This window comes from Rana temporaria, chromosome 3, assembly GCF_905171775.1.
Source record: "Rana temporaria chromosome 3, aRanTem1.1, whole genome shotgun sequence".
Lineage (NCBI taxonomy): Eukaryota > Metazoa > Chordata > Amphibia > Anura > Ranidae > Rana > Rana temporaria.
The window spans coordinates 449,348,591-449,420,679 of record NC_053491.1 but is presented as its reverse complement, the minus strand read 5'-3'; the positions used below and the strand labels follow the sequence as shown (position 1 = coordinate 449,420,679).

At 43.6% G+C, this 72,089-nt stretch overlaps 1 protein-coding gene and 1 long non-coding RNA gene across 2 annotated transcripts; one reads left to right on the top strand and one right to left on the bottom strand.

Annotated features, from left to right (window-relative positions):
• Nucleotides 1-20,362: 20,362 nt before the first annotated feature.
• LOC120933407 lies at nt 20,363-42,719 on the top strand. Its single transcript, XR_005748087.1, has 2 exons — nt 20,363-20,482; nt 41,700-42,719. It is a non-coding gene; the product is annotated as an uncharacterized LOC120933407 (long non-coding RNA).
• Nucleotides 42,720-50,096: 7,377 nt separating this feature from the next.
• LOC120933406 (gastrula zinc finger protein XlCGF7.1-like) lies at nt 50,097-60,370 on the bottom strand. The gene is made up of 2 exons (XM_040346618.1): nt 60,278-60,370; nt 50,097-52,007 (listed from the first exon to the last, which is right to left on the bottom strand). Exon 2 carries the CDS (start codon nt 51,937-51,939, stop codon nt 50,986-50,988), a length of 954 nt encoding a protein of 317 aa, XP_040202552.1. The 5' UTR covers nt 51,940-52,007; nt 60,278-60,370; the 3' UTR covers nt 50,097-50,985.
• Nucleotides 60,371-72,089: the final 11,719 nt, after the last annotated feature.

Sequence of the window (72,089 nt, the reverse complement as noted above, 5' to 3'; positions counted from 1 at the left end):
CGTGCCTGTCTTGTAAAAAATACACAAAAACACATTGTGTTCACATTTTCCCCCCCCAATAAAGTTTACCCCCCCCACACACATATCAGCAATAATGAGCGGCATCCGTGGCCGTGGCAGCAGGGGTAGGGGAGTTACTCCCAGTGCTGGATCGCTGCCAGCACGGGGTACCTCTCGTGCCCCTACTAGTGGTAGAGGATCGGGTGCAAGGGGAGTACGCCTGATCCGGGAGTTCTTCCCATCGGGCAGCCGCCCGATATTGCCATCTCAGGCTCAAGTAGTGGTGGACTACATGGGGCACAGCAGTGCCACTGAGTCGTCGGTCCCGACTCACAGTAGTACCACCATTACACCGGTGCCTGTACTACCCCCCCCCAGCCCCCAAGAGTCCAGCATCTTACTGTTCGACAGCGACAGTGAGAGGGATCTCTTGGGGGAGGCCATGCATCAGGCAGACCTCCAGCTCTGTCCTGATGGTCAGGACCTTTTTGAAGGGATGGATGAGGAGGATGGGATACCTGCTGGCAGTATCCCAGAGACATCCCTTCAAACTGGTGCTGCTGTTTTGATGCAGGAAACAGCAGCACCTAGTCAGACCCAGGCGTGGGTGAGGGGACAGCGGAGCCAGGCTAGAGGCTCCATGTCAGGTGGTTCCCTCAGACCAACACATCTCAGCCCTTGGTCTGACATCTCTGGGGGCGAAGAGGGTGACCCATCATGGTTGCCATCTGACGCGTCGGCTCACTACGTCAGTGACGACGGGGAAGGTAGGAACCCTGGTGAAACGGTGCGCCAGGTCACCACCAGGGAGACCATCGTCAGGGTCTCCACTGGTGATGGCAGCAGGAGGTGTCAGGAGGAGGAGCAGCAGCAGCAGCAGCAGCAGCAGCAGCAGCAGGCAGCTCCACCTGTGCGCACCGAGTCCCAGCAGGTGCAAGTAAGCGTCACCCCATCTGACAGGAGGGCGGTGCTGAAGTCACCTGTCTGGAATTACTTTACCCTGGTGGCAGACAACCCTACCGTGGCCATCTGCCGGATTTGTAAAGTGAGGGTGAAGAGAGGGAAGTGTTTGGCTCGGGTGGGTACCACAGCCCTGAACCAGCACCTGAGGATAAACCACTGGGCGTTGTATGACGAGATGAAGCGTGGTGGTGGTAGCAGCGCCACCACCACAAGTGAGCAGGGTACAGCAGCCCCTGCCACATCTTCATCTCTTTCCAGCAGGTCATGCCCCCCGCTCCCTCTAGTAGAGGTACTGGTACCGGCAGCCAGACCTCTACTTCCACAGCACCCTCCACGTCTGTGTCCCGCACTGCCGTCCGGCGCCAGGCGTCGATTTCAGACGCCTTTGACCGCACCACTCCCTTCCCCCCTGGAGACCGACGTGTGCGTTCCCTCAATGGGCTCCTGGCAAGGGTTATTGCCCAACATCTGCTGCCCTTCAACATAGTTGACAGCAACCCCTTCAGGCAGATGTTGGAGCAGGCCCAACCCCAATGGCGTGTCCCCAGCCGCCATTTCTTTGCCAGGACTGGTGTCCCTGCCCTACACCAGCACATTGTGCAGAATGTAACCCTGTCGCTGGATCACGCTGTCAGCGACAGGGTTCATCTGACAATGGATGGCTGGACCAGCAGGCATGGGCAGGGACGCTACATCAGCTTCACGGCCCATTGGGTTTCCCTCCGAGGCGTCGGTGAGGGATCGGCGGCAACCGATCTTGTGGTGCCGCCCCGGGGTGTCCAGGGGAGAACTGCTGGTCTCCCTCAAGCCACTGTCTCCGCAGCTGCTGAGCCTCCCAGCAAGCGCCCCCGTAGCTACTCAAGTGTGGGGCACGTGCGCTGTCAGGCCGTGCTCCAGCTTGTTAGTTTAGGGGACCGGAGACACACTGGAGAAGAAGTGCTGAAAGCACTTCAGGCTCAGGTCCAGAAGTGGCTGACACCCCGAAGGCTCCAGCCAGGTATGGTTGTCTGCGATAACGGCAGCAACCTACTCGCCGCCCTCCATGCTGGCAGTCTGACCCACGTGCCCTGTCTGGCACATGTCCTCAACCTGGTGGTGCAGAAGTTCCTGCGCACTTATCCAGGGTTGAGTGACATTGTGGCAAAGGCGCGTAGGATTGCCAGCCACTTCAGGCGCTCCCCAACCGCTACCGCGTCCCTGTCCAAATTGCAGCGGAAGTACAATCTGCCCCTTCACAGGCTGATTGTGGACAGTGTGACGCGGTGGAACTCCACCCTCCACATGCTGAAGAGGTTGTGGGAGCAGCAAAGGGCGGTGAGGGAGTACCTGATGGAACTAGGCACTGAGAGGGCTTCACCACAACTCCCTTTCATCGCCTGTGCGGAGTGGGGGCAGATAAACCAGGTCTGCCAAGTGTTGTCCTCCTTCGAGCAGGCGACCAAGATGGTCAGCAGTGAGCAAATTGGCCTCAATAGCGTGCTGCCAATACTGTTCATGCTGGAGAGGACACTAGATCGCCTGCTCGAGGCTGGGGAGAGTGCCTTGGTGGAGCAGGAGGAGTCAGCAATGCTCCACCGAGACCAGGGCCAGGACGAGGAGGAGGAGGAGGAGGATGATGATGAAGAGGAGGAGGAGGTGGTTGCTGGTGTCGTCCCGGAGTCAGGGCCTGGTCAGGAGGGAGAGCCGGTGTTGGGGGCACCGATAGTCCGGGGGTTGGGCATGTCTGAGTTTGACCAGCAGCGCCTCAGGGATGAAGAGTCGCACCTCATTCACCTGGCCAGCATTGAGGAGTCACAGCGGGCTGTGCTCTTCCCCATGGCTGCCCACATGCTGAGATGCCTCAGGAGGGACCCCCGGGTTAAGACCATCAAGACGAGGGATGATTTCTGGATGGCCACCCTTTTGGATCCCAGGTGCAAGGGGAAACTGGAGCAGTTCATCCCAGCCAGCCGGAGGCAGCACCGGATGGAGGAACTGCAGGCAGCCATTGTCAGACGGTTGGAGCAGGCAACTCCCCGGCCTCCAGTTGTCCCCCCTCATCTCACCCAGCAGGTGGCTGCACCCAGCTGCAGCCGAGCAGGGGACCTAATGGAAGAGATGAGGATGTTCTTCCAAACCGAGCGACCCAGTACCACCACCAGCAGCAGCAGCAGCAGTCACCACCAGCGGCTGGCCCACATGGTGGCAGACTACATGGCGTCCGTCGGTGCTTCTGACAGTATGAGCACCGACGACCCCATGGAGTACTGGGTTGCCAGATTGGACACCTGCCGCGAGCTCGCTCAGTATGCGCTGGAGTTATTGTCTTGCCCCCCCTCCAGCGTACTATCTGAGCGGACATTCAGCGCGGCAGGTGGGGTGGTCACGGACAAGAGGACCCGTCTGTCCACAGACTCCGTGGACAGACTCACATTCATAAAGATGAATGAGTCCTGGATCGGCGGTGACTTTCTGGCACCCGTCGTCGGTTCAGGGCGCTGAAGGGTCCCTTGTCATGCATTCCCTGATAAAGCCCCGGACCTGATGTATTTACAGTGCTGAATATAACTATTTTAACATCAGAGAAAATCAATGTTAATATTTGGTACAGTAGGCTTTCTTTGCAATTACAGCGGTCAAACCTTTCTTGTAGTTTTACACCAGCTTTGCACACACTGGAGGAGGGATTTTGGCCCACTCCTCCACACAGATCTTCTCTACATCAGTCATGTTTCTGGGCTCTCGCTGAGAAACACGGAGTTTGAGCTCCCTCCAAAGATTCTCTATTGGGTTTAGGTCTGGAGACTGGCTAGGCCACGCCAGAACCTTGATATGCTCCTTACAGAGCCAATCCTTGGTTATCCTGGCTGTGTGCTTTGGGTCATTGTCATGTTGGAAGACCCAGCCTCGACCCATCTTCAAAGCTCTAACTCAGGGAAGGAGGTTGTTGCCCAAAATCTCGCAATACATGGCCACGGTCATCCTCTCCTTAATACAGTGCAGTCACCCTGTCCCATGTGCAGAAAAACACCACCAAAGCATGATGCTACCACCCCCATGCTTCACATTAGGGATGGCGTTCTTGGCATGGTACTCATCATTATTCTTCCTCCGAACACGGTTAGTGAAATTATGATCAAAAAGTTATATTATAGTCTCATCTGACCACATGATTTTCTCCCATGACTCCTCTGGATCAGTCAAGACAATTATGTCAGCAGTTATTTCACACCCTATATACTCTTATTAATACTGCTGTTCATCATGGCACCTCCTGCCCATGTGATATGACTCTGTATCAACTACTACTGTTAATACTACTACTGCTGCTTCTGCTGCTGCTGCCCAGTCAAGACACCTATGTCAGCAGTTATTTGACACTCTATATACTCCTATTCCTACTGCTGTTCATCATGGCACCTCCTGCCCATGTGATATGACTCTGTATCAACTACTACTGTTAATACTACTACTGCTGCTTCTGCTGCTGCTGCTGCCCAGTCAAGACACCTATGTCAGCAGTTATTTGACACTCTATATACTCTTATTCCTACTGCTGTTCATCATGGCACCTCCTGCCCATGTGATATGACTCTGTATCAACTACTACTGTTAATACTACTACTGCTGCTTCTGCTGCTGCTGCTGCCGCCCAGTCAATACACCTATGTCAGCAGTTGTTTCACACTCTATATACTCTTATTCCTACTGCTGTTCATCATGGCACCTCCTGCCCATGTGATATGACTCTGTATCAACTACTACTGTTAATACTACTACTGCTGCTTCTGCTGCTGCTGCTGCCCAGTCAAGACACCTATGTCAGCAGTTATTTGACACTCTATATACTCTTATTCCTACTGCTGTTCATCATGGCACCTCCTGCCCATGTGATATGACTCTGTATCAACTACTACTGTTAATACTACTACTGCTGCTTCTGCTGCTGCTGCTGCCCAGTCAAGACACCTATGTCAGCAGTTATTTGACACTCTATATACTCTTATTCCTACTGCTGTTCATCATGGCACCTCCTGCCCATGTGATATGACTCTGTATCAACTACTACTGTTAATACTACTACTGCTGCTTCTGCTGCTGCTGCCGCCCAGTCAATACACCTATGTCAGCAGTTATTTCACACTCTATATACTCTTATTAAGACTGCTGTACATCATGGCAACTCCTGCCCATGTGATATGACTCTGTATCAACTACTACTGTTAATACTACTACTGCTGCTTCTGCTGCTGCTGCTGCCCAGTCAAGACACCTATGTCAGCAGTTATTTGACACTCTATATACTCCTATTCCTACTGCTGTTCATCATGGCACCTCCTGCCCATGTGATATGACTCTGTATCAACTACTACTGTTAATACTACTACTGCTGCTTCTGCTGCTGCTGCTGCTGCCCAGTCAAGACACCTATGTCAGCAGTTATTTGACACTCTATATACTCCTATTCCTACTGCTGTTCATCATGGCACCTCCTGCCCATGTGATATGACTCTGTATCAACTACTACTGTTAATACTACTACTGCTGCTTCTGCTGCCCAGTCAAGACACCTATGTCAGCAGTTATTTCACACCCTATATACTCTTATTAAGACTGCTGTTCATCATGGCACCTCTTGCCCGAGTGATTTGACACTGTATTGTCAATGTCTACTACTACTATTACAGCTCAGTCAAGACACCTGTGTCCCAATTTTTTGGTACACTATTGACTACTATGACCACTACTGATGCTGTAAAGTATTCCCCAAGTGTTTTTATGCTATGTATTACTATTACCACTACTGCTTGTAAATCATGCCTGTGTGATACTTAGTGGGAATGCTTTAATAAGCATTCCTAGTATGGATACCCGTAAATGTATTAATCTTAATTAGTGTGAATGCTTTAATAAACATTTCCAGTATTGATATCCGTAAATTTAGTAATCTTATTATTCCTTACGTTTTTTGGTTCTGCGTAACTTCGGCATACTTTCAGCTATTGAGACCATTCAACTGTAAAAATGTTCGTCTCGTTCAGCTAATGATGGGACTTCTTCAAGTTTTTTTCTACTTTTTACACTTTTATAAATTTTAAGCTTTTAGACCCTTTTTTTAAACATTGAAGTCAATGAGAACATCCTTTTCCCCTTTGAATTCACATGCCATGCCAAAAGTTTCAGCTACTTCATACTTTCACTTACAGACACTGAAAAAACTTTAAAGCGGTCACAAAATATTTAGCTATCCGGCTATGACTTTTCAGATCGTTATCGTTTACAATTTTTTGGTGAAAACGCAATTTACGTTTTGCGAATTTTTCACAAAAATGCAATAGGTTATAATGTAATCCTATGGAGGGGATTTAGAGTCTGTCATGTGACCTTAACATTGGAGATCTTTGTAATTAAAAATATCTTTACAAAAAGGGGAAACAAATTGGTCTCACGCCCACAAGATCTACTTTTCATACACAATTTTTATATCAAAACGTAGCTATGCTTGTCTGGTTTATGGCAATGTGACCAATTCTGCGATACGTATTTTAGTTTTAATTATTGGAGCAACAGCCAGAAATTATGTCTCATAGACTCTCATGTGAAATTATCTAAAAAATGTTGCTGCAGAACTCACAAAGACGCTCTTTTCTAAATCGCAGACATGGCCACATTTTTAAGTTTATCTACATTAATTTCATATCGATGCGTTTACAAGGGCCGTGTATTTCAAACGGTGTAGTCGTTGTATCAATTGCATGTACGTTTGAGGATTTATTAAGCTTTGTTTGGAGGCTTAAATCATGTATTAGATCTGTGAATTAAAAGCGTTTGTAATGTTATTTCTTTCCATAAATAACTTTCCTGACCTCAGTGCAATATTCCTCCTCACTGACCTGGGGGGGAGGGGAAACCTATTGAGGGGGGAGGGGCGACCAGGAAGTCAGCATACTCTATACTTTGCAGATAGAGAAAGAAGCTGTGTGTCCTAAAGATAGTGTAGTGGTTATGGTGAATGTATTTGGCAAGGGGCTCACCAATTAAGCTATTCAGCATTCCCACTCGCATTTTCCTCAGGAAATGCATTGTCTAGTTATATTATATTTTAATACTCCTGCTGCTGCCTCCATGCTGAGTAAAGCTTCATGACCTCTCTGGCACAGCGGATCCACCAACAGCCTCCGCTACAAGCTACCAGACCGGACTACCAGACCGGATCTAAACAGCAAGTGTAACTATAACAATGAACCTTATGTTAAACCCTGTTTTGCGGCATTTATACTGCAACCATTGGGCTGACTGCAAGAGCTCATCTGCATTCTCTCTCTTTCTTGCTCTCCCTCTCTCTCTCTTTGTATATATATATATATTGTTGCTTTTGTTATGTTCATTTTTCAACAGTTTATTTTGTGTTCGTCGTGTCTGTGTCGTGTGCTTTAGTTTGTCCTAGGTTAATGTTAAATAAAATAATAGTATAAAATGTTTTTTGCTTATTATGAAGTTAAATGTGTTGATGTTGATTTGTTTGATGTGAAGTTAGATGTGTTGAAAAACCTACAACTCTATCTCAAAAAGAAATGAAACATTTCCAAAAAATAAGTTTTTTTAATACAAAAATAAATTTAAATATAGCTCTCAATGCGTTTCTGAATGCGGTGCATTTCCGCAATCTGACCCGATAGCTGCTGCTCTAGCAGAGCATTTTGTTGGGTGAGGTAGCTCATCTTCCGCTGGTTTTGCAGGATCCTCTGGTGGGTCTTTTCGATGAGTCTGTTTTGCCTCCTCATATCTCTTGATGCTTTTAGGATATAATAAAAAAACATTTGGATTTCAAATAACGTTACCAAATAAATAAATATTTTTTTTTGCTTATTAATCAATCATTATCATGTGTATACACTTGTTATGTGTCTAACACATCCCGGGAGTGCAGAATTATTAGGCAAATGAGTATTTGGACCACATCATCCTCTTTATGCATGTTGTCTTACTCCAAGCTGTATAGGCTCGAAAGCCTACTACAGATTAGGCATATTAGGTAATGTACATCTCTGTAATGAGAAGGTGTGTGGTCTAATGACATCAACACTCTATATCAGGTGTGCATAATTATTAGTCAATTTCATTTTCTTTGGCAAAATGGGCCAAAAGAAGGATTTGACAGACTCTGAAAAGTCCAAAATAGAGAGATATCTAGCAGAGGGATGCAGCACTCTTAAAGTTGCAAAGCTTCTGAAGCGTGATCATCAAACAAAAGAAGCGTGTGGAAAAACAAAGGTGCAAAATAACTGCCCATGAACTGAGAAAAGTTAAGCGTGCAGCTGCCAAGATGCCACTTGCCACAAGATTGGCCATATTTCAGAGCTGCAACATCACTGGGGTGCCCAAAAGCACAAGGTGTGCAATACCCAGAGACATGGCCAAGGTAAGAAAGGCTGAAAGACGATGACCACTGAACAAGACACACAAGCTGCAACGTCAAGACTGTGCCAATAAATATCTCAAGAAAGATTTTTCTAAGGTTTTATGGACTGCTGAAATGAGAGTGAGTCTTGATGGGCCAGATGGAAGAGCCCGTGGCTGGATTGGTAAAGGGCAGGGAGCTCCAGTCCAACTCAGACGCCAGCAAGGTGGTGGTGGAGTACTGGTTTGGGCTGGTATCATCAAAGATGAGCTTGTGGGGCCTTTTCGGATTGAGGATGGAGTCAAGCTCAACTCCCAGTCCTACTGCCAGATTATGGAAGAGACCTTCTTCAAGCAGTGGTACAGGAAAAAGTCACCATCCTTCAAGAAAAACATGATTTTCATGCAGGACAATGCTCCATCACACGTGTCAAAGTACTCCACAGCGTGGCTGGCAAGAAAGGGTATTAAATAAAAAAAAGTAATGACATGGCCTCCTTGTTCACCTGATCTGAACCCCATTGAGAACCTGTGGTCCATCATCAAATGTGGGATTTACAAGGAGGGAAAACAGTACACCTCTCTGAACAGTGTCTGGGAGGCTGTGGTTGCTGCTGCACGCAATGTTGATGGTGAACAGATCAAAACACTGACAGAATCCATGGATGTCAGGCTTTTGAGTGTCCTTGCAAAGAAAGGTGGCTATATTGGTCACTGATTTGTTTTTGTTTTGTTTTTAAATGTCAGAAATGTGTATTTGTGAATGTTGAGATGTTATATTGGTTTCACTGTTAAAAATAAATCATTGAAATGGCTATCTATTTATTTTTTGGTTAAGTTGCCTAATAATTCTGCACAGTAATAGTAGTCACCTGCACACACAGATATCCCCCGAAAATAACTAACACTAAAAACAAACTAAAAACTACTTCCAAAAAAATTCAGCTTTGATATTAATGAGTTTTTGGGGTTCATTGAGAACATGGTTGTTGTTCAATAATAAAATGAATCCTCAAAAAATACAACTTGCCTAATAATTATGCACTACCTGTATACTTCTAGCATCAATACCATATTATGGTTCTACAATCTGACAGGTGCGCTTTATATGTTGTCCATTTTTATATCTACATTTTGTTGTTGAAATGTTATTAATCATTGTGCACATATTTACCTTCCTGAATGAGGCTCACAGGACCGCTCTCTTCCTCCTGCTCTTCTGCTTGAGAAGTTGGGGTGGTGGGGGGGGGAAGCTCCTCAGCTTGCTCCTCAACAGGAGCTGGGGTTGGGGAGTGGGAGGGCCCTGGCTGCTCCTCCTCATGCATCTCCTCCTCTGCCGCATCCTCCTCTGCCGCATCCTCCTCCTCCTCCTCATCGGCCTGGCGCCTTCTGCGCTTGGCGCGGACAACTGGCATTGGAGCTCCTATAATAACACAATGTTCATATATTATAAAAATGTTTTCTAATGACGTATGCAAATTCTGTGTACTCTGCTGTATTGTATATGAATACAAATTGATTTATATAGACAGTTAACCAATGGGACAATGTTATATTAAAGGGTCTTGTGGGCACTACAGGGGACTGAGCGTGAGCTGGGATGCAACCATGTTAAAATGAGCTGTTTTTGTCTACTTTGTTTTGTTCAGACCATCTCATGTTAAAAAAAGGGCCTGATGGAGCACACGGGATTACTATAACAACCCCACTCCTAACACAGGAATTTAGTGGTAATCTATATATATAAAACTCAACGTGTGTGTGTGCATAAATGTATGTATGTATGTATGTATGTATGTATGTATGTATGTATGTATGTTCCAGCATCACGTACAAACGGCTAAAGATATTTATATGAAACTTGGCACACAGGTTACTTATATGTCAGCCACAAACATAGGATAGGTGGTTTAAACCTTACCCACCCCCACTTGCCATGGTCGGGGTTTTTCTTTAAAGTCCCATGCAAAGCAATGGGAAAATTATGTTCCCACATAACTTCTGTGTTCCTGTCTGCTGTCCCATGTCTTTTTTCAACAGTACTATGAATACCTTGGCTGGTGGTGATATATGTTAGCACAACATGGCATCTTGGTTAACAACATCTGACCTTACATGAATTACATATGACCTTACATAACTGTCACCAAAGGAGCTGCGGTGGCTCCACGCGATTGCCACTGCACTGACAAGTGATTCACCTCTGCAGCTAGGGGTTCGGATCCCGCTCTCGGCTACCTGTGAATTGAGTTTGGTGGTCTCAGCCCCGCCCCTGGTGGGTGTGCTATGCGAGGTTGGGTTGGGAGGACCCCCTCACACCCGCCATTGCCAACCGGGGCATGGAGAAAGGTGGCAGATTGCCTCTGGGGGAGGCCTCCCAACTCCTGCAGGCCGGCTCCTCTCTCTTTCGAGTTCACGCACAAAATACACTTTTTAAAAAAAAAACATAACTGTCAACAATAACTTACCTGGATGATATTTAGCCCGAAGACGTCTGACCTGATCCATTTGGCGCCTCTTCAGGTCAGACCACTTCTTCACAATTGCATTGTGGTCGTGTTGGCCGCCAAAGTCAGCGATTAGGGCGCTGACCACAGCCCTTTTCTCTGGCTGCCTCCGCAGCTTATCGTATCCTGTTTCCAGGAACTTCTGCAAGATGAAGAACAAAGTATATTGTAATACTTCTGTTGACAGCCTTATGGATATATGACGTAAATGTATGCTATTCAACAATTGGAAGCATTCTCGCCTTATTAATCAATGACAGGGGTAACATGACAGATTTTATATCCTGCCATTTCGGTCGCCACCTTTTTTGCATAAATATAGCAGCCATTATCATTTGCATAATTATGAATATATTATTAACAACACAGGATACACGTATAGGGGAGATATGCGTTGCTAACTCTTTTCCCTGTCAGGAGCCTAACGCCCCGGGGGTCAGAGACGGGACCTTTTCGGAGGGCCACTGACGTATGTACCCGTCGCAGTTTTTTGTGATGTCACTCTTTAGGTGTGTGCACATTTTTCACTGCATCCGGGTGGAGTTTTTGGGTTGTGTTTTGCACGCCACAGGCTTTTCAACAGGAAAAAAACAGCTGGAGGCAGAATGGTTGCAAAACACTACGGGTTTGTTACCTAACTCTGGGTTTCAAGACCAGTCCACCTCCAGCTGTTGCAAAACTACTACTCCCATCAGCCACGGTCTGTCAGTGCATGCTAAGAATTTTACTTTTGCTGCATCTAGGGTGCCACAGTTTAGAGACCCGTGCATAAAGGCCTGAAAAACGGGGGCCTGCAGAACTTACAATACTAGAAGTGCCAGCATTCCCAGGCATGCTGGAAGTTGTAGTTCTGCAACATCTAAAGGGCAATATGTATTCGAACGTCCTTGGGCCTTGAGGACACTGAAGTCAGGACGTTCGCATACGTCCTATGTCCAAAAAAATGTTAAATTCATTATGCTAAATAACAAGGAAAAGTGCCTAAATACACATTTGCCAACCAGGGTGTCTGCAGCTGTCCAGGCATGCTGGGACTTGTAGTTTTGTAAAAGCAGGAGACACATTTTTTGTGAAATACTAATATCTGATCATATATACTAACTTTTAAACTAGACTAAAATGCAGTTGAAGATGATGAAATAACAGTGGTCAAAATACTTACACAAATCAGCAACTTTTCCTCAGACTTAGTGAAATTGCTTCCAACCATGTTGCTGTGTGATTGCGCTGCGATCATAAGTTGGAAACTGGCAAGGCTCCAGGAAATGGTCGCGTGTTGTTCGCGCAATTGCGCATGCGCGATCGAAAAATCGCAATCGCAATATGTATTTTGGTTAAAATATCATACATATTCGATTTCAGAGTGCTGCTACAGCAGTTTTCGAAATATCTGCAATCAATTTCGCATTCGCATGTTGCGATATTTCGATAAAATATCAGGAATATTCTGAGCCAATCAGAGCGCTCCTCCAGCATATCTCGAAATTGCGCAATAAATATCGCATTCGCATGTTGCGATATTTCGATAAAATATCACGAATATTCTGAGCCAATCAGAGCGCTCCTCCAGCATATCTCGAAATTCCGCAATAAATATCGCATTCGCATGTTGCGATATTTCGATAAAATATCACGAATATTCTGAGCCAATCAGAGCGCTCCTCCAGCATATCTCAAAATTCCGCAATAAATATCGCATTCGCATGTTGCGATATTTCGATAAAATATCACGAATATTCTGAGCCAATCAGAGCGCTCCTCCAGCATATCTCGAAATTCCGCAATAAATATCGCATTCGCATGTTGCGATATTTCGATAAAATATCACGAATATTCTAAGCCAATCAGAGCGCTCCTACCGCAGTTATTAAAAAATCGCAATTATTTTCGCATTCGCAATAGCGAAAAATCGCAATCAATTAATTTCGATAAAATATCACGAATATTCAAATTTAGCGAATATATCTCGAATATTCGAATATATATTCGAGATATATCGCGAAATCGAATATGGCATATTCTGCTCAACACTAGACGTCAATTGACGTCCTGTATTCCTGCGGCCACTGGGGGGCGCGCGAGCGCGCCGGCGGCGGCGCGCCCGGCGCGTCCCCGAGATGCCGATGCGCGTGCCTGGCGGTCGCGATGTCCGCCAGGCACTCGGAATCGGCGGCTACAGGGACAAGACGTGGACCTCTGTGTGTAAACACAGAGCTCCACGTCCTGTCAGGGGAGAGAGGAGACCGATCTGTGTCCCTTGTACATAGGGACATAGATCGGTCACCTCCCCCAGTCACCCCCCTTCCCCCACAGTTAGAACACAATACAGGTATACATATTAACCCCTCCCTCACCCCCTAGTGTTAACCCCTTGAATGCCAGTCACATTTATACAGTAATTAGTGCATATTTATCGCATTAATCGCTGTATAAATGTGAATGGCGCCAAAAACGTGTCAAAAGTGTCCGATGTGTTCGCCGCAATGTCACGGTGACAGTAAAAAAATCGCAAATCGCCGCCAATACTAGTAAAAAAATTAATAAAATAAAAATGCCATAAATCTATCAGCTATTTTGTAAACGCTATAACTTTTGCGCAAACCAATCAATATATGATCATTGCGATTTTTTTTACCAAAAATATGTAGGAGAATACATATCGGCCTAAACTGAGGAAAAAAAACGTTTTTTTAAAAAAAAATTGTGATATTTATTAAATAAAAAAGTAAAAAATAGTGTTTTTTTTTTAAATTGTCACTCTTCTTTTGTTTATAGCGCAAAAAATAAAAACCGCAGAGGTCATCAAATACCACCAAAAGAAAGCTCTATTTGTGGGAACAAAATGATAAAAAAATTGTTTGGGTACAGTGTAGCACGACCGCGCAATTGTCATTCAAAGTGCGACAGTGCTGAAAGCTGAAAATTGGCTTGGGCAGGAAGGGGCGTAAGTGCCCGGTATGGAAGTGGTTAAAGTAGAAATGTACTCAGAAAATTAAGCCCTGCTATATCACTTTAGACTGACCTCTTTTGCAGGTATAGCTATGTAAAACATTAGAAATAGGAGCCTATACTGTTTAAAACCCAAAGATACACTGTCTCACCCTGCTTTTCACAGTTGTCCTCTAGCTTTCATCACTGTGCCAAAAATCAGAGCCGCTAGTGACCTATCTGCTGACAGCCTAAATATTTACTGCTGATTAGGGGCTCGGGGCTTCAGCAAAATGGCAGCCTCCAGAAAGAAGGAGATACAATGCTGGAGGCAACTTACAGCACACATCAATTTTGATAGCATAATTATTATTTTGAATTTTTCCTCGCTAAAGAACATTATTTTTTTTATCAAGTTGCTATGGGTAAAATTCTGCTTTATGAAAGACACACAACAGTTAATGTAATTTAACCAATAAATTTGTTTGTTTAGTTCTTTTGTTGTTTCATAATTTGATGTGCTTTGCACAATGAAACATGTCACTGAATTTGTTTTTTCTTAGTACATGACTTTATTTCCTTTAACCACTTAACAACCGCCTTACGTCTATTAACGGCGGCACTTTAAAGATGGATATCTCGGTAACGGCAGCAGCTGCTGCCACAACCGAGGTATCCATCTTTAGTGCCAACGGTCCTGTAAACGATAACGGCGGTCTCCACGGCAGATTCACCACGAGATCGGCGTTATCGGTGGCGGGAGAGGGCCCCCCCTCCCGCCGCTCTCCCGCGCCCTCCGCCGCTTACCGGAGCCGTCGGTAGCGGCGGAGGCGATCGGGTCCGTTCGGCACCTGTGTGGGGATGCGACTGAGGGAAAAATCGCCCCCACCCGTCCCCATATCTCTGCTGGGCGGAAGTGACGTCAAAACGTCAGTCCCGCCCAGCGTCTTAAAGAAACATTTTTTTTTTCTGTCATTTAAAAAAATTACAGTTCAATTTATTTATTTTTTTTGCATTTAAGCCTACATATGAGATGTGAGGTCTTTTTGACCCCAGATCTCATATTTAAGAGGACCTGTCATGCTTTTTTCTATTACAAGGGATGTTTACATTCCTTGTAATAGGAATAAAAGTGATAATTTTTTTATTTTTTTTATTTCAGTGTAAAAAATTATAAAAATAAATAAAAATAAATAAGAAAACAATTTTTTTTTTTTTAAAACGCCCCGTCCCAAAGAGCTCGCGCACAGAAGCGAACACATACACGAGTAGTGCCCGCATATGAAAACGGTGTTCAAACCACACAAGTGAGGTATTGCCGCGATCGTTAGAGCGAGAGCAATAATTCTAGCCCTAGCCCTACTCTGTAGCTCAAAAAATGCAACCTGTAGAATTTTTTAAACGTCGCCTATCGAGATTTTTAAGGGTAAAAGTTTGACGACATGCCACGAGCGGGCGCAATTTTTAAGCGTGTCATGTTGGGTATCATTTTACTCGGCGTAACATTATCTTTCACAATATATAAAAAAATTGGGCAAAAATTATTGTTGTCTTATTTTTTAATTAAAAAAAATGATTTTTTCCCCAAAAAAGTGCGCTTGTAAGACCGCTGCGCAAATACGGTGTGACAAAAAGTATTGCAATGACTGCCATTTTATTCCCTAGGATGTCTGCTAAAAAATATATATAATGTTTGGGGGTTCTGATAAATTTTCTAGCAAAGAATTGTGATTTTTACATGAAGGAGAGAAGTGCCAAAATAGGCCCGGTTGTCAAGTGGTTAATAAGAGAATTTCTTTTTAAAATGTAGAACAGCATCTATAGGATACAAGTATAGAATACCTAGCATTGGGAGTTTTAAATATTATGGAACTTTTACTTTCAGGCCCAGCAACAATTGAAGGACTTGCAGCATTAAGGAGGCTGCTCAAATTTTCCAAAAGCTGGTCATATGCTAGTAGGACTTCAATTAAAATATTTTAGGAACATTCATTTGATTTTCTAATAATTAGTGGGGTCAAATTGATGTTTGTTTTCAATCGCAGTGATGAGAAAAATTGAAGGACTAGGATGGAAATGTTTTCCCAAATTAATGAATTTCTAACAGTATACTGTATGTGGTTTTCATTCCGGATATTACACAATCCAAAATGTTCACATGTGTGTAAAGGCAGGCGTCAGAATACTTTTGACAATACAGTGTACATTATTTCAATGTAGGCATCACTGAAGAGTCACCAGAAAATTCGTACTATGGAAAAGCCTCAGAGATGTTCAGAAAGTGACCATTATTTATTTTGGATAAATCAACATAGGCCACTGGTACGACACGACAGTCATACGACTGTGGCTCCGACTTGACTTGCGTCAGACTTCAATGAACAGGGATCCGACTTTGATCTCCGACAATACCAGGCACTGTCTGGTATGAATCTTTAGAGGGAACTCCATGCACAATGTAAAAAAAAAAACATCATGGGTTCCCCCTCCAAAAGCATACCAGGCCCTTCCGTCTAGTATGGATTTTAAGGGGAACCCACACGCTGAAAAAATGGCATGGGGGTCCCCCCAAAATCAATACCAGACCCTTATGCGTGCACACAGCCCGGCAGGTCAGGAAAGGGGGTGGGGACGAGCGAGCACCCCCTCCTGAACCATACCAGGCCGCATGCCCTCAACATGGGGAGTGGGTGCTTTGGGGCAGGGAGGCCTGTGCCCCCACCCCAAAGCACCCTGTCCCATTGTTGTTGAGGACAAGGGCCTCTTCCCGACAACCCTGGCCCTTGGTTGTAGGGGTCTGCGGGCAGGGAGCTTATCAGAATCTGCAAGCCCCCTTTAACAAGGGGGCCCTTAGATTAAGGCGTGTAAAATATTAAAATAAAGTGCAGCGCCTTTTGTTGTGCCGGCAGCTACCTCAGTCACTACACATTGGAAGAGCGCAGTATATTTATATAATTTTTTGTAAATTTATTAAGGCAGCTCCGGCGTCTTTTCCGACTTCTTTTTCCCTCTCTTGCTTTTCTGCCTCTTTTGCTGATGTCTTCTGCCTCTGACGGTTCTTCTCCCCTTTCCGGGTCTTCTCCGCTCTCCGCTGATATCTCCTAGCCCTCTCTGGTTCTTCTCCCTCTGTCCTTTGTCTTCTGCCTCTGCCGAGTCTTCTCTGCTGCCTTCTCCCTCTGTTCTTCTTCCAATGTTGACTCAACGCTCTCCTGCTCTAATGCTGGGTGTGCGATGTGCCACTACTTATATTGGCATGGGGCGGGGTCACCGGAGGCCCACCCCTTATGACGTCACCACCCATCATGCCCAGGCGGTGACGTCATACGGGACGAGCCTCCCGATAACGTCACCCGGTGACCCTGCCCTATGCAGGGGTGGTAGTGGAGGGCAGTATAATGGGAGGGGGGTTAGTGGAGTGCACCATTATGGGAGGGGTGGTAGTGGAGGGCAGTATGATGGGAGGGGTGGTAGTGAAGGGCAGTAAATGGGGGAGGGTGTTAGTGGAGGGCAGTATAATGGGAGGGATGGTAGTGGAGGGCAGTATAATGTAAATGGGAGGGGTGGCAGTGGAGGGCAGTATAATGTGAGGGGGGCAGTATAATGTAAAATGGGAGGGGTGGCAGTGGAGGACAATATATTTAGTAGGGGGGCAGTATTATGGGAGGGGATGGTAGCAGAGGGCAGTATGATGGGAGGGGGGCAGTGGAGGGCAGTATAATGGGAGGGGGCAGTGGAGGGCAGTATAATGGGAGGGGGGTTAGTTGAGGGTAGTATGATGGGAGGGGTGGTAGTGGAGCTCAGTATAATGGGAGGGGTGGTAGTGGAGGGCAGTGTGATTTTAGGGGTGGTAGTGGAGGGCAGTCTGATGGGAGGGGTGGTAGTGGAGGGCAGTATGATGGGAGGGGTGGTAGTGGAGGGCAGTATAAAGGGAGGGGGGTTAGTGGAGTGCACCATTATGGGAGGGGTGGTAGTGGAGTGCAGTAAATTGGGGAGGGTGTTAGTGGAGGGCAGTATAATAGGAAGGGTGGCAGTGGAGGGCAGTATAATAGGGGGGGTTATTGGAGGGCAGTATAATAGGAGGGGTGGCAGTGGAGGGCAGTATAATAGGAGAAGTGGCAGTGGAGGGCAGTATAATAGGAGGGGTGGCAGTGGAAGGCAGTATAATAGGAGGGGTGGCAGTGGAGGGCAGTATAATAGGAGAGGTGGCAGTGGAGGGCAGTATAATAGGAGAGGTGGCAGTGGAGGGCAGTATAATAGGAGGGGTGGCCGTGGAGGGCAGTATAATAGGAGGGGTGGCAGTGGAGGGTAGTATAATAGAAGGGGTGGCAGTGGAGGGCAGTATGTTGGGAGGGGGTGGTAGTGGAGGGCAGTATAATATACAGCATGACTGGAGGGGTGCAGTGTATGGGAGGGAGCAGAGTGACCATGAGCTACTCAGTCTCAGAGTCGGGACAGTGCAGGGAGCATTTCGCCTACCTTTCTTCCAGCACAGGAACACCCATTAGAGAAGAGGCGGAATCCTCCACCGGCTCGCTCGGAATGCTGAGGCTCCACTCTCCTCCTCGTCGTGACGTCACTGGTTGTTAGACGCCAGTCGGGCCATGCCTAGCAACCAGTTGTTTTGGCAGTGAGCCAGGCAGCGTCTGGGGGGAATGAAGTGGTCTCGGACAGAACTAGCACAGCGGTCAGTGAGGGACAGCGGCAATGCAGTTGCAATTTTTAGGGGGCATCAGATCGGCCAAGGGGGCAATTCCGGGACACTATATTGTCCCGGAATGAAGGTGTCCGGGACCAGGGACACCTTGTCAATTACGGGATAATCCCAGGCAATCCGGGACACGTGGGTACCCTACTGTGCCAGGTATGCCTGGGGACACCCTAATCAATATGTGCTGTGTTGATTCCCCCTACTTCCCTACCCCCGCACTTCAGTGCTGCTGGCTTCCCTCCTCTCCCCCTGGCTGCTGCAGTTTATGTTTCAGGATAGGGAGCAGGGGAAGGGGCTAGTAAATAGTTAATTTTCTAAATGAACACACTCGCTCACTGTGTACATTCAGAACTGAAGCATAGTAAACAGTGTGTACTATGCTTCTGTTTGTGAAGGAATAGGAAGCCACTTCTAGCTGAGGCTGCAGAGAAAGGCATGTGTGTTTGAGCTTTGGGGTGCACACTCTAATGCAACAGGCTGGGCACACCTATTGAGAAGGAGATACAGAGAGAGACACATAGAGGGTCTGTTCACACCACAAATCACACAGCACACAGCCACGTGTGATCTGAGTGCAGTGTGAATTCAGCCCACTTATTTGAATGGGCTAAAATCTTGCTGGACTACTTCAACAGTAGTACATGCACTACTTTATAACCTGCGTTTGCATGTCAATAAGTTAACATTGACACCTGCTGTAGATTGCAACTGCAGACCATTTTGAACACAGAGGCCCGGATTCAGAAAGGACTTACGATGGCGTATCTCCAGATTAGCCGTCGTACGTCCAAATGTGCGCCGTCGTATCTATGCGCTTATTCAGGAACTGAGATACACCTGAATTTTGCAAGATACGACCAACGTAAGTCTCCTTACGCCGTCGTATCTTGGGTGCATATTTACGCTGGCTACAAGGGGCGCTTCCGTAGATTTACACGTCGAATATGCAAATTACCTAGATACGCAGATTTACGAACGTACTTGCGCCCGTCGGATTTAGCTACGCCGTTTACGTAAGGCTTACGTCCGGCGTAAGTTTACCCCTCATAAAGCAGGGGTAAGTCATGTTAAGGTATGGACGTCAGAAACGTCGGAACAGCATCGTATTTTACTTTGTTTGCGTAAGTCGTACGTGAATGGGGCTGGGCGTAGGTTACGTTCACGTCGAAAGCATTGAGCCGACGTATCTTAGGGAGTATTTGCAACGTGATTCTGAGCATGCGCGCATGCGCCGTTCGATCGGCCATGCATTTACATGGGGTCACTCTTCATTATAATACAACGCGCCCACTGCCTTGCTACTTTGAATTACGCAGGCTTACGCCGGCCCATTTACGTTACGCCAGCGTACATATGGGAGCAAGTGCTTTGTGAATACAGTACTTGCCTCTCTACGTTACGTCGGCGTAGCGCATATGAAATGCGCTATGCCCGCTCAAAGATACGACAATGTATCTGAATCGCAGCCAGAGTGCAGTTGCTCCAGAGCTTAGTAAATGAGCAGAAGCTCTGCTGACTTCCATCACCCAATCATGTGCAAGCACAAATGCTATTTGAAAAAATATATATATTGCATGTGATTGGGTATTCTTTGCAAAGTGAAGCTTTACCTCATTTACTAAGCTCTGGAGCAACTGCACTTGCAGAGTACAACTGCACTTTGCAAAGGGCACAGTCTATTTGCTTTTAGTAAATCAACCCCAATGTGTAGATATAAGTGCGGGTTTATATATCACACTGCCACACTCCCAGCAATGACTGAGCTGTGTGTGTAGACGGCTCCCTCCTCCATTGTCTCCTCTCTGTGAATGGAAATGAAGGGAGGAGGGAGAGATAGAGGACGCACAGGGAAGTAGGCTCGTGGAGAACACTGAGCATTATGGGAAATGTAGTGTCCATGACCTGAGTTGTATTACTTCCTGTATACACACAGGGCTGTCTGCACAACACAAATTTCAAATGAAACCATGAGGAGAGGGGAGGACATATTTGAATAGTAAGTGCCCCTGTACTGTGTGCACTATGAGGTGTATGTATATAATCTGCTGTGTGAGGGTCTCAGCATTCCTAGGAAAGTCAGGAACATTCCCTGCAATGTATGTATGATGTGTGAATGTTCCCTTCACTAAGGCTAGGTTCACATCTATACATGTGCAGTCCATGCCTTTTTGAGGCGCTCTTTGTGTGTGTTTTTTTTCCCTCGTGCGTTGAATTTTTTATGTGTGTTTGATTCATTTTATTTTTTGCATGTGTTAATGGTAATAGGATGTGGCTGTTGTCATGCAGGAAAATGCATCAAAAGCACACGTGTGTGTGTGTGTATTTCTAATGCAATTCCATCAAAGTCTATGGAGCCAAAAAAACATACCCTGTTGCATGAAGTCTCTGCACCTTTCCAAAAAAAAACATGCGCTGGTGGAAGCTACATAGATATGAACGTGACCTGTAGGAGCTAACGTTAAACGGGCTGTAGTGCGTTTCTACAAACGCACTAAAAACTGCATAGGTGTGAACCTAACCTTAGAGAATATTCAACCAATAGAAAAAGAAAAAAAATATTCTGTATATCTGAAACGCGATCAGTCAAAACCGATGAAAACGGACTAAAAAGACCGTTTCATCGGTTACCTGATGAAGCTGACTGATGGTCTGATGTGCCTACACACCATCGGTTAAAAAAACGATCGTGTCAGAACGCGGTGACGTAAAACACACGACGTGCTAAAAAAACGAAGTTCAATGCTTCCAAGCATGCGTCGACTTGATTCTGAGCATGCGTGGCCTTTTGACCGATGCTTTTGCATACTAACGATCAGTTTTGACCCATCGGTTAGGCGTCCATCAGTCAAATTTTAAAGCAAGTTCTCTTTTTTTTTTCATCCACTGGCGCGATTCCGCCCACTGACACCCAGCGCCGGGGGCGCGATTCCGCCCACTGACACCCAGCGCCGGGGGCGCGATTCCGCCCACTGACACCCAGCGCCGGGGGCGCGATTCCGCCCACTGACACCCAGCGGCGGGGGCGTGATTCCGCCCACTGACACCCAGCGATTCCGCCCACTGACACCCAGCGCCGGGGCACAATTTCTCAAGGTGACACCCAGCAACGGGGCGCGATTCTGCCGAATGACACCCAGTGATGGGTCACAATTCTGCCCAGTGACAGGTCACAATTCCTCTGAGTGACACCCAGTGCCAACAAAGGAGCATAGTTTAATCCCACTCATGTCGGGACCTTTTCTACTCCCAAAGACCACAGTCCAGCCCCCTTAAACTGGCCCATTGTTTAGAAAATTTGGAGACCCCTGGTATAGATTAAGAACATTGGACCAGAGTAGGAAATAATGAGTTCCCTGCTAAGTGTATGGAGATTCTGGGCCAGATTCACAAAGAGATACGACGGTGTGTCTCCTGATACGCCGTCGTATCTCTGAGTTCCGTCGGTCGGATCTATGCGCCTGATTCATAGAATCAGGTTCCGCATAGATCTCCCTAAGATCCGACAGGTGTAAGTGACTTACACCGTCGGATCTTAGGCTGCAATCTCACGCTGTCCGCTAGGTGGCGCTTCCGTTTGTATACGCGAGGAATATGCAAATGAGGAGTTACGCCGATTCAGAAACGAACTTTGTAAATACAGCACTTGCCTGAAAAACTTGCGGCGGCGTAACGTAAATGAGTTACGCCAGCAGAAAGATCCGCTGATCTTTCTGAATCTGGCCCTCTGTGTAATGTTTCAGATACAGCAGAAAGGGAAGTGCTGTATAGAAAAGCACAGGGAATAGAATGTCACAGGGACAGAAGTTACTCATTTACATGGGTTACTCATTTACATGGGTTTCTAAAACGCAGTACTAAGATGTGTACAGTTTTAGGAGCATCTAGGAATCAATGGGGCCACACAAACACAGATCGTTGCACTGTATTTGTTATGTTTTAGTTAGTATTATATTGTGAATTATTGCACTTTAAGTTTATTTAGCAAATATCTATAGCAGAGGTTTCCACCATCCCTGCTAGGTTGTGTTATTGATAACATTTTTTTTATATATCTAATTTTCATTTTGATGTGTAATACATGTGAAGTCACATACTACTTAAAGGTAATTTGTATGTGAATTATCTATAGGTGGGGTTTCCACCATCCCTGCTAAATTACGATTTGTTTCATGATTTATTCTCGGTTTGATGTTGTTATATGTAATGGTACATATCACAGAGACCAATATTGTGGTAATATTGAAGCTTATTGAGAATACCGTACATTAGAGGGTTCCACCTAGAACTGCATAAATAATCGTTAAAAAAATTGTGATCTCGATTAGAGCTGCACCATTCTGCCCAAAATGAGAATCACAATTTTTTTGCTTAGAATAAAGATCACGATTCTCACGGCGTAAAATCTTTTACATTTATACAAAAAAAAAATGGGCTAACTTTACTGGCTAGGTTTTTTTAATTCATTAAAGTAATTTTTTCCAAAAAAATTGGATTTTGAAAAGACTGCTGCGCAAATACAGTGCAACATAAAATATTGCAACAACCGCCATTTTATTCTCTAGGGCAGGGATGTCAAACTGGCGGCCCTCCAGCTGTTCCCGAAACTACAAGTCCCATCATGCCTCTGCCTGTGAGAGTCATGCTTGTAACTGTTAGCCTTTCAATGCCTCATGGGACTTGTAGTTTTGCAACAGCTGGAGGGCCGCCAGTTTGACACCCCTGCTCTAGGGTCTCTACTAAAAAAATATATAATGTTTGGGGGTTCTAAGTAATTTTCTAGCAAAAAAAAATTATGATTTTAACTTGAAAAGAGCTGTCAGAAAAAGGTTTGGTGTTTAACCACATAAAGTGGAGGTTCACCCAAAAAAAAAACTTCTAAGATTACATCCAGCATACTAACGACATGTAAAGTATGCTGTTTTTTTTTTCTCCGTACATACCGCGTAATTGTTATTTTCGCCCAGGCTTCCAGGTTCTGCTTACTGCGGGACTGGGCGTTCCTATTGAAAGCTTAGCTGATTGACGTCTGGTGAAAATCTTCCCATGTCGCATAAAGCGCATCACCAGTTTTCCGTAAATAGCCGACATGCGAATCGGCGCTATACGGCGCCTGCGCCCGCCGTGTAGAGCTGACTGCGCAGGCGCCATATAGCGCCGACTCGCAGGTCGGCTATTTACGGAAAACTGGTGACGCGCTTTATGCGACATGGGAAGATTTTCACCAGACGTCAATCAACGAAGCTTTCAATAGGAACGCCCAGTCCCGCGGGAATCAGAACCCGGAAGCCGGGGGGAAAATAACAATTACACGGTATGACTGTACGGAGAAAAAAAAATACCAGCATACTTTACATGTCGTTAGTATGCTGGATGTAATCTTAAAATATTTTTTTTGTGGAACCCCCGCTTTAAGAACCTGCTCATGTACATATACGTCTTTTTTTTTTTTTTTAAGATGGATATCTCGGTAACGGCAGCAACTGCTGCCACAACCGAGGTATCCATCTTTAGCATGAGTGGTCCTGTAAACGATAATGGTGGTCTCCACGAAATCGCCGTTATTGGCGGTGGGGGAGGCCCGCTCTCCCGCGCCCTCTGCCGCTTAGCGGAGCCGTCGGTAGCGGCGGAGGCGAACGGGTCCTTCAGCCTGCTGTGTGGGGATGCGAGTTAAGTCAAGATGGCCCCCACTCGTCCCCATAGCCTAGCAGGGCTGAAGTGACGTCAAAACGTCAGTTCCGCCCATGCGTCTTAACCACTTGCTTACTGGGCACATAAACCCCCTTTGTGCCCAGGCGAAATTTCAGCTTCCGGCACTGCGTCGCTTTAACTGACATTTGCGCGGTCGTGCGACGTGGCTCCCAAACAAAATTTACGTCCTTTTTTCCCCACAAATAGAGCTTTCTTTTGGTGGTATTTGATCACCTCTACGGTTTTTATTTTTTGCGCTATAAACAAAAAAGAGCAACAATTTAAAAAAAATATATATATTTTTTACTTGTTGCTATAATAAATATCCCATTTAAAAAAAAAAATTCTCAGTTAAGGCCGATTTTTGTAAAAAAATAAATAAAAATCGCAATAAGCAACTGGTTTGCGCAAAAGTTATATTTTTTTTTACTAGTAATGGCGGCGATCTGCGATTTTTTTATTGGGACTGCGATATTGCGGTGGACATATCGGACACTTTTGACACAAATTTGGGACCATTCACATTTATACAGCGATCAGTGCTATAAAAATGCACTAATTACTGTATAAATGTGACTGGCACACAGAGTTCCACGTCCCTGCTGTCACCTGCTGTGTCACCGCCGATCGCGTTTACCCGGCGGACATCGCGGCCGCCAGGTACACGCATCGGCTCTTCAGCGATGCGCCGGGACAGTGTTTACCCGGTAATGCTTTTAAAAAGATGTCCAAAGACGTCCACCCGGCACTTGAGAGCCGCGCTGTTGACGTCTTTTGTCAATAGCGCGGGTCTGAAGAAGTGGTTAAAGGCACATTTTTTTGTTGTCATTTTTTCAAATGCCAAATTTCCATTTTTTTTTCTTTTTGCATTTAGGTCTAAATATGAGATCTGAGGTCTTTTTGACCCCAGATCTCATATTTAACCACTTACCCCCCGGAACATATTGCTGCCTAAAGACCAGAGTACTTTTTGCGATTCGGGACTGCGTCGCTTTAACAGACAATTGCGCGGTCGTGCGACGTGGCTCCCAAACAAAATTGGCGTCCTTTTTTTCCCACAAATAGAGCTTTCTTTTGGTGGTATTTGATCACCTCTGCGTTTTTTATTTTTTGCGCTATAAACAAAAATAGAGCGACAATTTTGAAAAAAATGAATATTTTTTACTTTTTGCTGTAATAAATATCCCCCAAAAATATATAAAAAAACATTTTTTTTCCTCAGTTTAGGCCGATACGTATTCTTCTACATATTTTTCGTAAAAAAAATCGCAATAAGCGTTTATTGATTGGTTTGCGCAAAAGTTATAGCGTTTACAAAATAGGGGGTATTTTTATGGCATTTTTATTAATATTTTTTTTACTAGTAATGGCGGCGATCAGCGATTTTTTTCTCGGTATTGCGACATTATGGCGGACACTTCGGACATTTTTGACACATTTTTGGGACCATTGGCATTTTTATAGCGATCAGTGCTATAAAAATGCATTAGATTACTATAAAAATGCCACTGGCAGTGAAGGGGTTAACACTAGGGGGCGGGGAAGGGGTTAAGTATGCCTGGGTGTGTTCTTACTGTGGGGGGGGGGGGTGGCCTCACTAGGGGAAACACTGATTTTCTGTTCATACATTGTATGAACAGAAAATCAGCATTTCCCCTGCTGACAGGAACGAGAGCTGTGTGTTTACACACACAGCTCCCGTTCCCCGCTCTGTACCGAGCGATCGCGTGTGCCCGGCGGCGATCGCGCCCGCCGGGCACACGCACGGGAGTCGGGGGCGAGCGGGGAGCGCGCGCGCGCGCCTCCGGCGGCGCGCACGCGCCCCCTAGTGGCGGCTATACGATAGGACGTATAGCTACGGGCTCTCGCCCAGGAGAGCCGACCTGCCGCCGTATAATGACGGTGGCTGGTCGGCTACTAGTTAAGAGGACCTGTCATGCTTTATTCTATTACAAGGGATGTTTACATTCCTTGTAATAGGAATAAAAGTGATCATTTTTTTTTTCAGTTTAAAAAATAATAAAATAAATAAAAATAAATAAGAAAAGGAAAAAAAAACTTTTTTAAAGCGCACCGTCCCGACGAGCTCGCGCGCAGAAGCGAACGCATACGTGAGTAGCGCCCGCATATGAAAATGGTGTTCAAACCACACGAGTTAGGTATCACCGCGATCGTTAGAGCGAGAGCAATAATTGTAGCCCTAGACCTACTCTGTAGCTCAAAAGATGCAACCTATAGAATTTTTTTAACGTCGCCTATCGAGATTTTTAAGGGTAAATGTTTGACGCCATGCCACGAGCGGGCGCAATTTTTAAGCGTGACATGTTGGGTATCATTTTACTCGACGTAACATTGTCTTTCACAATATATAAAAAAAATTAGGCCAATTTTATTGTTGTCTTATTTTTTAATTAGAAAAAGTGATTTTTTTTCCAAAAAAAGTGCGCTTGTAAGACCGCTGCGCAAATACGGTGTGAAAAAAAGTATTGCAATGAGCGCCATTTTATTCTCTAGGGTGTTAGAGAAAAAAATATATAATGTTTGGGGGTTTTAAGTAATTTTCTAGCAAGAAAAACTGTTTTAGTCTTTGTAAACACCAAATCTGAAAAACACCCAAGGTCCTTAAGTGGTTAAACGTTCCCTAATTTACATACAGAAGTTTATTCCTTTGAAGTGATACAATGTTTAGATTTAACTTTCCACTGATAAAGAATGTTTTCAAAACTTGGCAGGCTGCCCAGACTTGGCAGATTGCCCAGACTTTGACTTTTGGCTGAGAGTAGAGAGGAAATTCTTTTCATGTCAAAGATCGTGAAACCCTGTGTCAAGAATTGCAACGGGAAAAAGATCGCGATAACGGCTCTTGACGATTAATCGTGCAGCTCTAATCTCGATTCAACCCCCCCCCCCCTCACAATCTTAATCCAGCATTTACACAATTCATTCATGTAAGTGCAGAAACGTTCTCTACTTACTCAGTCTTCATTCACACTTCAGCGTTTTAAATCACAGGAAGAATTGCCGCGAATCTGCCCGCGATTTGAAAGCTCTGATGTGTGAATGAAAAATCGCTGGACTCGCATTTGAGATGCCATTCATATGAATGACACCTCAAATCGCGGCGCAAGTATTTTCTCCCTCTTCTGGGCATAGATCACTGCAGTGACTGTGGTGACCTACACCACATCTGGCGCTTAATCCGCCCCCAGCTTTCTTCTGGGAGATGCACAGGTCCCAGAAGACAGCGGGGACCAGTGGGATCGCGCAGCGCGACTCGCGCATGCACAGTAGGGAACCAGGAAGTGAAGCCACAAGGCTTCACTTCCTGATTCCCTTACCGAAGATGGTGGCGGCAGCATCCAAGGGAGAGATCGGCTTCGGGTGCCAGCATTGCGGGCACCCAGGACAGGCAAGTGTCCATATATGCAGTATTTGTAGCTGCTGACTTTTAATTTTTTTTCTGCAGAACTCCGCTGCCTAAACACTGGACCATCATTCTAGCAGCGCTATTTGGCTGCTAGTGGGGCGCTTAAATCCCAGCTAGCGGCCGATAAAGGGGTTAAATGCTCCCATGTAGCGCCACTGCAGAAGTGCTTTGCAGGCGTTCATCTCAATGGGCAGGAGTGGTGGAGGAGCGGTATACACCGCTCCAAAGATGCTGCTTGAATGACTTTTTTTTAACGTCCTGCCAGCGCACCGCCTCAATGTGAAAGCACTCGGGCTTTCAGACTGAAACTGCAGGGGAGCCGTTTTGAAGGCACTTTACAGGTGCTATTTTTAGCCCAAAAGCGCCTGAAAAACGCCCCAGTGTGAAAGGGGTCTAACTGTTAGATTTTAATCGGCCGCCGCGATTTCGAAATATCGGCATCGGCCAGAGAAAAACCCATATTGGTCGACCTCTAATTATTAGTATTTATTTATACATTTTTTTTTGCTAGTAACAACAGTGATTTTTAGCGGTACTGCAACATTGCCGTGGTGGATTGGACACTGTTGGCACATTTTTGGGACTATTGACATTTATACAGTGATCAGTGCTAAAAAAATGCACTGATTACTGTGTAAATAAGAAAGGAATGTGGGACTTTAGGGACTTGAAGGGCCAGTTCACACCTGACGCAGTTCCGTACAGTTTTGTGCACATTTTTTCTGCACTAAAAAAGCATGCACAGTGTTTTCCATGTAGTCCAATGGCTCTTGTTGGCTCTAGTTCACACCATGCAGTCAGTTTCCAGTGCAGAAACTGACCGTAAACTGACTGCATGGTGTGAACTAGAGCCATTGGAATACATGGAAAACACTCTGCATGCATTTTTATGCAGAAAAAAAGCACACAGAACTGAACGGGACAGCATCTGGTGTGAACTGGCCCTCAGTGGCATTGCTATGGGGGTGCGGCCCGCACCCGGGTGACACCCGTCAGAGCCAGAGCCTTTTTTTTGTCCGGTGACCACCTTCGGGGATAGCCCTTTACACGCGCTCACTGCTTTCACTCTTACACAGAACAGGTGACAGCGCCCCGGTGGTGTGCACTGCACAGTCCTCCCTGCCCAGCAGTATCTCTATGAAGGGGACAGGGGGTGGGGGATGATGTGCACTTCAGCTCTACCATCCCTGCAGCGGCTCCACTATCATGGCCAGCGGTGGCTCCACTATTCCAGCCAGTTGTGGTTCCACTATCTCGGCAGCTCCTTCTTCAGCCCATGTGTTCAGACTGCACACCCTCTGTAAGTTGAAGCTGCTCTTTGGTAGCAGCCCATCTGTCCAGTCTTCTGTCTTTTTTTTCTGTTCTGCAGTACTTAACTTTTCACCTTATTCATAGAGAACTTTTGACCCCTGCACCCTGTACATGGCCACCCCTGCACCCTGTACATGGCCACCCCTGCACCCTGTACATGGCCACCCCTGCACCCTGTACATGGCCACCCCTGCACCCTGTACATGGCCACCCCTGCACCCTGTACATGGCCACCCCTGCACCCTGTACATGGCCACCCCTGCACCCTGTACATGGCCACCCCTGCACCCTGTACATGGCCACCCTTGCACCCTGTACATGGCCACCCTTGCACCCTGTACATGGCCACCCTTGCACCCTGTACATGGCCACCCTTGCACCCTGTACATGGCCACCCTTGCACCCTGTACATGGCCACCCTTGCACCCTGTACATGGCCACCCTTGCACCCTGTACATGGCCACCCTTGCACCCTGTACATGGCCACCCTTGCACCCTGGCTGTACATATAGCGATCCTTGCACCCTGTACATAGCAAACTTATGCACCCTGTTTGTATCACATTCCTGAATGCTGCACTCTGTATGTAGTGTACTTCTGAACCATGTGCATAATGCACTCATGGTATTTAACAATGCCTTTGTATGGTCCTTCGGCCACATCTACCCTTTATGTGGTGTGCTCTCCTGTGGGGGGGGGGGTGGTTGAGCCTTGGGTGACACCATTAAGTGCTAGACAGGAGAGAGCCTTATGCACTAGCTTGCCAAGTGTCTACTGCTCTGTCCTGCTTCTGCTGTCACTCCACAGCGACAGGACAGGGCCCTATGGCAGGCTAGGAAGTGAGAGCCGCAGCGTTAAGGTAAAACATTGTATTTCCCCCTGCCGGGGGGGTGACACCATGTTTTACCGCACCAGGTGACACCAACCCTAGTGATGCCACTGCTGGCCCTTAATGAGTCAATTTACTTGTGGAGGTAGAGTGGTTAGCACAGGTGCGTAAGGCTTCATTCGCACTTGGGCATTCCATAATTGCTGGCAGAATCGTGGCAAAACACGGGACAGGTTTGTCTGACCGCCTCTTTAAAAGGTTTGTAATGCCATTCCTTCTAATGGCACGTCAATTTCGGTGCGATTTTTGGTGTGGCAAAATCGCAACACTTGAAGATTGTCGCTCAAAAAGGAGAAGCTTCTTTTGGGTGGCAGCATCAGCGCAGTTCGATTTGCTACGATTGCAGTGCGATTTATCACATCAAAATCGCACCTCATCACAAACACGTCCGCGTTTACCGTGATTCTCGAATTGTGCCCAGAATCACCCGCAATACCGGAATGCCCAGGGTGAATGGAGCCTTATCGATGCGTGCTTGGTGCGTTTCTTTTTAAAACTGACCAAAAATTCAGCAACAAGGTTTTTAACATTACAACGGAGTTGCAAGGAACGAGTATGAAGACATAGACATTTTGGACAATTTGATGCTCCCAACTTTGTGAGAACAGTTTGGTAATTCAAACATGACTGGCCACCAGAGCACAAAGCAAGGTCCAGAAAGACCTGGATGAGCGAGTTTGGGGTGGAGGAACTTGACGGGTCTGCACAGATCCTGACCTCAATCCGATAGAACACATTCAAGTGATTTAGAGCGGAGACTGAGATCCAGGCCTTCTCATCCAACATCAGTGCCTGACCTCACAAATGCGCTTCTGGAAGGATGGTCAAACATTCCCATAGACACACTCCTAAACCTTGTGGACAGCCTTCCCAGAAGAGTTGAAGCTGTTATAGCTGCAAAGGGTGGGCCAACTCAATATTGAACCCTACAGACTAATGCAGTTTTCCCGTCGGGCAAAAAAAACGATGGTTTTCCCGATGGAATTCCTCTCAAGCCTGCCTTGCATACACACGGTCACACAAAAGTTCTGTGAACTTTTGACTGCCAAGAACGCAGTGACGTAAAAGACTACGAAAGAAGATGAAGTTCAATGCTTCTGAGCATGCGACAAATTGTTTCCGAGCATGCATCGGGATTTGTACATACGATCAGAAATTCCGAACAGTTTTTTTCCTGATGATGAAAAAAGATCCTGCTCTCTAGCTTTTTTTAGTAGTTTTCCTGTTGGAAAAAGTCTGATGGCGCATACACACGGTCGGGATTCCCGACCAAAGGCTCTCATCAGACTTTTTCCAACAGGAAAATTGATCGTGTGTACGGGGCATTATACTGAGATGCTATTAAAGTTCATGTGCGTGTAAAGGCAGGTGTCCTAATACTTTTGGCAATATAGTGTACTTTTGCAGGTTTTTTTTGGCGGTGGGTCATAGTAATGGCATAAAAACATAAGGCTATTTTATTTTTTTACTATTTTAGACCAGTTTTCCTTTCATAATAAAGCAAAATACAGAGAGATCCATTAATATTTACCACCAGATGAAAGCCCAATCTCTCCTGTAAAAAAAAAAAAAAAAAAAAAGTATAATCCACCTGGATACACTAAAGGCCCAAAATATTATTTCCGATTTTATGATCGTGTTTGATCAGAAAATCGGAAATAATATTTCATCCAATGAACGATCTGCCGATTTTCTGGACAGTGCTTTCAACAGCTGATTACAAATTTTCGGATGACAAAAACTGAATGTGCACGTCCACCCACCACTGACGAAGTCCAATCCGGACGTAACGTGCGTACGGGGGAGGAGTTTTTCCTGTGACGTCCTTTCTGCTGCTGCTCGTGGCTGTTCTTCCGAGTTTTTATTTTATTTTACATTGCCTATCGCCTACTGGCCAGTTGTTTTTTGGTAGATTGTCTGCAGACATACCAGACTGACTGTAGTATGGTGAAGTGCTGTTTTTTACTTTTCCCTGGAATAAACACAGTCTACACTTATTTTTTATTCCGCATTGGACCTACTACTCACTGCTGCATTGGACTCCACTGCACCATCTCCCCTATGGTGAGAACAAGCTGGCCACTTGTGAAAACATATGGTCCAACTCATCTGGTAAGGAGGCACTTCTTATACTGGTGGAGGATATCATCACATTTGCCGAAGATTTTTGCTATCTCACTGGATGTCTTCTTTATTCTTGATTCTTCAGTCAAGGACTTTATTTGCGCTGCACTTTTATTATTATTTATCATTAGTGATTGTAATAGGCCATTCACGGTTCAAATCTCAGCCAGTGTAGCAGGAACCTGCTGAAATTCTAACCACTAATGGGCAGGCTGATTGTACCAAGTTGATTGATCGATCCACCTGTGTACAACCAGCCTGCTGGATTCCCTTGCAATTGCTATATCACAGAGCAGTAATCCCTGTCTTCTCCCGAAAACCCCCCTCCCCCGACCGGGAGATGACAATGTCTCGACGGGAGGGAATTCCCTGTCAACACTGCGTTGATGGGAGAATCGTGCAAATTTCTTTCCTGAAACCCGTGGTTGTAGGAAAGAAGTTTGCACTGTCTATGGCCTGCCTAAGACACAATTTTCTGCAGATTTTTGTCTTAGATTTACCAAAACCATGTAGTGCAAGGGCCTGCCTGATTGCATATACATTTATACTCTTAAGGTTTCACCTACTATATGGTTTTGGTAAATCTGAAGACAAAAATCCGAAGAAAATCTAATAGTGTGTATGGGGCTTTAGCCATAAACTTGCTTAAAATTCTTTGTGGTTCTGTGGGGATTTTAGACGGCTCCAGATTACTTTAACCTCTTCACACCAGTGCCTTCCGTACCCTTTAATATATTTAGTTTGCCGAGAAGCAGGGCTTAAGACCACGTGACCGCTGTGACTGTCATGGCAGTCATGTGCTCCGAAAACTTTCAGTTGGGCACCAGTAACTGTGCCAGGAGTGCACCGGGTGCGTGCTCTCAGCACAGCTGTATTGACCACAATTGACGCAAATATGCGGGCTCTCGACGCCAAGGACTAGGCGTTGTGAGGCCGCATATTTGCATGCAGCCATTGTCAAGTAGTTAAAGCGGGGGTTCACCCAACAAAACGTTTTTTAACATTACATTCAGGCAAGTTGTGATAATGACATTAGGCTGTTTTTTTTTTTTTTTTTAAATCCTTGCCGTACATACCGTTTTATGTACATTTTCACTGTGGATTCCGGGTATGTAATCTGTGGGACTGGGCGTTCCTAATTGATTGACATGCTTCCAACCGGCACATACAGCGTGTCACGAGTTGCCGAAAGAAGCCGAACGTCGGTGCGCAGGCGCCGTATAGAGCCGACTCGCAGTCCGGCTTCTTTCGGCAACTCATGGCGCACTGTATGCGCCGGTCGGAAGCATGTCAATCAATTAGGAACGCCCAGTCCCGCAGATTACATACCCGGAAGCCGCGGTGAAAATGTACATAAAACGGTATGTACGGCAAGGATTTAAAAAAAAAAAACAGCCTAATGTCATTATCACAACTGGCCTGAATGTAATGTTAAAACATTTTTTTTGGGTGAACACCCGCTTTAAGCCGAGCTGAAACCCTATTCTTCATGGTCTCCAGCTTCAAACGTAGTGACTGTGCTGCTGCTATAAAGAGAAGTGCCCTCAGCCTGCATTTGCTCCCAAGTGTTTTAGAATATCCCACTCCCTATTGTTCTCTTTCAGTTCACGTTTACAGCAATAATTCTCCCTGGACTGTTTGTAAGCTGGAGTGGGTGAGCAGTTGCTGTGTGCACACTGTATAGGAAAGAACCCATTCTACAATCCAGCCGCTCCTTCGGGGGTAGTGCTACCTGATCATGAATGGAATTCAATTTAGGAAAGTGATTACTGAGGAAAACTAGCTGACACACACACTCTTCTTTTTTTTTATTGTCCATGAACATGATTTGATGTTATCTGCAAAGTAAAATTTTACCACATTCACTAAGTTCTGGGGAAAAATGTATTTTAATATAAAGGCAAATGTGCTGGTTTGACCTGAATGCCCCTTGTATATTAAAAAAAATATATATTTTGAATAACCATTGCCATAGACAGGAGACTGCGCTCCTGTAATTTATGACTGTGGAAATATATTTTCTTTTTTGTGCCCACCATTACTCTGGTGATTTGGCCAAATCAACACTCATAAGATATCATGCTACACACTTTTTCGATGAGTAGGTGATTGTATCAGTTCACAATTCATAAAGTTTCATTGTTGTAAAAGGAATACAGAGGCAGCAGCACCAGCGTGTCATCCTAATTTTGTAAATATTTTTTCTGTCAAAGACTAAAGCCCCGTAACGTCTGGACGACCGAACGCCTGTTTTTTGTGGCATGCTAGTCTCATGTCAAAAGTGAAGAGGTTTCTCACAATATGAACATTTTCGCATGACGGAATACAACGTTCTACCAACCAAAATCTACTCCAGATACCTAAGGCCCGATACAAGTCCAAAGGAGAACGAAGATTTGCCGTCCAAGGACCTAGACCAGGGATATGCAATTAGCGGACCTCCAGCTGTTGCAAAACTACAAGTGCCACCATGCCTCTGGCTCTGGGTGTCATGCTTGTGGCTGTCAGAGTCTTGCTATGCCTCATGGGACTTGTAGTTCTGCAACAGCTGGAGGTCCGCTAATTGCATATCCCTGACCTAGACTATGGAACGCTTTACCAACCAGCATCTGAACGGAACGGCCTTCAAAAAAAACCTCAAAACCCATCTATTCTGTAGGCAACGTATAGGAGGAAATGGATACCAAGCGTCCTGAGGCGATTCAGTTTGCATGTGCTGCGCTATATACGTTTTTCATTCATTCAAGTGATGTAATATGTTGAATAGTTGTGTATGTGTTCTTTTGTTTCAAAACATTCGTAGTCTTGCTTCTAGGATTTTTTTCATACGAAAACCGTACTAATGAAATGAAAATCGGACGTTGAGTTCACATCTGACAAAAATGTTATAGTCTGCACATCCAGCTTTTGTCTGACAAAAAAAAAACGAAATCGGCTGTCGCAAGCACCGTACTAACGATCCGAAAATCAGAATACGTCTCATCGTACAAATTTTTCCATCCGATTTTCGTATCGTGTGGCCTTAAGAGACTCTATTGGGAGGAGGGTGAAAAGCATCTAAGATCCAAGCATGGTTCTTTTTAACCACCTGAGGCCCGCGCTATAGCCGAATGACGGCTACAGCGCGGACCTGAAAATCCAACAGGACGTCAATTGACGTCCGCCCCTTTCCTCGTTCCCCGCGCGCACTCCCGAGCGCGCAGCGGGGAAACTCTGTGCTGGCCGTGTCCCTTGGACACAGCCAATCACAGATCGCCGTGAACAGCCAATCGGAGTGGCCGTTTGGTAGGCGATCTGTGCGGCCAATGAGAGATGATCTCATATGTAAACATATGAGAACATCTCTCATTGCCGGCTCACACAGAGACACTGACAGCGTCCTGTCAGGGAGAGAGGAGACCGATCTGTGTCTCTTGTACATAAGGACACAGATCGGTCACCTCCCCCAGTCAACCTTCCCCCACAGTTAGAACACTATGCAGGGTACACATTTAACCCCTTTCTCACCCCTAGTGTTAACCCCTTCAATGCCAGTCACATTTATACAGTAATTAGTGCATATTTATAGCACTGATCGCAGTATAATTTTGAATGATGCCAAAAATGTGTCAAAAGTGTCCGATGTGTCTGCAATAATGTCGCAGTCCCAATAAAAATCGCAGATCGCCGCCATTTCTGGTAAAAAAAAAAAATAATAAAAAATAATAATTCTGTCCCCTATTTTGTAGGCGTTATAACTTTTGCGCAAACCAGTCGCTTATTGCGATTTCTTTTTTTTTTTTTTTTTTACCAAAAATATGTAGAAGAATACGTATCAGCCTAGACTGAATTTTTTTTTTTTTTTAAATTGGGATATTTATTATAGCAACAAGTAAAAAATATTGTATTTTTTTTCAAAATTGTCGTTCTTTTTTGTTTATAGCGCAAAAAATAAAAACCGCAGAGGTGATCAAATACTACCAAAAGAAAGCTCTACTTGTGGGGGAAAAAAGACGTCAATTTTGTTTGGGAGCCACGTCGCACGACCGCGCAATTGTCAGTTAAAGCGACGCAGTGCCGGAAGCTGAAATTTCACCTGGGCAGGAGGGGGGGTATATGTGCCCAGTAAGCAAGTGGTTAATAGTGTTAAAGCAGTCACCATTGATGTGGACAGGTGTATGCGTTTGTCAGTCCCTATTGTCCAAGTATGATCAACACTCTTTCTAAGTCCCCTACAGCAGGACACCTCAAATGCATGTTCTGCATGCCCCAGCGACTGGACTATCTTAGACACCCTTTAGTCTAAGTTCACTTATGAGATTGTTTGTTAGTATCTGAACTGGAGCCAACATACTCGTTGGCCATTATGGACAAGCTATGCCTTTGAGTGCTACCTAGGGTCAGGCCTGCTCACTGATGCCTGAAGAAAGTGTGCAACACCTTTACATATCCCCTGCTAGTGGTGCTACTACTATTGCCTTCTTGACCACTGTGGGTGGAAGAGCTGCAATGGGTGAGAGAGGTATTCCTGCCACCATCAAGGAATGCTTTGTGCAAGCACCTTAGTGCTTTCTTGTAGTGAGCATTTTGACCATCTTGTGGCAAGATTCTATTGCCCATTTTGGTTTTGTTGTGTGAATCTAAAAAGGGTGGAAGAAGGGCCCTCAAAGGCTCTTCCCTAAAAATTAGACAGGCTGCAGATCAGTAGCAGAAGGCCCTTGAAGTTGTTTTTATCTTTTTTTTATTTATTTAATTTGTATTTGTGTATTTTAATTGTTGGAAGCCACACCAGGTGCATGTGCTTTCTAGGGGCCAAGCCTCCCGACTGTAGACTGGTTCCTGCAGAGGGTCTAGTATGATGGTGTAGCCGTCCAAATTTCAGGAATATCGCAGTTCAGTTTGACATTTTCCAAATAAAAAAAAAAACAATGTTTCGGATGATTTTTACTTTTACCTAAATGTTAAAAGCAAAACTACTAAAAGAAAAATTTGTGTGAGTTTTGTAAGAAATTTCTTAGTGGATGTCAGTAGACAGGATATAGGTACCAATATAAATGTAAGTATTGACTGGTGGGTCTGCTCAAATTCAATAAGCAAAATGTTATATATAAAAAAAAAAAATAAGACAAACTAACATTGTCAGAACTGTTTGCTAAAGCAATTCTATGTTGTGAGAGACATGAAGTCTGACATTGCTGACTAAACATTCCTCAGGGCAGCTTCAGTACTTTGAGTCGCTTAAAGTGTAAGTAAACTCCCCCCCCCCCCCTATTGTTTTCAGCCAAGGAAGCTGCCATTGTTGCCTCTGTTTAATCTACAACTGCTATGACGCTGCACATGTGATCAGTTATGACAACAGCCATTGGATTGTTTGACAGTTTGGTTGAGAGCACAACCAATGGGAGCTGTTTTATGGATGGGTTTACTTCCATTTTAACTACAAAATGTATGCAGATTAGCACTTCTTATATGTTTGATTAGCATACTCATTTCAAGTAAGTGACTGAGAAAATATTGAAACAAGAGGGTCTACAAAATGGCAAGGCAACTGGATCTTAAAGGAGTTGTAAAAGACCATTTTTTTTTTACCTTAATGCAATCTATGCATTAGGGCAGTGGTCATCAACCCTGTCCTCAGGGCCCACTAACAGGCCAGGTTTTATGTATTGCCTTGGGGAGATGCAGAATAGAATTCTGCAATCACTGAGCAGCAAATGATATCACCTGTGATGTATTTCAGTTATCTTGCAAACCTGGCCTGTTAGTGGGCCCTGAGGACAGGGTTGATGACCACTGCATTAGGCTGCATTCACACCTAGGCGACAATACGCCTGAAGCGCGACGCTGGAGGGGGCGAATTTCCATTGCTGTCTATGAGATGGTTCACATCTCACGCCGAAACGCCGTACGCCTGCCGCCTCAAAACAAGTCCCGGACCCTTTTTTTCAGGCGGCATTGGCGTTCGGCCGTAGACAGCAATGGAAATAATTTGTAAATAAGTTAAACAAATCGCGGCAAAATACGCCGCATACGCGGCGTTACAATGTGAATGGAGCTTTAAGGTGAAAAAACATCCGATTATGCTCCAGGAAAGCTCTTTTTCATGCTGAACTATTCAACAGGTGAAAGTCAAATGGCTTTGTGTGCCATTGAGAAGGTGATTAGCTGCACTTGATTGCGTTTACAAGTCATTTTTAGGAGAGGGGGTGGTCTTTTTTTCCAACACAGTAATTCTGATTTTGATTTATTTTCATTTTTTCTGCCATGTTGGTGTTCTAGCTTCCACTTGGATGTTATAAGTTTCATAAAATAAACATAAACAGTCAGATAAAATAAAAACTATGTCTACATTTCCGGCTGCAAAGCAACAAAATAATTATTTTAAGGGGGGGGGGGGGGGGTGATTATTTTCTATACTTACTGTATGGCACTTTAATAAAAAAGAGTCACCAGTTGCCTCTGGGTGTCATCCTTGTGGCTGTCAAGAGTCTTGCTATGCCTCATGGGACTTGAAGTTCTGCAACAGCTGGAGGTCTGCTAATTGCATATCCCTGGTATACAGTATATTTGATGGCACAGTATTGTTTTTTTGGGCAAGAATTTATGAGAGCATGGTCAGGAACCCTAAGGATATTCCCGTTTTGGGGATTTGTTTTAAGCCTCGTACACACGATAAGATTTTCGGTTGGTCAGTTTTTTTTTTTGTGCCATGCTAGTCTCATGTCGAAAGTGAAGAGGTTACTCACAATACAAACATTTTTATACAACGTCAGAAGTGATGTTATGTGTTGAATAGTTTTGTATGTTTTCTTTAGTTTCTGAGCGTGCATAGTTTTGCTCTTAGTACGATTTTCGTTCGAAAAAAAATCATAATTAAAGCGGTGGTTCACCCTGCTGAACAACATTTCAGCATACAATTCGGCATCGTAGCGCGAGCTACAGTATGCCGGTCTTACATTTTTTATCCCCGTACTCACTGTTTAATCGTACCTAGACGATTCCGTCTGCCGCGGGGAATGGGCGTTCCTAGCAAGAGGGAGGGTGATTGACGGCCGACTCTGGCACGTCACGCTCCCCGAAGACAGCCGGAGTAGGTCTCGGCTCTTCACGGCGCCTGCGCACAGGCTATGCGCAGGCGCCGTGAAGAGCCAAGCCTATTTCGGCTATTTCCGGAGAAGCGTGGCGCGCCAGAGCCGGCCGTCAATCACTTTCCGTCTGGATTGGAACGCCCATTCCCCGTGGGCAGTCGGAATCGTCTAGGTAGGATTAAACAGTGAGTACGGGGATAAAAAATGTAAGACCGGCATACTGTAGCTAGCGCTACGATGCCAAATTTTATGCTAGAATAAAAAAAATATATATATTTTTTTTAATAGGGTGAACCCCCGCTTTAAATGAAAAATCAGATGTTGCGTTTACATCTGACAAAAATTTTATAGTATGCACATCCAGCTTTTGTCTGCCGAAAAAGCAAAATCGGCTTTTGAAAGCACCGTACCAATGATCTGAAAATCGGCAGATCGTTTAGGCAAAATTTGTCTTTTGATTTTCATATCGTGTGTACGGGCCTTTAAATGTCAGGATCACCAGTTAAAAATAAAAAGGAAAAACCCTTTGACTGACCCTTGATCATTGCAGATTGAGTGAAAAGACATTTGGGATGACTCTTATGAATATTCACATTGATTACCCAATAATGTGGGGAAAAAAATCCTGTTTACCTTTTTCATCTGCACATGATTGGGCATTCAAAGTGAGTAGGGATTTGCTTTTTACATTATTGGATAAGTTGAAGTGAATATTCACACAATTTGTAGTTGAATATTGTAAACTACTAAAGCGCTTCCCGACGGCTCCACGTACATTTATTGCCGCAGGGCAGCCTGGATGTGCAATATCACATACCTGTATGTGATTTTGTGCATGCAATTTAGGTGGCGCGCTCCCGCTGTGATTGTACACATGGTAAAACCAATCAGCAGGTACGGTGACTGCGATTGGCTGCCGCCACCCACTGATCGTTCACAGGAGAGATGGAGCAGCGGTGTGCCGATGTAAACAAAGCACACCGCTGATCTGTCAGGGAGGAAAAGTGAGAGATTGTGTTTCAACTAAGCTGAATCACGATCTCTCTTTTCCTCCAGTGAATCCACTCCCACCCCCCCCACAGTCAGAAACACATTTAACCCCCTGATCACCCCTGTAGTTAACCTCTTCCCTGCCAGTGTAATTTATACAGTGATCAGTGCGTTGCCAAGGTGATCAAATACCACCAAAAGAAAGCTCTATTTGTGGGGGAAAAAAAGCATACATTTTGTTTGTGTACAGCAGGGATATGCAATTAGCGGACCTCCAGCTGTTGCAGAACTACAAGTCCCATGAGGCATAGCAAGACTGACAGCCACAAGCATGACACCCAGAGGCATGATGGAACTTGTAGTTTTGCAACAGCTGGAGGTCCGCTAATTGCATATCCCTGGTGTACAGTGTCGCACGACCATGCAATTGTCAGTGCCGTGTCGCAAAAAATGGTCTGGTCAGGAAGTGGGTAAATCCTTCCGGGGCTGAAGTGGTTAAGTAAATCACCCTCAATAATTCATTTAAAATCTAACCTAATTAGTCAAGGAATGTGTTTACTGCAGCTGGACAAAGCCAGATGTTTACAGTTCAGACCCCTAGTTTCCTCGCTTTAGCATTGAATATAAGGTATGAAGGTAACTGGAAACTCATTGGCCTAATGAATTTTAATTTTTTTTTGTGGAATGAAAATTGGATCAGAAGGGCTCTTCATGTCTAGTCTTTACTATAAGGAGACAGGCTACCATAGCCGCCATTGTAATAAGATATGAGTTTAAAATTTGTATTTACCGTATATACTCGAGTATAAGCCGAGGCACCTAATTTAACCGCAAAAAAAATGGGAAAACGTATTGACTCGAGTATAAGCCTAGGGTACACAATGCCCATCTGCAGCCTGCCTCTGCCCATTTGCAGCCTCACCTTGTTTACGGTCTCCCGTTGTGTCCTGCAGCGCTCGGCAGTGTTCTGTCAAACAGTGGCTGCCCACTGTAACAAATCACCACCTCCTCTGTGATAGACTGAGCACTGGTTCAGTTTACCAGCATTCTATCAATGTTCCGTCTATCACAAACGAGGAGGAGGCGGGACTTTGTTACAGTGGATGGCCGCTGTTTGACAGAACACCGGCAAACACTTGCATGACACAGCGCTAGACGTCATTCGAGTATAAGTCGAGGGGGGCTTTTTCAGCATAAAAAAATGTGCTGGAAAAGTCAGCCTAGGCCCCTTTCACACAGGCGGACAGTTTTTTTTTGGGCGGACCTGAACGAGTGCTCAATGCAAGTCTATGGAGCGTCGGATGTCAGCGGTGACCATGTCCGCTGATGTTCGGTCCGCTAAAATCAGACGTATGGCGATACGTCACCACCCGTCCTATTGGATCGCATGAGATCTGATGAAAACAGACATGCTGTCCGTATTCGTCCGATCCCTCCATAGCAAGGAGCGACGCTCAACAAGCCCCTTCCCACTTAGTGAGCAGAGAGGGACCTGTCATCCGCTGGCTGAGCGGATCTGCACAGTGTGAATTAAGCCTTATACTCGAGTATATACGGTATTATAAAATTCAGTAATGGTATCGCTCTATACATTTTCTAAAGGCAGTGGAGAAGTTGTTAAAATGCAAAAAATCGCAAAACCTAATGTATGACTTAGTCTTTTGATAATGTTAGGATTCTGTATAAACAATCTTCTTCTTCTTTTTTTTTCATACAGGTAAACCAATAGCTCAACTGGCAATTCAACACTTACTGTGGGGGATACAAAAAAAATCACAGATAAACAAATCTTTATTGGCATAAGATGAGTAAAGATGGAAAGAAGCAGAATCAGTGCTCCGAATGCGAGAAGAGTTTTACTTATAAGTCACAACTCGATGTTCATCTGAGGATTCACACTGGAGAACGACCATATAAATGTTCCAAATGTGACATGCGCTTCTCGCAAAGTACTAGTCTTACCAAGCACCTGAAGCTTCACACTGGAGAGAAACCATTTAAATGTACAGAATGTGACAAATGCTTCTCTCAGAGGTTTAATCTTATTGAACACCAGTATACTCACACCGGAGAAAAGCTGTTTAACTGTCCCGAATGCGGCAAGGGTTTCTCACACAGTTCACATCTAACGAAGCACCAGAGGATTCACACAGGAGAGAAGCCATTTAAGTGTTTAGAATGTGACAAATGCTTTTCACATAAGTTTAATCTAGCTGAACACCAGAAGACTCACACAGGAGAAAAGCCGTTTAAATGTTTAGAATGTGGAAAGTGCTTCTCACACAGTTCTCATCTTACAAAACACCAGAGGGTTCACACAGGAGAGAAGCCATTCATATGTTCAGAATGTGGCAGATGCTTCTCTCATAAGCATATTCTTCTTACTCACCAGAAGACTCATGCCAGGTGAAGAATGTGAGAAGGATTTATTTATTTTTTGTTCTAGAAGTTAAAAAAATTAAGCAACAAGAAGTTGGGGAGAAGCTGTATTCATCTGTGTGATAAATATTTTACATGTAAATAAACACGGATTAAGATTAAAAAGCTTCACGCAGAAAAGAAACAAAGCCATATCAAAAATTTAAAAAGTAACAAGTATTTAAAAAAAAAAAAACGCTCTACCCGCACTCACCAGAAGGTTCAAGAGAGGAAGCTGTTGTGCAAAGGATATCTATAACAGACCAGCACTGGGACTTATGCCGCATACACACGATCATTTTTCAGCATGTCCAAAAAATGAAGTTTTCCCAACTTCATCATTAAAAACGATGTTGCCCACACACCATCGTTTTAAAAAAATTATCTAGCAAAGCGCGGTGACGTATGACGGCACTATAAAGGGGAAGTTCCATTCGCCTTTGGGCTGCTTGAATGATGAATGTGCTTACTCCATTATGAACGGTATTTTTACCAGAACGAGCGCTCCCGTCTCATAACTTGCTTCTGAGCATGCGCAGGTTTTTTACGTCGTTTTAGCCCCCACACGATAATTTTTTTACAACCCGAAAAACGACATTGTTTAAAACGACGTTAAAAAATGCAGCATGTTCGAATTTTTTTTTGTCGTTTTTCAGAACCTGAAAAATGATGTGTAGCCCATTTGCCCAAATGTGATCATTTTAAATTACATTTTTGAAAAACAACTTTTTTTTCATGCTGAAAAATGATTGTGTGTACGCGGCATGAGTCTCAAGGATGCACTTGGCTTTTTGTTATTGTAGTTAAAGCGGATGTGCCACGGGAAAAATATATTAAAAGCCAGCAGCTACAAATACTGCAGCTGCTGACTTTTAATATAAGGACACTTACCTGTCCTGGAGTCCAGCGGTGATCGCAGCAGATGACGAGCCGATCGCTCGTCACCCTGCTGCTCCCCCCTCCATCCTCGGTGAGGGAACCAGGAAGTGAAGCGCTCCGGCTTCACTGCCCGGTTCCCTACGGCGCATGCGCGAGTCGCGCTGCGCCCGCCGATTGGCTCCCGCTGTGTGCTGGGAGCCGAGTGTTCCCAGCATACAACGGGGGGACGGACGGGAAGGAAGGAAAAAACCCGTCCTTTGCCCGTATCGTAGGGCCGGAAGTGGGTGCAGATACCTGTCTGTAGACAGGTATCTGCACCCCCCTCCCCCCTGAAAGGTGTCAAATGTGACACCGGAGGGGGGGAGGGTTCCGATCAGCGGGACTCCACTTTAGAGTGGAGATCCGCTTTAAAGCGGAGGGCCACACAAAAATGGAACCTCTGCTGTCGGGATTCATCCACAGGTATTTGCACCCACTTCCGGGCATAGATAGCCGCACTATCTGCTGGTATCTATGCCACGTTTGGCACCCACCCACCCTCGCTGTCTTATGGGAAATGCACAGGTCCCAGAAAACAGCAGGGACCATTCAGATCCCACAGCGCAACTTATGCATGCGCAGTAGGGAACCAGGAAGTGAAGCGGCTAGGCTTAATTTCTTGATTCCCTTACCAAAGATGGTTGCGGCAGCATCCGAGAGTCAAATGGTAGATCGGCTTCGGGTGCCGACATCGCGGGCGCGCTGGACAGGTAAGTGTCCTTATTTTAAAAGTCAGCAGTTGCAGTATTTGTAGCTGCGGATTTAAAAAAAAAAATCGGTGGACCTCCACTTTAAAAACAATTCATTCTCATGAACCTAAAACATTGGGCTAGATTCATAAAGACTTACGATGGCGTATCAGTAGATACGCCGTCGTAAGTTCGAATCGGCGCCGTCGTATCTGTAAGCGGTATGCTCAAATTGAGATACACTTCTCTGTTGCTAAGATATGACCGGCGTAAGTCTCCTACGCCATCGTATCTTAGCTGCATATTTACGCTGGCCGCTAGGGGCGTGTACGTGGACTTACGCCGAGAATATGCAAATGATCAAGATATGCCTATTCACGAACGTACGCACGGCCGTCGCATGTAAGATACACTGTTTACGTAAGGCGTTTTCAGGCGTAAAGATAAACCACCAAAAAGATGGCGCAGCCAGTGTTAAGTATGGACGTCGGACAGCCGTTGAATTTCATGTCGTTTGCGTAAGCCGATTCAGAATGGGGCTGGGCGTAGGTTACATTTACGTCGAAAGCAAAGAGTATTTGCGACGTGATACTGAGCATGCGCCATACGATCGGCGCTTCATCTACATGTATGGTAATGAATCGTGAATTCATTACCATACAACACGCCCCCTACCTGCCTATTTTGAATTAGGCGGGGTTACGCCGGGCCATTTGCGCTACGCCGATGTAACTTAGGAGGCAAGTGCTTTGTGAATACAGTACTTGCCTCACTATGTTACGTCGGTGTAGTGCAAATGGGATGCGCTACACCGACCTAAAGATATGCGGCTGTACGTAAATCTAGCTGAAGGTGTTTCAAAAGGTGTGTGTTTTTTTTTTTTAAATGCTTAATAATTTTTTACAGGATGGCTAAATTACAAATATGTGATAATTTAAATTGTGTTTATGTACCCAAATGTGTGCAAAATAAACTGTAAATATAAAAATCACTCTCGCTTTGGTTTCCATCATGTGGTTTTTAATGTTGGTATAAGGGTGTGAATTATTATCCACTTACTTTAAAGTGGAAATTCTGTCATATTTTCATTTTTACATCTATGAAATATTCTGCCCTTGTTGTTTTAACTTTGGATAGTAAAGCATTTGTTTCTCTCAGTAATCATCTTAAACAGCCCACTTCATGTTTCTTGTCTGGTCATTGGCTTAGGACATCATACACAGCTCTTTGACTCGTGAGCGTTTGCCAGGAAGGGAGGGAGTCATATGGGGGCCAATGAGAGTTGCAGCGCTGGAGGTGTACCTCTGTGTAAATCCAGGAAGTGAACAGGCAGAAGCTTCAGCTGCCCACAGTTAAAATGGATGCAGCTAGACTAGTGGAGGGAGATTTCTGCAGCATATTTGGTAAGTACAGAATCGCAGTATATATAAAATAATATGCAAAGTGGTTGGAGGGAAGCTTCAGAATGGCAAAGATGTTTTTATTACAAATTATGTGAGCAGACTGAAGTTCCTCTTTAACTTAGACCAAACATTTTAAAAGCCGAGTTAACTTTTTTTATTTTGCTGAATAGATACAGCTTTCTATTTCTCTTATCATTTGCACTTTTCTGCAATTTTCTCCAGTTCCCCAACATCCTTTTTAAGAACTGGTGTCCAAAACTGAACTGCATATTCCAGATGAGGTCTTACTAATGATTTGTACAGGGGGGCAAAATGATATACTGTATATTTCTCTCTCTGGAGTCCATACCTCTTATTACAAAAAAAACTTTGCTCGCTTTGGAATTTGCAGCTTGGCATTGCATGCTATTATTAAAGTTGTAAAGTCTCATGTTTTATCACCCTAATGCATTAAGGTGACAAACCTTCTATGCTGACCCCAGAGCCCCCCCTTTTATTACCTGAGCTATCCGTTCCAGCAACGTGCACAAGCCCAGCAGTTCCAGTCGCTGTCTCGGGTCCTCACTGGATAGATTGATATCAGTAGGATCCATTGGATCCCGATGATGTCAAATCTAGTGACACGGGAGCTGGGGGTGGGACCGAGTCCCGCTGTCTGTATCAATGGACATAGCAGTGGGACTCTGGAGTGCACCCACCCCCATGAAAAGCAGCTCTTTATGGGGACACCCAATGAAGGGATGGACCCAGGGGCGCCAACGGGGGACCCCAGAAGAGGGTGAGCGGGGTTGCTCTGTGCAAAACCCTTGCATTTTTATTTATATTTTAAAAATAATGTAAACCTTTACAACCCCTTTTAAGCTCATGATCTACCAAAATCCCCAGATCCTTCTTCACTACAGATCCCCCCAGTTGTACTCCCCCTAGTATGTATGACGCATGCATATTCTTGGCCCCCAAATGCATAACTTTACATTTGTCAACATTAAACCTCATTTGCCACTTGGTTGCCCAATTAGACAGAGCAATTGAGGTCGGCTTGTAAATTGGAGACATCCTGTAAGGACATTATTCCACTGCATAGCTTGGTGTCATCTGCAAAGACTGAAATGGTACTTTTAATCCCAGACCCAATATCATTTATAAAGATATTAAAAAGTAAGGGTCCCAACACTGAACTTTGGAGTACTTCACTAATAACCCCCTTAGACCATTTAGAGTAAGAATCATTTTGCCATTCTAGCAAGTCAAATAATGAATGTATAAGATTTTGCAATGAGAATTTGTGTATTTTTTTTTTTCTTCAAGCTTCTTCTTGACCTGCACTCTAATATTTAAGCCAGTCTTCCACCACTGTAGGCTGGGAAGATGATAGATTAGAGATGGTAAAACAATTTTATTCGCAGGAAGATGTTGGTTTAAAATTTTAGTTCTTTGTGAGTACAACCTTACCAAAAAGGGAAATTGCAGCTTCCATCCGGCTGTTTTTAAAAGAAAACCAGAAATGTCAGCTTTTGCAATTTGAAAAGGATCTATTCCACCAGGAAGACTGGGATTGAATCCGGTATTTGTCAGCTGACCTTAGAGATGAGGGAGGAACAGAAGTCTATGAAACCGGAAGTGATGAGGAGTTTGTCATGCTTGGATGAAAATTAGGCTTTATACAGTATGGTAACCTTTACAACACAATTCTCCTTCCAACAATTCTGGTTGTCTGGCTATTTTGCTGGATCACAGAGAGAGATCTACTAGAACCAAGGAAAGATCCAAGCTTTACTCACTGGCAACCAAATCAACTTATCTAACAGTATGCGCTAAAACAGGAGTTTAGTCTGCACACATTAGCAAATACATGCATAAGCCACAGAGCCTCGTCGCGGCACCCTGGTATCTGTGGTCCTATCACTAGCTTATGAGCGACTCCACAATGGTAGCACATGCATTCTGATGGATAGGTGGACTGAAAGGAGTCCACCCCTTCTTAAAGGCACGGGGGCACACTGAACACCCAGCAAATCACACAATGGCTGCAAAGGTGTCAGTGTGTTGCCTGACCAATATAACAGTAATATTACAACAAGAAAATGGTGTCCACTATCCCCACCTATAACTGACCATTGCAGCAAGTAGCATTGGAAGGCAACATATGAGATAAAACAAGACCAAGGAAAGAGCCAAGCTTTACATATTTTGTTGCCACGTCAACCTGACACGCGTTGCGGATTGTCACTTGCCATGTTGCCTGCCACACATTGCGGATTGTCAATTGCTGTGTCACTTTCCTGCTAAGGTGGTCTCTTGCTGTGTCCCAGAGTCAGGCAGCAGAAAGGTGTCATCAGTGAGGGCAGAATTGCAATGCAGGCCAACTCCCTGATTGGCCAGCCATCAGCACACGCGCCCAGCTGCTCACCCGCCCGTCGAGCCTTCCGCCCGCTCTCCAACCAAGCTGCCCGACATGCCCGCAACCTCACCCGCATTCTTGAGGGGCATTTGACACTTTTTTTTTTTTTTAAATCTAGACTGCTTTTGGAATTTTACACTTTGGCTGGTTAAATGCAGCATGGTCCTAGATATGGTGATCTTTCTCTTTTATTTTTTTTTGCCCTAATTCAGGATACACTATATTGTCAAAAGTATTGGGTTGCCTGCCTTTACGCGCATGTGAACTTTAATGGTGTCCCAATCTTTGTCCATAGGGTTAATTATTGAGTTGGCCCACCCTTTGCAGCTATAACAGCTTCAACTCTTCTGGGAAGGCTGTCCACAAGGTTTAGGAGTGTGTCTATGGAAATGTTTGATCATTTTTCCAGAAGCGCATTTGTGAGGTCAAAACACTGATGTTGGACGAGAAGGCCTTGACACGCCTGACGCATGGGGTCCTGCATGGCCTCAAAATGTTGCACTTATCTCTGTGATGTGATCTCTCTACAATAAAGAAACCTTTGGACGATTATCCATGGTGTGCTGGCGAATATGTACACGTGGATGAGAAGAGCTGGCTCAGTCTCTACTCTAATGCACCATAAAGGTGTTCTATCGGGTTGAGGTCAGAACTTCGTGCAGCAAATCAAGTTCCTCCATGCCAAACTCACTCATCCATGTCTTTTATGGACCTTGCTTTTGTGCACTTATCTAAATCATTTGATAGAGGGGGGGTTATGGTATTGGGTTGTTTTTCAGAGGCTGGGCTTGGCCCCCTTAGTTGCAGTGAAGGGAACACTCAAGGCATCGGCATACCAAGACATGTTGGACAATTTCAGTTTGAGGATGGCCCCTTCCTGTTCCAACATGATTGCGTATTCGTGCACAAAGCAAGGATCAGGGTGACTGGTCCCCTTCTTTAGTAGGTGGATCTGCTAGGTTTTGTCCACACTTTTGCTCAGCACAAACTATGTACACACAGTGATGCCACTACTTTTATGAGGTAAAAACTGGGCTTTCAAGGGAATTTGATGCACACAAATGTTTGTTTTTGTATCTAGTGAGGAATATATTAAAATTTTTGTGGTCAAGGTTCAGCTTAAAGGGGTTGTAAAGGTAAAAATGTTTTCCCTAAATAGCTTCCTTTACCTTAGTGCAGTCCTCCTTCACTTACCTCATCCTTCAATTTTTCTTTTAAATGTCCTTATTTCTTCTGAGAAATCCTCACTTCCTGTTCTTCGGTCTGTAACTACACACAGTAATGCGAGGCGTTCTCCCTGGTGTGGAGAAAGCCTCTTGGGGGGGGGAAGCAGGAGTGTCAGGACACCCACTAACACACAACTCCTTTCTCTATCTGCAAAGTAGAGTGTGTCCTAAATTGCCTGCTTACCCCCTCAATAGGCTTTTCACACCAGGGAGAAAGCCTTGCATTACTGTGTGTAGTTACAGACAGAAGAACAGGAAGTGAGGATTTCTCAGAAGAAATAAGGACATTTAGAAGCAAAATTGAAGGAGGTAAGTGAAGGAGGACTACACTAAGGTAAAGGAAGCTATTTAAGGGGAGAGAAAAAAAATTACCTTTAAAAACTGATATTTCATTCTTAAGAGTTAAACACCCTGACATTTCCTTAACTGCTCAGAAGCTTTGCTAAAAAAATAAAAATAAATCTGTATTTTGTTCTGTGCCTACAAACCTGTGCATTTGGCATAGGGTTTCCATTTAACAGATAGTGTGTTGTTTGATGTATATAATGGAGATTACAATGGGAAACCCTGGAATACAAAAAAGGTGAAGGGTAATGGGCCGTACAGACGACCGAACATGTCTGCTGAAACTGGTCTGCGGACCAGTTTCAGCAGACATGTTCGGTCGTGTGTAGGCCCGAGCGTGCAGGATTCCAGCAAACATTTGCCCGCCGGGCCTTTTCCCAGCGGACAAATATTTCTGGACTTGTTTTAAAACAGTCCGCTGGAATCCTGCCCGCTCGGACATGTTCGGTCGTCTGTACAGACCTACCGTACATGTCCGAGCGCCCGCCATCCCTCGCATGCATCGAATGACTTTGACGCATGCGTGGAAGCATTTAACTGGCAGCCCCGCCCACGTCGTCCCGGACATGCCCCGCGTATTGTTTACGCGCGGATTTCTGTACGATGGTTAGTACAGCCATCGTACAGAAATCCCCGGGCAGACATGTACGGTGAAAACGGTCCGGCGGACCGGTTTCATCGTACATGTTTGCCCGTGTGTACGTGGCCTAAGGGGCACCTAAAATTCCCATATAGGCATGAATAGAGTCCAAATAGAGAATATGTTTCACTGTTGGACTATACAAGAAATTTAAGAAGCCAGGAGCTACATATGTAACGTGTCATTGTTGTGACTAACCATGTAAAGCTGGACTTTTGCCAAGTTGTATCTTTTAATTTGGAATATAGTAGGAAGGAGCCAACATATTTGGTCCTACTTAAATTACATAGATCAAAATTCTAACTTTTTATACATGGTTTGAGATCATTCATTTTATATTAATTGAAACCAAAGCGTTAATGATTTCTATAAGTACACAGTTTATTTTGTACCCATTCAGGTAAAAAAAAACAAAAAAACACAAGGGCAGATTTAATGGACTTCTCCAAGTCTTTGTTTCTAGGTACGCCCACACAATTGAATCATATCTGTGTACATCTTTACAACTGAACTTCTCTAAAAAAAAAAAATGTATTAAGCCATTGTAATTATTTTATGATGCTCTCATGAATTGTGATGTAGGTCCAGGTGGGGATATTTTATAAACTACTTGGAAAAAATCCTCATTTTGAAATGGCTTTATTTATTGGCAAAGTTTTTGATGTTGGATCCAAGTTAGCTTGCACGTCAAGTTATCACTTTAATAAATATTGAAATTTCTTAAATTCTGCCTTGTACGAGAAAATTCAGTCAAAATCTTCAGAAAACTTTTACACACCTGTGTGAATTCTCCAGTGTCAAATACGATGTCCAATTTTTAAGAAGCATTTGTCACAATTTAAACATCTAATCGGCTTTTCACCAAAGTGGGGGTAACTTTTTAACTGCATTGCAAATAGACTCTTTTTCGCATATCACAAATATTCTTATTTTTCATGTGTTCCTTTTGATCATATATCACATTCAGAACACAAAAATACCTTCCATTTTGTGTATTGACCTTTGGTGTTCCATAAGATTTGCCTTGTTTGAAAAACACTTGTCGCAATCTGAACATTTATATGGCTTTTCTCCTGTGTGGACCCTCTGATGTCGAGTAAGATTAGACTTTTGTGAGAAGCTCATGTCACATTGAGGGCATGCATATGGCTTCTCTCCGGTGTGGATCATTTGGTGATGTTCAAGATTTGTCTTATTAGAGAAACTCTTGTCACACACACAACATCTAAATGGCTTCTCTCCTGTGTGAATTCTTTGGTGTCGAATAAGATTAGCCTTTTCTGAGAAGCACTTGTCACATTCTAAACATCTAAATGACTTTTCATCTTTGTTATTCTTCTGATCTTTATCAAGACTGAAGCTGCGAGTGAAACATTTAAGCATATTTTCCCCTAAACCAATCTTTTGGTGTTTAACAAGATGTTGCTTTTGTGAGAAGCATTGGTTACATTCTGAACATTTAAATGGCTTTTCACCTGTGTGAATCTTATGGTGCTGCGTAAGATTAGATTTTCGTAAGAAGCATTTGTCACATTCCGAACATTTAAATGGCTTCTCTCCTGTGTGAGTATTCTGGTGTGCAACAAGACTAAGTTTATGAGAGAAGCTTTTGTCACATTGTAAACATTTAAAAGGTTTCTCTCCGGTGTGAATTCTCTGATGAACGATTAGCGTTTTCTTTCTTGAAAAAGACAGAAAACATTCAGAGCAGGAAAATGGTTTTTCTCCTGTGTGAATCTTCTTGTGCTGAGTAAGAGCAATCTTTTGTGAAAAGCACTTGTCACATTCTGAACATTTAAATGGTTTCTCCCCAGTGTGAATTCTCTTGTGATCTCTGAGGCTTGATCTCAACGTAAAACATTTCCGGCACTCAGAGCACTGATATGGCCTCTCTCTTACTTGACTCATTGTTTTCATAAAAATCTGTGTTCACAGCAGGAAATTCTGTTTCTCAGCAGGAGATGGATGTCAACTTGTTAATTCACCTACATGGGAAATAACGATAAAATGTTTATACGGAGTCTTGATATTAACGGATTAAGATTCTTACAATGTATAGACATATGCATTTTTAATACTACATTTTCCCCATCCAATGTTCCCCCCCCCCCAATATGGTGACATACAACTGTTTTCATGTAGTAAGGACTAGTGATGAAACATTAGACCTTCATAACCACTAGACAATACATTCAGATCTTATCTATCACAAAACCTACTTGTCAAACCAAAATCCCTAGTAACTTTCACAGATGAGACTGAGAGTTTTGTTCTATCATCTGTAAAATCTAACAAAAGGTTACCTATTTTGATAAAATGCATTGGTATAAATAGGAAAGGTAAAGTTACATTGATTTTTTGCAATTATATTTTAAGAATTCAGTGGCTTAAAATTTCTTATAAATGTTTGGCAAGAACTTTCCAACCTTGACTTGTACCACAAAATAATTTTTTTTTTTTTAGCCAAGAACATGGCATTATGTTATATTAACCACTTGCCGTCGCCGCACCGTCATATTACGTCCACAAGGTGGCTCTCCTAGGCGAGACCACGTAAATGGACGTCCTGCCTTTTAGCCGCCACTAGGGGCGCACGCGCGCCGCCGGAGGCGCGCGCGCTCGCCCCCGACTCCCGTGCGTGTGCCCGGCGGGCGCGATCGCCGCCGGGCACACGCGATCGCTCGGTACAGAGCAGGGAACGGGAGCTGTGTGTGTAAACACACAGCTCTCGTTCCTGTCAGCAGGGGAAATGCTGATTTTCTGTTCATACAATGTATGAACAGAAGATCAGTGTTTCCCCTAGTGAGGCCACCCCCCCCCCACAGTAAGAACACACCCAGGCATACTTAACCCCTTCCCAGCCCCCTAGTGTTAACCCCTTCACTGCCAGTGGCATTTTTATAGTAATCTAATGCATTTTTATAGCACTGATCGCTATAAAAATGCCAATGGTCCCAAAAATGTGTCAAAAATGTCCGAAGTGTCCGCCATAATGTCGCAATACCGAAAAAAAAAAATCGCTGATCGCCGCCATTACTAGTAAAAAAAAATATTAATAAAAATGCCATAAAAATACCCCCTATTTTGTAAACGCTATAACTTTTGCGCAAACCAATCAATAAACGCTTATTGCGATTTTTTTTTTATGAAAAATATGTAGAAGAATACGTATCGGCCTAAACTGAGGAAAAAAAATGTTTTTTTATATATTTTTGGGGGATATTTATTACAGCAAAAAGTAAAAAATATTAATTTTTTTCAAAATTGTCGTTCTATTTTTGTTTATAGCGCAAAAAATCAAAAACGCAGAGGTGATCAAATACCACCAAAAGAAAGCTCTATTTGTGGGAAAAAAAAGAAGGCCAATTTTGTTTGGGAGCCACGTCGCACGACCGCGCAATTGTCTGTTAAAGCGACGCAGTCCCGAATCGCAAAAAGTACTCTGGTCTTTGGGCAGCAATATGGTCCGGGGGGTAAGTGGTTAACCTGATTATTGTAGTAATTACTCATTTGATGCTAGAATGCCAGCAACAAAATCAATGTGGATTTTGAACAAAGTTTAAAATTCAACGTAGAAAACAATTAATCATCAGTAAAAGTAAACCACAAATGTTGAAGTCAATATAAAATTGATAAAATGTGAAAAAAATGAATAAAACATCCAAGCTTTAATACATTTTACCAAGAAAAAAAAATTAAAATGTTAACACAAATGTACAGTCAAAATGTATGTATGACTTTTATGTTGTAGTATAGAGTTGTCTCAACATCACCTTTTTCTCCCGACTTGCTTGTAATTCTTGTAAATGATTGAGCTCTGCCTCATCTTTAAAGCAGGGGTTCACCCTAAAAACAAATTTCTAACATTACATCCAGCTCACTACTGACATTGTCAGTATGTAGATTTTATTTTTTTTCGCTGTACATACCTTGTAAAGCTATTTTCTTAGCCGGCTTCCGGGTAGTGAATCCCACGGGAGTGGGAGTTCCTATGCTGCAGTTAGTGATTGACATGATGACAAACACTACCCCCCCGGTCGCATAAGGAGCGTCACGAGTTGCCGAAAGAAGCCGAACGTCGAGTTGGCGCTATACGGCGCCTGCGCACCGACGTTCGGCTTCTTTCGGCAACTCGTGACGCTCCTTATGCGACGGGGGGGGGTAGTGTTTGTCATCATGTCAATCACTAACTGCGGCATCTGAACGCCCACTCCCGCAGGATTCACTACCCGAAACCGGCTAAGAAAATAGCTTTACAAGGTATGTACAGCAAAAAAAAAAAAAATCTGCATACTGACAATGTCAGTAGTGAGCTGGATGTAATGTTAGAAATTTGTTTTTAGGGTGAACCCCCGCTTTAAATACGAGTACCCATCCCTCACCAACCAAAAATATAAGAATTCAGGTTCTCCACCTTTAACTTAATTACTCTTGTGACTTTCACAGTAGGAGATAAAAAGTTTTTACAAAGAGTCTTGATATTAACGGATTGAAATAAGAATTCAGATCCACTTATCCATGTGCTACAAAATCAACCTTTAAAACCAAAGTCACTGATTCAGAGACTAAATTAAAATTTTGTTCCGTCATTGGAAAAATTTAACATATCTCTATTTGGTAAAATGCATTGATGTCAATAGGAAGGGTAAAGTTTTGTTGACTTTGGAGTTATCTTTTAAGAATGCAATGGGCTTAAAATGGCTCCTGGTGGCTTGGAAGGAACTTTCCAACCTTAAAGGGGTTGTAAAGACAAAAATATTTTCCTCTTAAATTAAAATCTGACAGTAGCTGATAAAGTAAAAAGTAATGTTTTGAATTATAACTAGTTTGATACCTGTTGAAATTGAGCTGTTTTATTCACCTCCAGCACTCCTGAATTGTTATTCTCACTGACTTCCTGGTTTGCGGTGCGCATTCATTCTTGCTACATCATGGCCTAATGGGAACTACAGTTCCCATTAGGCTTAGCCTCCATGCCTGTGAGGGATAAGAGAGCATCTTCACGCAGGGCTGTAGTCATAAGGAGGGGGTAAGCACATTCTGCTGTCCACCATGCAAAACGGCTCAGATGCTGGTAGAAAGCAAGAAGAGGAGAGACAGGAAATGGTATTTTCAAACCTGGATTACTGTATTTGAGGACAAAATGAAAAAACGAGGTAAGCGATTATTTAAATGCTCTTGCTTACAGCAATCAATTGATCTAATAAAAAACGAACCTTTAGTGTTCTTTTAACTTGTTCTTGCGCCACAAATTTTTATTTATTTTTTACCCACGAACATGGCATTATGTTACATTAGCCTGATTATTGCCCAATTATTGTAATAATTACCCATTTGTTTAAAGAGTGTCGGCAACAAAATCGGACAATGAATTTTTAACAAAGTTTAAAATTCAACATAACAATTAAAAACGTCAACAAAAACAACCACAAATGTTAGTCAATTTAAGAGTGATAAAAAATATAATATATATTTATATATAAAAAAATTAAAACCTCCAGACTAATACATTTGACCAAGAAAAAAAAAATTCCAACACAAATGTACACACACAAACCTTTTTAATGGTGTAGTATAGAGATGTCTCAGCAGCACCTTGTTCTCCTGACCTGCTTGTAATTGTTACTGATTGAGCTCTGCCTTACATAAATACAAGTAACCATCACTCACCAACATAAGGTGTCTTTGGATTTGCTAATGGTTTTAATCTACGTAACAAAAGATAGGTTTTCAAAAACCTTAGTGCCAGTTTGGCATTTGTTTTTACCATCCCAGTCATTAACGTATCAATACTGGGAGGGATAGAACAGAAAAGAACCACATCTTCAAACTGAAAGAGAACTCACTCGATACCAAATGAGATGGCCATTTCCATCAATATTGACATTTGTGTCAACAGACACTTTGTGGTATTTAGCAAAATCGTGCTAATAGTTTTCCCTGTACATAGCTTAAAAAAATAAAAAAATTATATACTGTGGAAATCTGAAATCCATCTGAAGGGCTCCTTTGCTGTGCCTTCATATCAGCATTAATCGAACACAAATATTTTGATAGATATATATATATATATATATATATATATATATACACACACACACACACACACACACACACACACACACACACATACATGTATTTATCGGCGTATACCGCGCACTTTTTTGCCCTGAAAATCAGGGCAAAATCGTGGGTGCGCGGTATACACCGATACCCGCTTTCCCGTGCCGAGTTTGAATACTGCGCCGGCATATACCGAGCGCAGTACACTCGTGTATCATCGGCCAGTCCCGGCTCCTCTCGCGTGGACGTACAGGACGTCAGCGAGAGTTGCCGAGCCTGCCCGACGATACACGAGTGTACTGCGCTCGGTATATGTCGGCGCAGTATTCAAACTCGACGCGGGAAACAAGCGGCGAGGACGCCGCAGAAGGACGCCGGACCCGACGAAGAGGACACCGAAAAGCCGCAGACGGACGCCGGACCCGACGAGGCTGCGCAAGACACCAATACTGTAAGTACAAAAAAAAATCCTTTTTCCACAGGAATTGGGGCAACTTAGCGCTATACCCCGATAAATACGGTGTATGTGTATGTGTATGTGTATATATATATATATATATATATATATATATATATATATATATATATATATATATATATATATATATATATATATATATATATATATATATATATACACATACATATACATACATACACACACACACACACACACACACACACACACACACACACACACTTCCTCTTTCACAGCTGGCTGCACCTCTAGAGCACTATATACATCTTTAACCCATTGAACTTGTTCAAAACCCATTCAAGCCTGAACTGAACTTTCCAGGGTCCAAGCTACCCCCAACCACTGGATTTTATTATCATAATCACCTTTACCTATATGTTTTCTACCTATCCGTCTCTCTCCAAGCACCACTATACCTCCCCCCTCTCTTCTCGTTATACATAAACTTTATGCTCCCGTCTCAGTCTGGGTCTGAATGGAGCTTTCACCACTGGGACATTATGCATTGAATGACACACAATAAGTGCTTGTTTTTTCTCTGTACATTGCTGCACAACATATACATGTCTTTTTTAAATAACCAGTAATATGTAGATTGGCAAAAGACTGAAATTAATCCTCAATTAAATGGCCTGATATAAAGCATGGATGAGATGTAGGCTTTATGATACCTAGGGATCTTTATATTGAAAGGCAGAGGCTATTGCTGACTTTTTAAAAACATATGTTGTCTAGCTATTAAACACTTGTTTAGTGCAGTGTTTCTCAACCTTTTTCCAGTCGGGGCACCCTTAAAAAGTATTTTCAGTCTTGAGGCACCCCAGTCCAAGGCTTTGTTCACATTACGGTGTGTCGCATAACACGCGCAAAATCGCGCTCATTCCTGACACACAGACACATGCTCTGCTCTTTAGGGGGTACTATTAATTCTTAATGGTACCCCCACACATTGGAAAATGTGGGGTGCTTTTGCTGCAGTACAATTAAAAAAAAAAAAGTTGGGGACTTGTTTCCCTGCATTTTTGTGGGTACAGAAGCCCATTGAAATGAATGGGCTGCCCTACATGCAGCTACACAGATGTGAACCAAGGGCTTGTTCACATGTCATAGGGGCGGTAAAACCACATGGTTGAGCTGTTTTTACCACCTCCAACTTCTCCACCTTTAGCTGCAAAGGCAGCAGCTGAGGGTGTTCACATGCTGTGTCTGCAACTGGAGGTATACCCAGGGTGAATGGGGCTGCACTGCAATTACCCCGCAACTGTGTGCATTTCACAGTTGCGATGTAGTGATGCTGCATTTACAGGCTTAAAACAGGTGGTAAAGAGGCAACGTAATGCCTCTTTACCGCCTGTCAAATGCCTCTGAAAAGCAATCTGTGCATGAATTGCTTTTCAGAGGAGCAGCAGTCCTTGCTGCTATCAAACAAGCCCTACAAAAACCATTATGATGGTACAGCAATGGGGGGGGGGGGTCAGGATTAAAAACAACATACACATGCTCACACACACACACATACAGACAGACACTCACACGCACACACACGTATAAAGCCATTTTAAAATGAATCTAGCTTCTAGCTCAGTACCTTTCCAGATTCCTTTTCAGCCAGGTACAGCACTCTAGGGGGAAGCAGAGAGCACAGCACACTCCTCTGCACTTTACTTTCACTTTTGAAGCTGACAGAGCTTCTCACAGTTCGGCAGGAGAGCAGGCTCATCTGACAGCCTTCTCTCCACTGACCCCGCGACACACCTGAGAACCTCTGACGACACACTGGTTGAGAAAGGCTGCTTAAGGCTGGGTTCACACTTGTCCTACAAACGGTCCTACATTGGGAGCCTCATGTAGCATGACGTGTGAAATCAATGTTTCCCTATGAGAGCCGTCTTAACTGGTCCTACACAAGTCGGTCCGACTTTGAAAATGCTCCCTGTACTACTTTTGGTCCTACATTGATCCTACTTCAACCCATTGAATATCATTGAAGTCGGACCAAAGTAGTATCCTGTTCATGAAAGTAGGATGGATGTAGGACCAATGTAGGATAAAAGTAGGACCAATGTAGCAGAGCAAAGTAGGATGAAAGTAGTGTAGTAATGTGAACCCAGCCTTATTGTATTGTGTATCTAAAGCCTCGTACACACGATCAGATTTTTTGCAGATAAAGCGTAGGACTTTTGTCCGAAGGGCATTGGCCAGGAATTTGTCTTGCATATTTAGCGCCCTACTTCTGTTGAGTAGGCACTATTTTGTAAAAGGAAGATCGTAATAGATACCTGGAATGGTGTAGTATAGTAATGCCTCTGCAGCACCTTTTTCTCCTGATCTCTGCCTCCTCTTAAATACAATTCACCACCACTTCAACATAATGTGGCTTTAAGCCCACCATAGATGGTTCAAAAAATGTATGGGCAGGCTGAATGTACCCAAATTGAATGATCAATTAACTTGTGTTCAACCAGCCTGCCAGGGTTTATATGCAATTATTGTTAGAGACCGTTATAGCCGCTAGCAATAATCACTGTGTTCTGGTGCAAGTGAACACACAAGGAGAGAGGCACCTCTGGGTGCAGTAGTTTTTTTACAAAAGTTTTAACCACTTAAGGACCGCCTCCTGCACATATACGTCGGCAGAATGGCACAAGCACGTACAGGTACGTCCTGTACTAGTACCCAGCCGTGGGTCACAGGCGCACTCCCGCGACCCGGTCCGAAGCTGCGGGACTCGCGGACCAGATCGCCGCTGGAGTCCCGCGATCGGTCCCCGGAGCTGAAGAACGGGGAGAGCCGAAATGTAGGACTCCAGAGTTGTTGCGCCTCCACTTGTCTTATTGTTTGTTTACGGAAACCACGAGTTATGCCGCGTACACACACGACCATTTTTTTCATGATGAGAAAAATCCAATTTTTTAAATTGGTCATTAAAAACGATTGTGTGCAGGCTCCAGAGCACTTTTCTCAACGAGAAAAATGACCATTAAAAATTTAGAACCTGCTTTATTTTTTCTCTGCGTTTTTCACGTTGTGAAAAACATCGTGTGTAGGCTTTAACAACGGGGAAAAAAACGTGCATGCTCAGAAGCAAGTTATGAGAAGGGAAATTTGCATAATCAGCCCAAAGGGCGGCGCCATTCGAATGGAACTTCCCCTTTATAGAGCCGTCGTACGTGTTGTACGTCACCGCACAATTTTTTTTCCCCACGATCGTGGGTATGCAAGTCAGGCTTGACAAGAATCACGTCAAGAAAAACTTTGTTTATTACATGACATTAAAAACAGTCGTGTGTACGCGGCATGAGTCTGCAATAATGGGTCTCACATTCACCAAGGGTGATGGAATTCCTAAGAGTCCTTTGTGTGAAAAGTAGTACATGCTGAGGAGCCTTGCAGCTTAACCTTGGCTGGAAAACGCACCAAAAATCGCAGAGATTACCATGAGATGGGATACCAATCATATATACACACACACACACACACACACTCTATCGGATCATGGGTGAAAAGTGAATACACAACTACCTATAAGTAACGAGTAATGGAAAGTATATGGTTTATTCGCTGCTATGCTGTGTATCAGTATCCTGCTGTTTGTATAGTAATCTAGAGAGTTTCTTAACAAATGAGCAAAGATAACATTCCTCTGGGTTTGTAAAGTTAGCAAAATGAAAAAGAAAAAACATCAGCAAAAGAAATGAACCCAAGAGCACTCACCTCTTTCTATAGTAGTATCAGCGTAGCTGGTGCAGAGCATACTGTGAGCCTGACTGTGCAGCTAAAAAGTGTTTGGACGTAACCTATTTATAAGGAGCTGTGTAAAGGTATCCACCCATCTCGACCAGGTGTATAAATCATTAGAGAGGAGTGTTTTATAGGGTGGTGATCGTCCTACCCATTAGAATAAATGAAGCAGAGCAAATCTTTGCTCATTTGTCAAAGAACTTCTCTCTAAATTAGAGATATGAAGGCTCGGAAAAAAACTGAAAAATTCGGAAAAAAATCTGTTTTTTTTTCTGAAGGCTTTTTTTTTTTTTTTTTTTCAAAAAATTTTAAAAATTTTAAAAAGCAAAAAAAATTTGGAATATTTTATTTTAACATGATGAATAAAATATTTTAAGACAGGGTCTTCAAAAATTTTCCAAATCATTTCTAAAAAAAAAAATGTATATCAGATTATTCTAATTTATGAGTGAGGACAAGCAAGTCCTAGGTAACAAACTGAACCCTCCAATGCAAGAACAGTATGCATTTTTCCTTTAGGAGGTGCTGTGCTGCTATTGTAACAAGAAAAAGGTTTCAGTTTTGCTTTTGCATGTTAGTGGGTGTGTTTGGTTTGTTCTGTCCTCTTCACTAGGCCTCAAAAGCATTGGAAGAAAATACAGAGCAACAAAAAGGACCTGGAAGTATATACTTAATTAAAAAAGGTAAGAGTTTACATTTATCTGATTCTGAATCCATAAAACAATCATTTAGCTACATTAGTTCAGGGCTCGACAAACCCGGGCACCAGGTCGCAATTGCGACTAGAATTAGCGACCTGGCGCCTGGGGAGGCACAGCTGGGGTAACCTGTCTCCGTGCGTTCGCATCGGCCACGCCGGCCGGTAATTGAGGCCGCTGCTTTGCGGCCTTCTGCAGGCCTATGCTTCTTTCTGGAATCTGGCGCACTCTTGTGGTGGCCATTGGTATTACAACACAACCAGCAATGCTAATGGTACTTCCCTGACTGTTTTCATTGCCCAACAATCTTCTTCTCTTAGAACCCCCAAACATTATATATATTTTTTTATTCTAACACCATAGAGAATAAAATGGTGGTCGTTGCAATACTTTCTGTCACACCATATTTGCGCAACAGTCTTACAAGCGCACTTTTTTGGGAAAAAATACACTTTTTTTAATAAAAAAAAATAAGACAGCAGTAAAGTTAGCCCAATTTTTTTTTTTAATATTGTGAAAGGTTATTTTTACGCTGAGTAAATTGATACCCAACATGTCACGCTTCAAAATTGCGTCCACTCATGGAATGGTGACCAACTTTTACCCTTTAAAATCTTCATAGGCGACATTTAAAAAATTCTACAGGTTGCATGTTTTGAGTTACAAAGGAGGTCTAGAGCTAGAATTCTTGCTCTCGCTCTACCAATCACAGCAATACCTCACATGTCTGGTTTGAACACCGCTTTCATATGCGGGCGCTACTCACGTATGCGTTCGCTTCTGCACGCAAGCTCGACGGGACAGGGCACGTTCCTGGCTCCTAACATTTTTAGATGGCTCCTAGATTCCAAGCAAATTTGTCAAGCCCTGCATGGGCTAGCACAAAGGTACTTTAAATAAATAAACGTAGGGAGGGGTGGTGGCGCTGCCCTACCTAAAACTGAACCAAGCTAGGTTGTGAACAGTGACCCAAAGGGGTATAAGGTAACGTGTAGTGATCTAATGGTCAATACAATAGGTGAAAACAGACCTGTGTTTCAACCAAATGGTATAGTGATAATAACAAACTATAATATCACTTGTAGGCTGTAAAAGTAGCCTGTGGAGGCTCCACTGTGTTATAAAAGTGAATAGTACTAATAAAATAAATACATATGACAAAAAAAGGAATACATGTGACAAAAAAGGAAATACATGTGACAAAAAGGAAGATTATGGTGCTTGTATACAAAATAAATAAATAAATAAATGTATATAGTGCAGCAAAAATAGTCCAACAATTTGTATGCAGTGAAAAAAACTTTTTGCAACGAAAGTGTCTATAAGTAGATGAGTGCAAAAATCATATGAGAAAGGCCATCCAAGGGGTGGTGAGGTCCGTGCTGTTAGAGGTGCACCTATAAAGGTGAGTGCTCTGGTATACAATAGTGGAACTTGCACGCAGTGGTCACGGTGCTCCCCCTTCTGGGTCCCCACTTACCAGAGGCACTAACCCCTGCAGGGGTAAAGTGCAAGTAGTCAGCCTCGGACGGCTCAGTGATCTCCCGTGGTTCCTCAGCTAGGCTTGGGACCTCCTAGGTATGATTTTGGTGTTTATCCGGATCCAAGGGAAATGGTTGTTTAAAGATCAGCAGCCCTCCGGAGAAACAAACACACTGACATAGCGTGGTATGTTGGAACAGGTGCTTAGTTTATTAGCACTCACGGTAGCATGCAGGGTACATCAAAAAATGTAGTAGGAGAGTAAACATAAAAACAAGATAGAGCGGGGGTAATTGCTCTATGCAAAAATTGAATTAAATTAAAATAAAAAAATTAAAAACAAGAAATATATGTGGAGCAGCTAACAGCCTGTTAGCATGGCTCCGTCGCTGCACTGGGTAGACCAGGAAGTATCGGCAATAGCCTGGGACCGGCGTGCGTTCCACTGACACTCAAGCTGGAAACCGGAAGTGCGTGCGTGTATCCGCTTTACGCGCGTTTCGTCATATTACGTCTTCAGAAGCGGGTGCACGCATACAGCAGGAGGTAACCTATATAGTAGGTTTCAATATGCAAACCCCACCCACTAACGGCGGTAGCCAATCATATTTTTCATACGGGGTTCCCATCGAATCCAATCTAGAGAGGGTATAACCTTGGGCTTATCCTGTTTGCATATTTCCACCTTATCATCCTGATTGTGACCGTAATGTAGTATAGACATACTGTCCGCAGTGTTTGCACGGATCGGCCACCATTACTATAATCAATATAAATCAATGTGCATAAATAGGCAACCTAATCTGCTAATTGCGCCATAAACTGGCGATCATGTACAGATATGAAAAAACAAATATATGGAGCATAATAAAGTAAAATAAGAGGAGCATAATAAAGTAAAATAAGATAATTAGAGTATTATATCGCTATATAGAGTGTCCATCTTACAGCTGATGTGCATTAGGGACAAAAGCATTTGGCATAAGGCTAACTAACATAAGCTCTTATTTAGAGGACGGGATCCATCCCGGTCATGGGTAGCCCAGCCCATAGGAGGTAATAGGTGTGTACAATACACCATAATACCAGCGCAAATAATTGTATATGCCTATTAAGGAGAGTAGTACAACTAACCATCTGAAGATACATAAGTGAGAGGCATGAGGAAGTGAAGGCATTAAATGGAGATAACCATAAAGAAAAGAGTTGATGGCTCTAGGTTGGTAATACTTGTAATTAAGTGTGTGTAAGTTGGCTTCATTTAAATAAGGGCTATAATTCAGGGCCTTCTTACATAAATGTTGTAAAGTTACATATGAACTATAAGAAATATATATATAAAAACAACTACGCATAATGAAAGGGTAAAAAATATATATAAAAAATTAAAAGATGTTTGTAGGGTAGGGGTATATTAACTACATGTAAGGTCGGTGGTCGTCAGTTATCTGGGGTGTATCGACTAACACTCCAGGTAAGGACGAACTAACGTTAGATATATGGAACACATACCTCGGCAGACCCTGGCTAGTGGCATGTCCTGCCCTGCCACAGGTATGTGAAGTAGGACCCAGTATGGGTAGAGAGGAGATTGTAAATAAGTATGGGGAGTCAGGGATTAGTAATGCATACCCTCTTAGAGGGGAGTGGGTGTTAACCTTGGAGGCATTGGTGTATGGAAATACCAATATGGCATTGGAAACATTGGTGTATGGAAATACCAATATGGTTAACCTAAAGGTCAAGTTCAGGGGTTAGCCAGGAAGCAATTTAGATCAATGTCCTTATTTAACCCGTGAGGTGCCAGTGATCCCAGACGGTAGATCCAGCTGGTTTCATTCTGGGAAATGGCTGTGGTTTTATTGCCACCCCTCCAATTGTCTTTTACGAGATCTATGCCATAAAAGATCAGGCCGCTGGGGTCTTGGTGGTGGACCTCTTTAAAATGGCGTGAAAGATAATGTTTGTCATATCCTGTTTTTATCCTATTTATATGTTCACGAATTCTCACTTTGAGGGGTCTGGTTGTTCTTCCCACGTATTGTAGGTGGCAGGGGCATTCGATAATATACGTTACATGGGTGGTACTGCAGGTGATGAGTTCTCTTATTTTGTATTCTTTAAAGTCAGTTCTTGACTTAAAGCTCATTTTTCGTCTTGGTTGTTTTTTACTGACCCTGCAGGGCAAACATTTCTGGCATTTATAAAAGCCCTTAAGTTCGGGGCATATGCTAACTGATCGTGGTGGGTCTACAACATTGTGCACAAGGTGGTGACGGAGGGAGGGAGCACGCCTGTAGATGAAATTGGGTTTTTTCCCTAGTATTTTGGTGAGGGCGTGGTCTTCTTGTAGGATCGGCCAGTACTTTTTGATTATATGCTCAAGATCCTTATATTGAGAGTTAAAACCTGTAATGAATGCCACATCTGACTTATTTTGCTTGTTCTTTTTCTTAGGTGCCAGCATGTTGTTCCTGTTCATATTTAGAACTTCTTCCTTCAATTTTATCAGGTTTTGCTCTTTGTACCCTTTTTCCTTGAATCGATCAATGATTATATCAGCTTGTGTTTTATAGTCGGCAATTGAACTACAGTTTCTCCGCAATCTCATCATTTGTCCTTTGGGTATATTGGACTTCCACCTGGGATGGTGGCAACTGGCTGATGGGATGTAACCATTGCGGTCCGTTGATTTAAAGTACGTTCTTGTCTGTAGTATTGGGCCGTCTTTAAAAATCTGAAGGTCAAGGAAATCTATACATTCTCTATCACATTTTCCTGTGAAGGTAAGGCCATATCTGTTGGAATTAAGCTCTTCTAAGAATTTCTGGAAGCTGTCCGCCGTCCCGTCCCATAGGATGATAATGTCATCGATGTAACGCCGGTATAGCTTGATATGGGAGATGTTTCTGTTGTAAACGTATTCTTCTTCCCAACAGTCCATCAATAGGTTAGCAACGCTAGGGGCATAGCGTGCCCCCATCGCCACGCCCCTAGTTTGGACATAGTAGCTTTTTTTATACCAGAAATAGTTACATTTCATGGCCATTTCCAACCCTTCTATGATGAAGTTGATCTGTTGCTGTTTGAGCCTAGTGTTCTGATGTAACGCTTTCTCCACCCCCATAATGCCATCTTTCTGTGATATACTGGTATACAGTGAATTGACATCGATGGTGGCTAATAGTAGATCTTGTACTTCACCAATATGTTGCAGTTCGTTAATAAGTTGCAGACTGTCACGAAGGTGTGATTTTCCCTCTTTAACAACAGGTTGTAAATATGTATCCAGATATTCTCCCAAACGGGAAAAGATGGAATTGATCCCGCTTATAATAGGGCGGCCTGGGGGTTTATGTAGTCTCTTATGGATCTTAGGGGTATAATAGATCACTGGTGTTTTTGTAGAATTAGACACCAGATACTCTGCCTCCTTCTTATTGAGTATCTACTTTTACAGCCTACAAGTGATATTATAGTTTGTTATTATCACTATACCATTTGGTTGAAACACAGGTCTGTTTTCACCTATTGTATTGACCATTAGATCACTACACGTTACCTTATACCCCTTTGGGTCACTGTTCACAACCTAGCTTGGTTCAGTTTTAGGTAGGGCAGCGCCACCACCCCTCCCTACGTTTATCCATTCTTACTATCCAATACGGGGATTTGTTTTTGGGGGGCTGCAGCCTGACTATTGATTATTTGATTATTTCATTTACCGTTTTTTCCCGGATTTGATCAGACATGCGTTTAGTACCTTACTAATCTACTGCCATTCGTATTAGCCTTGTCAGGACCTAAGCGCGGACTAACCCTTTCTTTATATTATTTCTCACACCTTTTGGTGTGTGCCTTCTGCTGCTATGGATCTTTTTGGCTACATGACCAGTAGAAATATAGACATTGGGGGCATCTTTAGCCAAGATGGTATCACTAACAGACAGGATATGCAGGGGCTAGTCAAACAGCTGAGACATACCATGGAGAAACAACTCAGAGTATGGTGGGATGTCGCCACCTTAGAGACTTATATTAAGGAAAAGATGACCCCCAGGAGATTACGATGGGATGTACATCCCAATGATAATGTTGATGATGCAGAACTCATGAATGAGTGGTACCATTTTTTCAATACATGTGAAAATGAGCTCCTACATAAAATAGTTAAAAGGAGGAAATTTAAACTTAAGGCAATAGAACAAAGCATAAAAGAAATTCAAAATCTATTACTACCATTTGCAAACCAGCAAGATTATAAAGATAAAACTAAAGAATTGCAGGATGTGATTAAAAAATACGATACCGATATACAGATTAAAAAACAAAAGAAATTTAAAAGAGACGCTCTAGATTATAAAAATGCGCAAGTTTATAAATGGCAAGCCTCCATTGAGGAACCTATTGAGAATCTTGATGATACACTCCTGGATGAAAATGAACTGATCCTAGTGAATGATTCAGATGATAGCTCCGTGAGAGATATCACCGATCCGACAGTACCTAATAGACCCAGGGAATTTACACAAAATATGGGCTACACACCCAGAGGGCAACAGGGAAGACCTGTAAACAGAAGGGTTAGATACCATGACGACGAATACCAAAGGAGCCCAAACCCCCCTAGGTGGAGGTCACAGAGCCGCAACAGGAACCCCCCCAGGTGGAGATCACAGAGTCGCAACAGGAACTCCCCAGGAAGAAACCAATATCCATATGATCCATACTACCACCAAGGAAGAAATACAAGGGACTATGGGGATTTTCCCAGAGGTGGCCCCAACATCCGTCCACCAGGAAGATGGAGACCAAGGACAGGATATGGAAACCCCGGATGGAGAGGGGGGAATGGCAACCGAGGGGGTACCCAGCCACGACCATCAGGAAGAGGGGAAAGTCAAAGAAACCAACCCTACCAAGGTCAGGGAACCTACTCCAACCAATGGAACAGCAGACCCCACAACCAGGACAGAGAAATGGACCAAATGCAAAGAGAAAACGCACCAGAGGGTGCAGGGGAGGGCAGAAGAAAACGCCCAAGACAACACTAGGGAAAGGGATATTTAACCTTAGCAATACCCAACTAACCGAAGAAGAATTACACATATTAGATTTAGGCCTCAAATATGCCCCAGAAAAAACTTTAGACCAATTTGAGGTATATATCGACCTCCAGAAATTTCTCAGAAAATTGAACTTACGTAAATTCTTTCTGAACAACACAGAGGAGTGTGAAATGGAGGTGTCAGAATACACTCAAACTAATCTGAGAAATAACTCCACGTTCAACCCCAATACACTGGGCAACCAATGTATAGGAGCGTTCAAAAAGATGGTGGAGGGGGATTTAAGAAAACTACAGAGGAAATTTAAAAACAAAAATAAAAATGTGTGGAAAACCATTAAGGAGATTGGCAATAAGAATGATGTCATTATCAGACCAGCAGACAAGGGGGGCGGACTGGTAATTCTAAATAAAATAGACTACGAGGAAGAAATGGAAAACCTGCTGAGGGTTGAAAACACCTATAAAAAATTACAAGGCAACCCGAAAATACGATTTATTAAAAAACTGACCAAGTTTGTTAAAAAGGGTGCAACCATGGGGATACTCAATAAGAAGGAGGCAGAGTATCTGGTGTCTAATTCTACAAAAACACCAGTGATCTATTATACCCCTAAGATCCATAAGAGACTACATAAACCCCCAGGCCGCCCTATTATAAGCGGGATCAATTCCATCTTTTCCCGTTTGGGAGAATATCTGGATACATATTTACAACCTGTTGTTAAAGAGGGAAAATCACACCTTCGTGACAGTCTGCAACTTATTAACGAACTGCAACATATTGGTGAAGTACAAGATCTACTATTAGCCACCATCGATGTCAATTCACTGTATACCAGTATATCACAGAAAGATGGCATTATGGGGGTGGAGAAAGCGTTACATCAGAACACTAGGCTCAAACAGCAACAGATCAACTTCATCATAGAAGGGTTGGAAATGGCCATGAAATGTAACTATTTCTGGTATAAAAAAAGCTACTATGTCCAAACTAGGGGCGTGGCGATGGGGGCACGCTATGCCCCTAGCGTTGCTAACCTATTGATGGACTGTTGGGAAGAAGAATACGTTTACAACAGAAACATCTCCCATATCAAGCTATACCGGCGTTACATCGATGACATTATCATCCTATGGGACGGGACGGCGGACAGCTTCCAGAAATTCTTAGAAGAGCTTAATTCCAACAGATATGGCCTTACCTTCACAGGAAAATGTGATAGAGAATGTATAGATTTCCTTGACCTTCAGATTTTTAAAGACGGCCCAATACTACAGACAAGAACGTACTTTAAATCAACGGACCGCAATGGTTACATCCCATCAGCCAGTTGCCACCATCCCAGGTGGAAGTCCAATATACCCAAAGGACAAATGATGAGATTGCGGAGAAACTGTAGTTCAATTGCCGACTATAAAACACAAGCTGATATAATCATTGATCGATTCAAGGAAAAAGGGTACAAAGAGCAAAACCTGATAAAATTGAAGGAAGAAGTTCTAAATATGAACAGGAACAACATGCTGGCACCTAAGAAAAAGAACAAGCAAAATAAGTCAGATGTGGCATTCATTACAGGTTTTAACTCTCAATATAAGGATCTTGAGCATATAATCAAAAAGTACTGGCCGATCCTACAAGAAGACCACGCCCTCACCAAAATACTAGGGAAAAAACCCAATTTCATCTACAGGCGTGCTCCCTCCCTCCGTCACCACCTTGTGCACAATGTTGTAGACCCACCACGATCAGTTAGCATATGCCCCGAACTTAAGGGCTTTTATAAATGCCAGAAATGTTTGCCCTGCAGGGTCAGTAAAAAACAACCAAGACGAAAAATGAGCTTTAAGTCAAGAACTGACTTTAAAGAATACAAAATAAGAGAACTCATCACCTGCAGTACCACCCATGTAACGTATATTATCGAATGCCCCTGCCACCCACAATACGTGGGAAGAACAACCAGACCCCTCAAAGTGAGAATTCGTGAACATATAAATAGGATAAAAACAGGATATGACAAACATTATCTTTCACGCCATTTTAAAGAGGTCCACCACCAAGACCCCAGCGGCCTGATCTTTTATGGCATAGATCTCGTAAAAGACAATTGGAGGGGTGGCAATAAAACCACAGCCATTTCCCAGAATGAAACCAGCTGGATCTACCGTCTGGGATCACTGGCACCTCACGGGTTAAATAAGGACATTGATCTAAATTGCTTCCTGGCTAACCCCTGAACTTGACCTTTAGGTTAACCATATTGGTATTTCCATACACCAATGTTTCCAATGCCATATTGGTATTTCCATACACCAATGCCTCCAAGGTTAACACCCACTCCCCTCTAAGAGGGTATGCATTACTAATCCCTGACTCCCCATACTTATTTACAATCTCCTCTCTACCCATACTGGGTCCTACTTCACATACCTGTGGCAGGGCAGGACATGCCACTAGCCAGGGTCTGCCGAGGTATGTGTTCCATATATCTAACGTTAGTTCGTCCTTACCTGGAGTGTTAGTCGATACACCCCAGATAACTGACGACCACCGACCTTACATGTAGTTAATATACCCCTACCCTACTAACATCTTTTAATTTTTTATATATATTTTTTACCCTTTCATTATGCGTAGTTGTTTTTATATATATATTTCTTATAGTTCATATGTAACTTTACAACATTTATGTAAGAAGGCCCTGAATTATAGCCCTTATTTAAATGAAGCCAACTTACACACACTTAATTACAAGTATTACCAACCTAGAGCCATCAACTCTTTTCTTTATGGTTATCTCCATTTAATGCCTTCACTTCCTCATGCCTCTCACTTATGTATCTTCAGATGGTTAGTTGTACTACTCTCCTTAATAGGCATATACAATTATTTGCGCTGGTATTATGGTGTATTGTACACACCTATTACCTCCTATGGGCTGGGCTACCCATGACCGGGATGGATCCCGTCCTCTAAATAAGAGCTTATGTTAGTTAGCCTTATGCCAAATGCTTTTGTCCCTAATGCACATCAGCTGTAAGATGGACACTCTATATAGCGATATAATACTCTAATTATCTTATTTTACTTTATTATGCTCCTCTTATTTTATCTTATTTTACTTTATTATGCTCCATATATTTGTTTTTTCATATCTGTACATGATCGCCAGTTTATGGCGCAATTAGCAGATTAGGTTGCCTATTTATGCACATTGATTTATATTGATTATAGTAATGGTGGCCGATCCGTGCAAACACTGCGGACAGTATGTCTATACTACATTACGGTCACAATCAGGATGATAAGGTGGAAATATGCAAACAGGATAAGCCCAAGGTTATACCCTCTCTAGATTGGATTCGATGGGAACCCCGTATGAAAAATATGATTGGCTACCGCCGTTAGTGGGTGGGGTTTGCATATTGAAACTTACTATATAGGTTACCTCCTGCTGTATGCGTGCACCCGCTTCTGAAGACGTAATATGACGAAACGCGCGTAAAGCGGATACACGTACGCACTTCCGGTTTCCAGCTTGAGTGTCAGTGGAACGCACGCCGGTCCCAGGCTATTGCCGATACTTCCTGGTCTACCCAGTGCAGCGACGGAGCCATGCTAACAGGCTGTTAGCTGCTCCACATATATTTCTTGTTTTTAATTTTTTTATTTTAATTTAATTCAATTTTTGCATAGAGCAATTACCCCCGCTCTATCTTGTTTTTATGTTTACTCTCCTACTACATTTTTTGATGTACCCTGCATGCTACCGTGAGTGCTAATAAACTAAGCACCTGTTCCAACATACCACGCTATGTCAGTGTGTTTGTTTCTCCGGAGGGCTGCTGATCTTTAAACAACCATTTCCCTTGGATCCGGATAAACACCAAAATCATACCTAGGAGGTCCCAAGCCTAGCTGAGGAACCACGGGAGATCACTGAGCCGTCCGAGGCTGACTACTTGCACTTTACCCCTGCAGGGGTTAGTGCCTCTGGTAAGTGGGGACCCAGAAGGGGGAGCACCGTGACCACTGCGTGCAAGTTCCACTATTGTATACCAGAGCACTCACCTTTATAGGTGCACCTCTAACAGCACGGACCTCACCACCCCTTGGATGGCCTTTCTCATATGATTTTTGCACTCATCTACTTATAGACACTTTCGTTGCAAAAAGTTTTTTTCACTGCATACAAATTGTTGGACTATTTTTGCTGCACTATATACATTTATTTATTTATTTATTTTGTATACAAGCACCATAATCTTCCTTTTTGTCACATGTATTTCCTTTTTTGTCACATGTATTCCTTTTTTTGTCATATGTATTTATTTTATTAGTACTATTCACTTTTATAACACAGTGGAGCCTCCACAGGCTACTTTTACAGCCTACAAGTGATATTATAGTTTGTTATTATCACTATACCATTTGGTTGAAACACAGGTCTGTTTTCACCTATTGTATTGACCATTAGATCACTACACGTTACCTTATACCCCTTTGGGTCACTGTTCACAACCTAGCTTG

What these genes read in the sequence shown, in the direction of transcription:
- LOC120933406 (XM_040346618.1), bottom strand. Translation starts at nt 51,939, where the DNA reads ATGAAAACAATGAGTCAAGTAAGAGAGAGGCCATATCAGTGCTCTGAG.